Here is a 72,089-nt window from a genome sequence, read left to right as displayed (position 1 = left end):
TATTAATATATTAGAACTTATAATATATTAATAAACCACAAGTGTTATTTCTCTCATTTAATCTATCCAAATGCATGATGTCATGCAACCCAAATAGACCATGTTGAGTCGGGTCAAGTACATACCAGAAATAGTTATGGACTTAGACACCTTATCTAACAGTCTCCCACTTGGATAAGTGTAATAACTATATCTGTAAGTATGACTTCAGGAACCGATCAGCAATCGTAGCTCTTTCAAGGTCTTTCGGAATTGAGAAGATGATGATGTGCCATTTACAATAAGTGATCATTGTTAGAACAATGTTCTATCAGGATCGTATGATTCTAAGCAAAGTATAAGTAAGAACGTAATAAAGAACACAAGTATTGCACTGAATAGGTCGAATGATTAATGCAAAATACCCCAGAAGAGCTCGATAAAGAACTTCAACTGTAGAGGTATATTAGGGTTACAAGAATCAACGTAATCGACTATCTATATCTATACGCATACATGCATGCATATATTTATAATGAAACCCTAACAGTTTATCTAAATAAAAGGAAACTAATCTAGATAAACTCGGATTGACAAGCCCAATCTGATTAGAATACAAAAGGGCCCAAGACGCAACACCATAATTCTCAACAATCTCCCCCTTTGCGTCTTTGGAACATAGACTTCAATCCCTTTTCCCAACAGAGAGTTTCTTCACTGTTTCAAATATCCTTGGTATGATGGCCAGAATGTGATGTCTAAAAGTAATGTACCACCGAAGCATATCTGTGAAACTCCTTTTGTCTGCTGCTGAGTTCTGCTTGCATCGGTGAATGATGTTGATAATATGCTCCAGACAATCTATTGAAAACAGATGCTTGTCTACCAAAGCAAACAGAAACTTGTGTTTGTCACCCTTAGAAAACATGACCGTCAAATTTGTAGAATCGATTTGCCCTAACGTCATTTTCTGCACATCTCCTGGCTTGGAAGTAGGCTTGACGGTCAGTTTCTTGTTCATTACTTTTGCAATCTCCTGATCCATAGTGGCAAGCTCATGGATATAGGAGGCTAACATTCTTTTGAGATGCTTCAAAATCGGTTCATACTCTCTTTGATTTGAAAGAAGAATGTTGTACAACAGAATCCAATCATGAGGATTCAAATTTACATTGACAAACTTCCCAGCTGGCGTCGGTTTCAGTACTTTGACTTTCATGATTTCCTGTGCACTCCATGTCAAGTACTGCGGTTGACCATACTTCAAATAAAAATCAATTAACTCCTTGTCAACCTTCAAGTTTGAATGAGGAACCTCAGCAGTGACATCAAAACAATGAAACGTAAAAGCCTTTCTCGTAATTGGCATGTCAAACTGCGAGTCCTTGGAATTTTCACACTCGAATGATGCAATTGGTTCCAGCCAGTACATGGAAGGAAACTCAATCGCTTGATTGATAAGTGTGTCTCTGTCCCATTCTGGAAACAAAGTCTTTTTGCATTTAAGAACATCCTCTTCCTCCTTATTCTTTCCTTCTTTTGCCTCTGCCTCTTGAGCTGTCTTCATGGTTTCATCAAGCTCTTTACCCTTCTTCTTTCTCTGAAGAGCTTCAGCGATAGTTTCATTAGTATCAGTATCACTGTCAACTTGAATTCTCTTACTAGAACCCGAAGCTAAATTAACCTTCGATTCTGTTTTGAGCACACTCTCTTCTCACCCTTGTCTTGGAAGAATGACCTTCTCCGAGACACCCTTCATTTCACTTAGAATGGTAATTGCAGGAAGGAGTTTGGCCTGGAGATGCTTCCGAATAGTCAATGTGAGGAAGGAATCATGAGTTTCGATAAGAGTAGTCAGGATGTTCTTCACATCACCGACACAACTCTGAAGAACTGCCCGTTGAGTCTTCAACAAAGATATCTCTTGGTCTGCCTGGGCTAGTTGAACCTTCTGAAGATCAATAGTCGCCTGGTGTTTGATTAAATCCTCCTTCAGGGTACTCTCTGCTGCAAGAGAAGCAAAACGAGAATCCAAGGATTGAAGAAAAGAAGTGGATTCTGTTTTGAGATTAGCACGGAGAGCTTCAAACTTATTAGTTTCACTCTGAAGAGTGTTAGAGAAGGAATCCATCGATGCTTGATATTTGGCCGCATTGTCATCAGCATGTGCCTTAAGAGAATCAAGAACGATCTGAGTTGTATGAACAACCTCAGAAACCTCTTTTGTGGCATGTGAACACGAAGCATCTGAGTTATCAATGGCTGCTGTTGTTTGATCTATTGCATCTATGTATTGCTTGATGGCGGTTTCTATGAAAGCTTTCAACACAACACATCTATAAGCTTTGTTATCTGCAATCAGGCTATCCAATTTCTCATTGATGTCCTGGATTTGTTGACTGGTGATAGGAGCATCAGCATCATTGTCTGTTGGAATCCTGTATGGACTATAATACAAGGAATCATAGTCTTCATCATCTCCACCGAGAGTAGCACCAGAGGTAGAGGATGGGGTAGGTGATGGTGGTATGTTTATAACTGGTGTTTCAATCACAGTAGCAGCCCCTATATCAGATACATTGACTTTTACCAGGATTTGAAAAATGGTGGTAGTGATGGATTCAGTTATAGGTGGAGTTGATATTGGGGTAGTTGAGATAGGGACAGAAGAAATGATGGTTGAAGTAGGTAGAGAAGTTGCTTCATTTGTAATTAGTGGTATATCGGTAGGAACAGAAAGTGGAACTTTCTGTTTCGGTGATGGAGGTGGGGTTGGATTTTTAGGAGACAATGGAGGAGTGGAAAATTTTGTAATTTTGGGAGATGTTGGTGGAGTTGTAATGTGAGTATTTTTAGGAGACGGTGGTGGAGTTGGAGACTTTGTAGGAGTTGGCTCTCTGATGGAATCATGAGGTTCTTCTGTTTCGTCTTCCTGGTCTTCAACATTATCAGGTCCAGGAGAAGAGTCTCCCTTGGGCCTTTTAGCCATCTTCTTAAACTTCTTTGGTTTTGAATGAGAAGTTTCTTCTTCACCAGACTTTCTTTTCGAAGATTTTGGCTTACTCTCCTTCTTTTCTTCTTTCTCTTTCTTCACAACCCTTTTTCCTCTGTTAGCAGGTTGATCCAAAGCATCCAAGGTAGCTTGTTGTTCTTCAGACAGAACCCTTGGAGCCAGAGGAGTTCTTTTGCTATAATCAGCCATTACTCTGCTATGTGCCGTAACACACCTGTACATGGATTCTGGAATCTATCCATAATGACAAAACTTACTTGGATCAGAGATGATGATCTTCTTGGTGTGGAATGAGGCGATTGAGGCAAGAAGAACATCCTTCATCATAGGTATTTCCAGAGAATCCATAGCCTTCTTTGTAATTAGCGTCCAGAAACGACCACAAGAAATTTCCGAGTGACGGGTCGTCGTGTTGAGACTCTGAACAACTTGAGACCAGATTATGGAGCCATAATCTAAGTTGATTCCATTGTATAGACCATAGAGAATTGTGAGAAATCCCTTGCTCGTAGTATCAGAACCACCACATCGTTCCGCCAAACCCTTGATCAGCAAGGTCAGTAACCCATTCCATTGTGATGGCAGGCATGATTTCTTGACTTTCGCAATCGTCGTAAGCACATCCGTGTATCCCATCTCATACATCATTGTGAAAAGTTGCGCTGTAGAGATGAAATCAGGCGAGATAATTGAAGAATCAACTGCAAGCCCTAAAAGCGAACAAAACTTTGCTTTTGAAATCGAGGATTTCTTGTCATGTATCGTAAAGTAGATACGATCTTTGTTCTTGTCATAAGTTGCAGAGGAATAAAATTGTGAGAGCAATGACATCGGAACTGCTTCCACCTGTGTTAGGGCCAACAACAGGGGTGAATACTTCAAACACTCCACGACGTGTAGCATGTATGAGTCATACAGGAATGGAGTCATTTCTATGATCATATTTTGATTGGGTTTGATTGTAAGTAGGGATGATGTTGCAGTTTGATCGTGTGCAGAGGATGAAGTTGCCATTGTTGAACAAAGAAGAAGATGAACAGTGTGAACTTTTGAAGAGAGAGATGATTCGTGATTGGTAAGTGACAAATAACATGATCACCCCTATTTATACCGTTGCCTGGAGAGAGAAAATCGTGATGATGATGGAACTAAAACGTCGCCTGAAAAAGCGCGATTTGATAATATGGTGTATCCCAGGAAAACGTCAGCACACGTGGGTTTGAAACGAATTAAAATCACGCGCCTAAATCTTGTCTTCGTACCGTTTGAAATTCCCTTTACCTCTGTTTGGTCACAACTGAAAACTAAAACCATATACCAAACAACAATAAGAATGTTGGAAAAATTAATTTTCGTGCATAAGGGTGTGAAAGATAAAGAAATAAAACAAATGTGTATCGGATGTGAGTGATGTCTTTTAGAAGACAGAAAGCAGAGGATTCCGGGCAAGAATCACTTCCTTCAAAGTCAAGAGAGACTTGAAGTGCTTGTGTGGTTTCCCGAGAAATACGATCAATTGTTTGTTAATAAACAATGAAAGGCTTCTTTTTGATCATAGGCTTTGGGTGGCTGTCCTCTATCCAGACATCAAGTTTCAATATAAAACCGATTGTTGGTAGAGGTACCTGTGAGACCAATGTGATCTATTGAACAGGTAGGTAGGATTTATTTTGTTAATTACATGTAAGAAGCAGAAATCTCAAAAAAAAATTAAACTGGACCTCTTTGATAAGAAATGTCTTGGCTGTAGACAATTTCATAAAAGATCACGCAAAATGAAAAGAGATTTCCTTAGGTAACCAGTTACAGCTTGAGTATATCACTCACCGTCAATTCATTTTAGGTGTCGGATTTTGGGTTTCACTTAGAACGTGGTAATCGTATCCAAGATCACAAACACAAATGTTGTGTAACCATAAACCTCAGTGGTAAAGACCGAAAGTATCAAGGGTTACATTAGTGAACCGAAGGTAAATGTAGAATATTAAGAGATGGTTAAGAAACCGAATGTACCTTCTGCTAGATAAGTGTGACAGAGCAGAGAAACTCTTAACTCAAATGAGAAGAGTAAGGTAGCTCTAGACCGAGTGTTGTAAAATAGCCTGATTTGGAAGAAACGAAGGGTATCAATCGAATCATTAAGGCTTACTCAAGATCATAGAGGCTTTTGACAACATACATCAGCATGCTTCTAGGGACCCTTAACTAGTTTGTGAGAAAATTGAAACATACCTGCTTTAAATCTATCGTTGGTTATACTAGTATTTACCTGTTAATAACAGACACCAAACAAAACAAACAAGCAATTGAAAGAAATAAAATAATTTTTGAGTAAGATTCTGAAAAAAGAAAAAAATAATAAAAAATAAAAACAGAAATATAAAATATTTTTGGATTTTTGAAATTTTCTGAAAAAGAATAAAAACAGAAAGACAGAATATACAACTGAAACCTTATCTTATTGTTGAGAGCAGCGAAGTAAATTGATCAGTCAACTTTCCTTTGTTGCGGAGAATCATGGAGCAGAAATAGACAGAGCGGTCTGTGCATTTCGGTTCCTTAAAAATTCTAGAGCAGGGATAGACCGAGCGGTCTGTCTATTTCGGTTGTCTAAAGAGAGATTTGAAGATTCGGTACCGACTCTCCTTCCATCATACCCAGACCTTGTAAGATTTTATTAAATGTTATTTCTGGTAAGGCTTTAGTAAATATATCAGCCAGTTGATCAGCAGAACGAACAAAATGCACTTCTACGTTCCCGTCTTCTACATGATCCTTGATGAAATGATACCTAAGAGCAATATGCTTGGTTTTCGAATGTTGCACTGGATTATGACAAATTCTGATTGCACTTTCAGAATCACAGTAAAGAGGGATCTTTTTCATACTCAGCCCATAATCTCTTAACTGACTTTGAATCCAAATAACCTGAGAGGTACACGATGCGGCAGCAATGTATTCAGCTTCTACTATGGATAAGGAAACACAGGTCTGTTTCTTTGATTGCCAACTAACAAGTTTTCCATCAAGGAATTGACATCCTCCGGTAGTGCTTTTCCTGTCCAGTCCACATCCTCCAAGATCAGCATCTGAAAAGGCTTGTATGAAAAATCCAGATCTTGCAGGGTACCAGAGACCGAGAGATGAGGTCTTGATATCGAAAAATATTCTTCACGGCAAGCATGTGAGGTTTTCTTGGATTAGCTTGAAACCTGGCACAATAACAAACAGAGAACATGATATCTGGTCTACTAGCTGTTAGATACATAAGAGATCCTATCATTTGTCGATAAAGAGTTATGTCCACAGCCGGTTTCTCTAGTGGTGGAGTTAGCTTGGTGTCGAATGCCATAGGAACTTTTACTTTTGAATCACCCTTCATTCCAAATTTAGTCAACAAATTCTTGGTATATGCTTCCTGATTTATGAAGATGCCTTCTGGTCCCTATCTAATATTTAAGCCAAGGAAAAAGTTAATTGGACCCATTGCGCTCATTTCAAATTTAGTCTCCATCAACTTTCTGAATTCAACAGTTAAGCTTGGATTCGTGGAGCCGAAGATGATATCATCGACATAAATCTGAACAATCATTAAGTGTTCGCCTTCCTTCTTTCGAAAGAAGGTTGGGTCAACCGAACCTTGTTTAAATTTGACATCTTTAGAAATCGAGTAAGTGTTTCATACCAGGCTCTCGGTGCTTGCTTTAGTCCATAGACGGCTTTATCCAATACATAGCAATGATCCGGGTATTTTTCATTCACAAAACCAGGTGGCTACTCAACATATACAGTTTCTTCTAATTCTCCATTTAGAAAAGCACATTTGACGTCCATTTGGAAAACTTCAAAGTTCTTGTGAGCGGCATATGCTAGAAAAATTCGAACAGATTCTAACCTTGCCACAGGAGCAAAGGTTTCTTCATAATCAATCCCTTCTTCTTGACAATAGCCTTTAACAACCAACCGAGCCTTGTTACGAATGACATTTCCTTCTTTGTCCAGCTTATTAGGAAATAAGGCTAAACCAAACATTCTTATGCTATAGAATCTTGGTTATGTACAACTATGATGCACACACTAAGCAACTACAGTAATGATATCAATTTCATCTATCATATATGAAGTCCACCTAGGCTATCAGGCATCATACATAAGGCAATTCTATTATGTAATTCCTAAAGATCCCTAGCCTATCACTAGCATGCAGTTCTATCATAAACATCATAACATATAACAGTATAGGTATCTTGGGGTATTCTTTCTTGCTCCGACTGATTGTACACATCTCATCCTTTGTGTCATCCTTGAAAGAATTTTGAAAAAAAATTTTATAAACAATTTTGAAATTTGTTTTGAAAACTTTTACAGATCCTTATTTTGAGTCTGGATTCACACAAATGATCATCCAATTATCTCAAACCAGTATCTAATACCAACTTGTAATTAAGAAAAATCATTGTTTTCAAACAACATCCAAGTCAAAAACAAAGTATCAAATACAAATATCCCAGAATCATAATGTAACAAAGTCTCCCAATCATATCACCGAAGGATATGTATGATCACGCCTTTGATTTTCCCCAATCATATGAAGTACCTGAGACAATAAACTTAAACTGTAATCCAGAGCTTAGTGAGTTCCCCCAAAGTACCACCACACAACATATAAGATATACAATCATGCATGTTGGGTCCAATCAGTCATCAGATTGGAATTCCACAACCATCGGGTTGGACTGTCCCCGACCTAATCAATCATCAGAGTAGAATGCCTCGGCCTAATCAGTCATCAGATTGGAATGACAATATGCAACAGGTCCAATCAATCATCAGACCGGAATATCCTGGTCTGTTGGCTCACACACATATAAGTAAAGTGTTAACCCAAAACTGCACTATGTCGACATATGCAACAGACAAACATATAACCAATCAACAGACAAACATGCAAATTAAACATATCACTAAAGCATAACAACATATTATATATCAGGAAGCAGATGTAACAGATCACTACTGCATAACAACGTCCTATATACCATGATACATAACCTAGTGGGTCGACATTAGTGCCTTCGACCTACAAGTAAAATGAGGAAAACTCGCATCACAGTCTGAAGATAGCTGAACAAAACACTACTCCGAATACCAGCTCTACAGGTTACATATACATCAAATAGTGACTAAATCTCAGACTACAACCCACAATACCCAAAATGCACCTAAGTCAAACTTGGTCAAAGTCAATGGAAAAAGTCAAAAGTCAACCTAAAGTTGACTGCCACGTCGTGGCCATCCTTGGACGTGTTGTGGTAGCAAGACGACAAAATAGATGCAAGGATATCATCCGCCACGACATGGGGATCCATTCACTATGGTGTGGGGATCCATTCACCACGCCTTAGGGACCATTCAAACCAGCTTAATCTAGTAAGCTCTTAATCCATCAAACCAACCATTCAAACTTTCCAAAAGGCATCCTCTCATCCAATTGACCATAAATATCGTTGATTTATAGACATGCATGTCCAATGCATGTCTTGAACTCAATCTAGGTCAAAATAGAGTAAAAAGGGCCAATATCTCATGTAAGAGTTCAAAACTCTATAAAACTCCAGATCCACCACTCTTAACCACAAAGGGACTCTGTGGATCCATATGGTTGGCAACTTTATGGAATCCTGATGAGTTGAAAAAACTCTTTGATCGTTTAGATCTTACACAGGTTAATCAGAATAATGCAAACAAAATAACAAACAAGAGAATGAATCAATAATGAGCTGAATGATTCAATAGATTCACGCCTCATCAGAGCTCGATGAAGAACTTCCGTTGTAGAGGCTTTTAGGGTTACAATAGATAAAACAATAATGATCGTTATGAATGATCGATTGAACAACTACGTAGAAAAATGCATGCAATCATCTATAAATACTAAACCCTAATTATTAAATCACGGATGGACAGGCCCAATCCGGATACAAAATTGGACTAAGAACCGAGCCCAAGACGCAACACATAATGGACCAAACAATCTCCCCCTTTGCGTCAATTGGGGTGAGACTTTACTTCGGCTTACTGGATCCAGCTGCATTAACCTTCTTCGTAGTTTCGAACAAGCAAGGAATGATGGCAAGAATGGTTTGTCGGAAACGAATATACCAGTGGATCATGTCATTGAAGTATTTCTTATCATCTTCAGAATTTTGCTTACACCGATTGATGATCCCCAGAACATGCTCCAGACACGTAGTGGTGTAAAGATGTATATCAGCTAAACCGAACAGACATTTCTGGCCTTCATTCCTGGTGAACATAACCGAGTTTCGCTTCGGATCAATCCTCCCTATCTGCATTTTATTCAGATCACTTGCAGAACCGACTGGGGAGATGGTGGGCTTCTTCCTGAGTACATTAGCAATTTCCTGATTCATCTTGGCAACCTCCATGATATAACACACCAACATCCTCTTGAAGTGATCTATGATCGGCCCATATTCAGTTTCATTGGTGAGGAGGATGTTATGCAGAATGATCCAATCGTGAGGATTTAGATTAGGAAGATCAGCGAGAGTAATGGCATGTTCGGCTTTATCTGACCCCCTCAAGACTTTGAATCTGAAGTTCGTGAAGTTACCCTCCCGAAAGGGTTTGAGGACCCGAACATTGACGATCTTCTGTGCACTCCATGTCTGATACTGAGGCTAAGCAAACCTCAAATAGAAATCAATAAGGTCCCTATCAACCTTCGGGTGAGGATGAGGGACTTCAGCTATGTGGGTAAATGCATGAAAAATAAATGCCTTTCGGGTCAAGGGCATGTCAAATTGAGAATCGACAAAATTAGCCCTGTCCAAAGAGATCACAGGTTCAAGCCAGAGGATGCTAGGGGACTCGATAGCTTCTTTGATAAGCTTCTCAAGAGTCCATGGAGGGAAAAGGGTTTTTTCGACTTTCAAGGAGATCATGAGCCTCCTTCATCTTCCTTTCATTTGCTTCCGCCCTCTAGCAATCCGAGCATTCATGTCTGGTTCCTTGTCCTTGGCCTGTTTCTTCAAAATATCAACAATGGTTTCTTTGTCTTCGTCTCCATCACTGTCATCGAGAACCTTTTTGCCTTTGTCTTGAGCACCCGAACCTGATGCATGACCAGTTGTTGGTGGTTCGATTGCCTTAGTTGGAACTGATGAAGAAATCGGAGGCGGTTGGGACTGAGCTGTGGAAACAGGAGGAGGTTGAGATTGATTACTGCCCTTTGAAACTCCTTCTCCCCCTTGTTTTGGATGGACCACGTGCTCAGGAAGCCCCTTAATTTTGCTAAGCATGGCAAGGGCAGGAGCAAGTTTCTCAGCAAGAGTTCGCCTCACTGAGTAGTTGAGAATCGGGTCATGCGCTTCAATGATGTTCGAGAGAGCTCCGTGGACATCCGAAACACAACTCCTAACCACAGCATGCTCAAATCGAAGAGAATCAACCTCCTTTTCAGTTTGGGAAAGTTGAAGACTCTTGATTTTTAGCGCAGTTGTTTTGCGTCCAAGTTCATCCATCACATAATTTTCTGTGGCAAGGTCTTATTGGAGCTTGGTCAGACGATCCTCAATGGTTGTCTGGAAGGATTTGTTGTCGGCTGCTAAGGTATGATGAAGACTGGCGAAGTGGTGTTGTTCCGTCTCAAAGGAAGTAGCCAGCTTCTCAACAACTGAATTAACCTTCGCTGCATTAGATTCGGCTGCCCCCCGCAAAGACTCCAAAAAGATGGTAGCATCTCGAAATAGTTTTTCGACTTTTTTGGTCGCAGCAGCACAAGCCTTTGTTGATGCATCAATAGCAGCAGTAGCAGAGTTGATGGAGGCTTCGTGTGTCTTGGTGAAAGTATCGACCATCCCCTGAATGGCAGCTTCCGTAATATGGGACCGAGAGGAGGAGGAAGAAGCAACGAGATTATCAATCTTCTTGTGAAGTTCCTTGATGTGCTTTTTGGTGACAGGAGCATCATCATCATCATCATCGCTGTGAACTTGGTAGGGACTGTAGTAAACTGAATCGAAGGTCATATCTTCCCCTCCTAGAAATGTCTCAGTTTCGGCTGAGTGATTGGGAGATAAAGGCGATGTTGGTCGTTCGTGTGTGGGAGTAGGTTATGGTATAGAAGTGGTTTTGGTTGAAGGTGTGTGTTTGGGTGCTGAAGTATGATCCCCCGTATCAGATACGTTGGTTCAAACTCCAGTGGTTGTTGGTTTTGTGGCTTCAGAGAAAATGGGAGGTGGTATAGGAATAGAAGTGGGTGGAATATGAGTGGAGGAAGTTATGGGAGGAATGGAAATAGAGATAGTGATAGGTGGAGAAGAGACAGGTTCGGTTGTGATTGGTACCTCAGGTGAAGGCGAACGGGGAGGAGAGTCACCTCGAACCGACCCCTCTGAGTCTGAACTTTCATCGTTTGATTCGCTTGAGGAAGAAGCAAGAATAAGTTTTTGTTTAGGCTGTGTTTTCGCCTTCTTCAGTGGAGGTGATTGGGCTGACTTTGTGGATTTTCTCTTCTTAGGAGTATGGCCTTTCGCCCCTTTTACCACTTTATTTCCTTTCCCTTTCTCTGGTTTCTTGCCTCTAGGAGCAGGTTTGTCTGCGTCGTTGATGGATTGAACCATCTCTGCAGTCAGCTCTCTTGGACCCGAAGGAAGAAATTCCTTGTAGGTCTTGATGATGTGGCACTCCGCTGATACACAAGCATACATGGACTCAAGAATTGAGCCAACAAAGATGAACTTGGAGGGATCAGTGACGATGATCATTGTAGTGTGGAACACGCCAATCGAGGAGAGTGGAGAAGTGGCCACAGTGGGGACATGATACTTGTCCATCGCCCATTTGGTGAAGATCGTCCAGAACCTGGCATAGGAGATTTCAGTTTGTCGAGAAGAAGAGGCGAGGCTTTGAATCAACTGCTACCAGAGAACCGAGCCATAGTCGAGGTTGATCCCATTGTACAACCCATAAAGAATTGTAATGAATAAACGACTGGCCCCATCAGAACCTGCACTCCTCTCAGATAAACCTTTGAACAATACCGTGAAGAAGCCATTCCATTGAGGAGGAAGGCACGACTTCTTGAACTTCGTGACAGTAGTACGGATTTCAGTGTAACCCATGTTGTAGAACATGGAGAATAATTGACCCACAGTGATCGAATCAGGGTTAACCCTCGATTTGTCAGGTTCAAAACCTAGAAGCGAGCAAAATCGCTGCTTTGAGATGGAGGTTTTGGTGTCAAGGATGTCGAAGTAGATGCGATCAACAGATTTTTCGTAGTGAGCTATGGAGAAAATCTGGTATATACATTCTATAGGCACAATTCCAACCTTGGTGAGTGCGAGAACTAGTGGAGAGTATTTGAGACACTCCACAATGGGATGCATGAAGACATCATAGGAGATTGGGGTGAGGTCGATGACCAGGCTTTGCTGAGGTCTGATTGGGATAATGTTGGAGGTTTCATGAACAGAGGAGGAATCAGCCATTGTTGAATGCTTCGAAGAAGAAGATGAACAGTGGGAGAAAAATCACCTTTGTTTGCTCTCAGAAATTTGGGTTGCAGTAAAGAGGTAAAACAATTAGGGTTTTACCCTTTATACCGGGTATGGAGGAGAGAGAAAAATTCGCCCCCAAATCCTCTTGAAACGCGAAACGGTTCCTGATTTGATTGAAACGTGATAGTAGGCAACCCCGATGATTACGCATGAGAGAGAAAAACATTTCAGTTTAGCACGCTTGCCCACCAAATCCCTTTTTGAATTCTTGAAACCTTTAACCTTCCGGCTGAGTCATCATCTTATCTTTTAAGTGAGCTGTCATCATTAAATAAAATCAAAGACTTAAAAAAAACCCCAACATTCCCTTGTTGAGCATATCCTTAAGAACCAAAGCTACATAAAGGAAAATAGCTTGTAGAGAACCGAACCAGACTTTTGGAAAATCAAAAAGATTTTCGTGCATAGAGTGTCAAAGATAAAGAAATAAAGCAACATCTACCTAGCCGAGCCTTATTCCGGATCACAGTTCCCCATTCAGAAAGGCACACTTCACATCCATCTGGTAGACCTCAAAGTTCTTGTGTGCAGCATAGGTAAGAAATATTCGAACGGATTCCAACCTTGCAACCGGAACGAAAGTCTCTTCGTAATCGATTCCTTCTTTCTGGCAATATCCCTTCACCACTAGCCGAGCCTTATTCCGGATCACATTTCTCTCCTTGTCCATTTTGTTTCTAAACACCCATTTGAGACCGACAACCGAGGATCTTCTGGTGTTGGAATAAGTCTCCAGACCTTATTTCTTTTGAGCTCATTGAGTTCGTCTTGCATTGCCTGAACCCAATCAGAATGATCGAGAGCAATATTGACGGTCTTCGGCTCTATTTTGGAGATGAAAGAATTATACATGCAGAATTCTACTTTGGAGAATAGAGCAGTTTGCTTCGCCTTCAGTTGTGATCGAGTTAGAACCTTTTCTGATGCATCACCCACTATTTGAGATACTAGATGATCTCTGGTCCATTTGGTGAGAGGAGGATAATTTGGATCATAAGAGGGATCCAATTCAGCATTTACCATTTCTTCCATCTATGATTGAATATCATCATCATACTGCATATCGGAGTTCTCCCCCTCGACGGATGATGAATCATTTGGATGTGAACCAAAAATTCTTTCTTCGACTGGACTTTCGGGCTGTTCCGGACTTTCGGTTGCTACAAGACTTTCGGTTCCAACCGGGCTTTCGGTTCTGGCTGGGCTTTTGGTTCCGTCAAAGATTGGATTCTCCCCCTGGACATGAGCATTATCTTTGATTGAAAATGATGAACCCTCCCGCTGGATATGAGAGTCCTGTTGATCTGAAGAGAGATGATTCTCCCCCTCGACTTAAGTATTGCTCCGAGGAGGTTCATTTCTAACCGGTTCTTCTTCTGCCATTTGTTTGGCTGCGTGTTCGATAATATTCTTAAGGTGATCCACCTTATTGTCTGCTGCCATGGCTTCAGAGTGAATAGCCTTCTCAGGTTCATCAAATAAATCCATGAACTGGTCAAACAAATTGGCGATTGAGGCTGTGACCTGACCGGTTTGAGAGAAAATCTCTCCAATTTCCCCTTCGGTAAACTTCAACTTCTTGACGTAATTTTCATCGAACGTTACATAATAGGTTTCTTCAATTCGTTTAGAACGCTTATTCAGAACCATGTACGCCTTTGAAGTAAGAGAATATCCCATAAAGATGCCTTCATCGGCTTTGACATCAAATTTGTTGCGATGCTCTTTGGAGTTGATAATGAAGCATCTCGAGCGGAACACATGAAAGAACTTGACATTCGGCTTCCTGTTGTTAAGAATCTCATAGAGGGTGAGAGAGAAACGCTTGTTGAGATAAGACCTGTTTTGAGTGAAACAAGCGGCAGCAATGGTGTCTGCCCAGAAATATAGAGGAAGGGAGGCAAAAATCAACATGGTTCGGGCCGCCTCACACAAGGATCGGTTTCGCCTTTTGACAATTTCGTTCTGTTGAGATGTATAGGGGGTTGAGAAATTGTGACTGGTGCCTTTTTCTGCTAAGAAATCTTCGAACACTTTGTTCTTGAATTCCAGTCCATTGTCGCTCCTGATGTGTAACAGCCCGGAATTCCAGGTATCTTTATTGTTTAATTATTTTGTGTTTTGAGAGGGGACTCGGCGAGTTGGAGCTCAGACTCGCCGAGTAGGGTCGCGATTCTGGATGCGGGATTCGTCTGGACTCGGCGAGTCCAGGATATGGACTCGGCGAGTCTGCGCTGTTTAATGAAACCCTAATTTCCCGGTCCTAAGCCCTATTTAAAGGACCTTATGGCCCTCATTTGCGGCCACCTTGAACCCTAAGAGCCCCCATTCGACTGTGAGCCCTTGTGAGTGTATTTGGAGGCCATTTGTTCACCATTTTGTGTGATATTGCAAGAAAGGAGGGAGAGGATCAAACTTGAGGAGTTGGGGAGCTTGGATCTGTTGCTAATTCATCAGGGGAGTCTTCTTGAGGTAACTTTCAGAGCCAAACTTCGTGTTTTGTGTTGATGTGTCAAATCTAGGGTTTCTTCTTGCATTTCTTGGCTTAAATTGGAAGTATGAAAGGTTCCATGGAGATATGGAACCTAGATCTGGGCATTAGCAGGTCCAAGAGACCCCATATGACTAGCTTTATGTCCATCCTTTTGAGTTAGAAGCTAAGGTGGTCATATTAGAGGTTCTTTCCCCAAAATAAGCCTTGTACGCATTGCATGGCAACCAAGATTGAGACTTTACGTGACAAATAAGCTTGGGAAGGCCAGATCTATGAATGGATGGAACAGATCTAACCGCAAAAGCCAGTTTTAGCTGGTGCATGGCATGGACTCGCCGAGTCTGATGAACAGACTCGACGAGTCGCTTGAAGATTGTCCTTGAGGACACCCAGTGCATAGTCTTGACCGAGTTATGGTTGACTCAGTGAGTCAGGACGAGTTAGAGAGGGTCGACAGGTGGATTGAGTCGAGCTGGGACTCGCCGAGTTGTTCTTGAGACTCGGCGAGTTGAGTCGGGGTGGCCCCACGACTCTCCCAGGTGGAACTCATCGAGTCAGGGGAAGCACTCGACGAGTAAGAAGGGAATCCTATGGGGTTGGCGAATACGTCTAGACTCGCCGAGTTGCCCTGAGCACTCGCCGAGTCCGGTCAAGTTGACCGTTGACCGTTGACCAGAGTTGACCTATGTTTGACTTCTTAGGGATAGTCAAACTTAGAAGATAAAAATGTTAATAAGAGATGTACGATGTTATAGGGAGATTGTAGCTCGGCGGATCGAGCACGCGTGACTTCGGGATTTGCTAGCTTACGATATTCACGAGGTGAGTCTTCTCACTATACTGTACCCGGAAGGGTTTGACTGTGTGACCGGAAGGTCGGATATGATATATCTGTGTTATATGTGATAAGTTAATTGTTATACGTGCTATGTATGTTATGTGGGCCGGAAGGCATTATGTTATGGGCCGGAAGGCGTTGCGTTGTGGACCGTAAGGTTGGCGTGGGTAGGACCGGAAGGTTTACCCAGCAGGGACGGAAGTCCCCTGAGACACATGGACCGGAAGGTCAGGGCCTGGAAAGGCGTATGTGCGTAAGTTGTATTTTGGGGAACTCACTAAGCATTTATGCTTACAGTTGTTGTGTATGTGTTTCAGGTACTAGCGAGGACCGTGGGAAGGCGCCGGCGTGATCTGTACACACTGATAGATGATTTGTGATCTTGGGATTCATATGATTTGTATTCTGACATGACACTTGGAATGTTTATGCCTTGTTCTAAATGAAAATACTTTATTTTGAAATGAAAATTTTGTTTGAAAATTTACGTTGTTACATGATGTTTTGAACGACTTTTCTCAGTTGCACTTCGATCTGCTTAATAAAGATCTTTAGCTTGGTAGTCGCCTTAGATTTGTGCTTTAGAAATAACACCCAGGTAAACCGTGAGAAGTCATCGACAATAACAAGGATGTACTTGTTACCTCCAATGCTTTCGATTGATGATGGACCACATAAGTCAATGCGAAGCAACTCAAGTGGTTCAACAACTTTGGTGTTTATGGTTGTTGGGTGACTTTGGCGACTTTGTTTCCCCATTTCACAAGCAGCACATAAGTGTTCTCGATCGAACTTAAGCAGTGGAAGACCCCAAACATGATCACCGATGACTAGCTTGTTGATGTCTTTGAAGTTGAGGTGAGAGAGCCTTCGGTGCCACAACCAACTTTCGTCTGAATGGGCTTTAGACAATAGACATATGGTTGGATTCCCTTTGACTGGGTTAAGATTCAAAGGGAACATTTCACCTTTTCGTTCTGACTTGAGAATAACCTTGTTGGATTTCTTCTCTATTATCTCTTAACCTTCGTCATCGAATGATACTTTGAGACCTGTACCTCCCACCAATTGAGACACACTGATGAGGTTATGCTGCAATCCCTCTACATAAGCCACCTTCCTGGTTGTAAAATCTCCATTGGTTATCATCCCATAACCCTTTATCGCTCCATATGAGTTGTTACCAAACTTGACGTTACCACCGTTTTGAAGGGACCGAAACTCCCTTAGCTCTTCCTTCCTTCCTGTTATGTGACGTGAGCAACCACTGTCTATGTACCATTCTTCATCGAACTGCTCGTCACTTATAACCTGCAAAAATTAAGCAGATTTAGGAACCCAAAGTTTCCTGGGTCCTCGTGAGCCTTTTACAGAAACAGGAATAGTAAGAGAAGCATCAACAAGATAAGTTCGTTTTATTAGTGTTGTTTTATCTTTCCTCTTAATAGTAAACACTTTGATTTTATTGGAGTTAGATTCAAGTGTTTTGGATTTTGGTTCAGGAGTTTGGACTTTAGCTTGCTTTCGGTCTTCATTTGCTGAGGAATTCTTACTTTTTCCTTTCAAATCCTTCGTCGATTGTGAGCTTGGTGTAGGACGAGAATTAGGCTTAGAAGAAGAATGAGACCGAGAAGAATTAGAGGAATAGAAATTAGAATGAGAATCTTTCCTGGCTTAAGGTTCGAAATGACCCTTTCGGTTGTGATCATTTGAGGGACCGAACCTGGACCTTCGGATGCTATTTGTTGATGGACCAAAGCTGGGTCTTCTGTTATTGTTTGTTGTTGTTTGGTCTTTGTCTGTTGTTGTTTGGTGGACCGAAACCAGGCTTTCGGTTGTTGTTACTTTCAGGACCGAACCTATCCTTCTGGTCTTGTTCTTTTTGTGGGCCGAAAGTCTTCTTTTGGTTCTTTTGATCTAACGGACCGAAGCTCCTTTTATCCCTATTCTCTTCTCCTTTTGGCTTGGATTTTCTATCAAAGTGAGTATAGTGAGGATTTTAAGAGCGCCAAAATTGATTTCACTCTGAGAGATTTTTCTTGTATCTCAAATTCCTCTGCTGCTTTTGATTGTTCACCTGTTTCGGTTGTCTGTGAATATTTGCCTTCTGTTTCGGCTTCTGAACAACAGGTTCACTTTCCATGGAAGAGGTTTCGCTTGTTGAGGAGACGTGTTCCACTGGAACCTCTTTTGTGCCACTGGTACTGGGCCCGTCAAAGTTGGTAGGTTTATTAAGTGGTTCTGCCACATATCTACCTTTGACCTTCCATGATGTTCGCTATGACAAACTGACTGTTTCATCTGCGTTGTCTATCGGTGCAGTCCAAAAAAACTCATCACAACCATCTGCATTATCTTCATTCACTAATACAGTGAGTTCGGCTGTCTGATGTTCGGTTACTCCTGTGACCTTATAAACCTGATTGGGAGTGGTTCTAACCTTTTGGTATACAACGACCTTTTCTTTAAGGATTGGGGACTTATTTTTGGACAGACGAGTGAATTCCACAGAATTTTTAGAAATCAAGTTTTTGTGGTTTGCAGGTTCGCTCCTAATAAACTATGAACAGTCAACCTCATCCTCTACAGAGATTTCACTCATGTCATCGTCCTCATTAAGTTCAGATGCATTTTCAACATCAATTTTATTTTCTGAACTTAATTTGGTACTCAGTGAGTCAAATTTTTGTATAGTTTCGGCTCTGAGTTTAAACCTATCATTTTCATCCAAAAGATTCTTAAGCATGTCCTTATGGTCTTTGGACTTTATAAACGATTCAATTTTGTCCAGACCAAACATATAAGTGGGATTTACATCATCAGAAGATACAACACTTTCACAGTTGTATGCTTCGGCATCAATTTCATCTTCCTTTAGCTCAAGGAAAGGCAAAATCATGCGATGTATTTTCTGGCATATTTCACAGTCTAAATGCAGTTATCTAATGTTAGTATAAAGTCTTTGCAATCAAACAAAAAACATTTCTCTGTTTTAACAACTTAAGATTGTCTCTTTGCAAATAGATATTTTCATCCCTAGACTTAACCAGCTCCAACTCCTTCTGCTCAATCCACATTCTTCGCTCCTCATTCTTGGATGACACCCTGCTTATTTGGTCAATCAGATTAGAATTCGTGACTCGAGTTTGAGTTAAACAACTATCTAGATTTGAAATTCTTGAATTCAAGTTATTTAATTCTTTTTCATATGATGTTTGTGGAATCTTAAACGAAACAAAAATGGATTGTACCTTCTTGATCAGTTCATCAAGTTCACTGATCTGCACACTTCGAGGCTTTGCTGTAAAGCACACGTCCTCTCGCTCCTTAGCCACTTCGTTTCCACCATCAGTGTTGTATCCCCTCATCTGGGACACATCTGTCACCATCAAGCATCTTCCAGTAGCATCACCACTCTTCGCCACATAAGCCTTTCCATGAGTAGGCTTTCTTACTTCATCATCTTCTGAATCGGTCGACCACACCTGTACACCACCGAACTCATCATCATCTACCGAACCCTGCACAATTAGAGCATTCATAGAGGGATTAGTAGCAGCTTTCTTCCTTTTTATCTCCTCCAGTCTTTTTAGGAGACTTGCTTCTTCATCCTTCTCCTCATCTTTCTCCGCCATTTTCTTCAACACACAATCTTTTGCGTAGTGGTTTTTCCCTCCACGGTAAAAACAGCTGACACCAGAATCAGCTTCACCCTTCGCTTCTTTCTTTGGTACTTCAACCTTCGGCTCCTCTTTCGCTTTTTTAGAGCTGTAGCTTCCCTACCAATTACGGTTCTTGTTGGTAGGGAACTTCTTCTTGATGAACCTCCTGGGATTCGACACCATCATTGCATAGTCTTCAGATGTCAGATCATAGTCTCCCAGATTCAGATCTTCTTCATCTTCTGTTGCGCTCTTGTCTTTAGACAGAAGGGCTAAAGACCCCAAGTTTGAAACCACGCTCTTCTCTTGCAGCACAATCCTTTCCTGGGATTTCAGAATCCCCACAAGTTTCACCAAAGAATATGATTTGAACTGCTCATGTGCTTTAACCGTCGACACAACTGCCCTCCATTCGGGTATTAGGCCATTTAAGAAAGTGACCTTCTGTTCAATGAGCTTTCTTTCTATGTCATGTTTGATCATCTTACTAAGAAGATGATTGAACCGATCGAACGTTTATGTAACAACCTCCTCTGGCTTCTGCTTGAACTCTCCAAATTCTGAGATAAGTAGGGTCTGAATCGAATGCTCTAGATCTTCATCTGTGGAGTACAGCTCTCGCAGCCGATCCCAGATTTTCTTTGTTGTACCACATGAACTTACTAACCGAAACGTGTCGGATTGAAGGGCGAATCAAATTAGTCTCAATCCCTTAATGTTGCATTGGAACTTCTCCTTTTTGTCCTGAGTGACGTCCTTTACATCTTTTAATAGATCATTGTACTCCTTCTGAGTTTTAATGATTCTTGAAGTGCTTGAGTGAGCGAAGGGGCCAACTATGATTGCTTCCCATATCAGATACCCGTTATCTTCTGATCCAATAACGTAATCTTCAAAATGGTGCGTCCATACTTCATAGTCTTGAGTGTAGAGGATTGGGATCTTTGTTGTTGATCCGATGTTGTTAGAGATGTTGATGGGGTTGGATTGAGAATCGTCCATGCTTGATCGTTTAACCTGTTATAAGATCAGACTTTGTAATACGTAATATTAGGGCAAGATTAATAATTAATGAGATACGTCAATTATGGAGTGACGACTCAATAAATATCAATGAATGCAGAATGAACCCTAATCACTTCTCTGACAGAAGAGATGTGTATGAATTACACAGCGTCCTGCTCTGATACCAATTGATGAGTTGAAAAAACTCTTTGATCGTTTAGATCTTACACAGGTTAATCAGAATAATGCAAACAAAATAACAAACATGAGAATGAATCAATAATGAGCTGAATGATTCAATAGATTCACGCCTCAGCAGAGCTCGATGAAGAACTTCCGCTGTAGAGGCTTTTAGGGTTACAATCGATAAAACAATAATGATCGTTATGAATGATCGACTGAACAGCTACGTAGAAAGATGCATGCAAGCATCTATAAATACTAAACCCTAATTATTAAATCACGGATGGACAGGCCCAATCCAGATACAAAATTGGACTAATAACCGAGCCCAAGACGCAACACATAATGGACCCAACAAATCCCAAAACTCCAAAATGTCCCAACATGAAGAATAAGGCATAGAAACGTAGACATATGCACAATAAACTAAAAAGCTTGGAGCTTGAGGACTTACAAGAGTCCAGAAGATGCACCATGAGATGATGAGAAGAGTTGCTTGTTGTATTCAAGTCTAAATGTCACCTTCTTTTTCATCTAATACTTAAAAATAACCACAAAAGGCTTAAATAGCACAAATGTAGGTTAAGGTTTGCTTGGAGGCTGAGAGATTGTGATGGAGGTTGAGGGTGAGCAACCCTAGACATCATATTCCATTAAATAGGGTCAAAAACTCCAAATATTAGGGTTTTACAGTAAACAGTTACCACGTTGTGGCCATAGGCTGCCACGCCGTGGGGGTCATTTAAAATCTGTGTGTCCAAAGGACATGGCCATGTCGTGTGGACCCATCTGTCACGTCGTGGACACCAAAAATGCATACCTTAAACAACATAGACATACCAGGACTTGGTGTTACATAAATGGTTTTGGTTACCAAATCTAAAACCTTGTAAGCCTTTTGACAATGAGGATAACCAATAAAAATGCAGGGTTGACACGTGACATGGATTTATCTCCTCCTTTAGCTAATGATGAAACGTAATATAAACACCTAAAGCTTCTCAACTGATCAAAATTAGGTTGTTCATTATACAAAAGTTGATATGAACTTTGACTGTTGAGTACTTTTGAAGGCATTTTATTGATCAGATGAACTTCTATCTTGACATAATCACCCTAATATGAAATTCCAATCCATGGCCGAAAATACAATGCTCTTGAAGTGGCTAAAATATGTTGATGCTTTCTCTCTACAACCCCATTTTGTTGAGGGTTGTTTGGAGTGGATTTATGATGCAAAATACCATTATCTTGGAAAAGAGAAATCCCCTTTGAACATGTCCCCAACTTAATTGCATTATCAGTTCTGATTACTTTGACCATCATGTTGAATTGAGTTTTGACCATTTTGACAAATGATTTGATAAGATGAAAGGCATAAAGTTTTTGTGACATTAAATGAACCCATGTATGCCTAGTATGATCATCTATAATGGTAATAAAATATTTATGACCATCATATGTAGTATGTTTATATGGACCCCACACATCCACATGTATTAAGTCAAAAAGATTTTTAGTCATAGTATCATTAATAGGAAAAGTTAAATTCTCTTGTTTAGATATAACACAAACAAGACATGAATCAATGTTCAACTCGGTGCATTTAAAAGAAAAAAGAGAAAGTTCTTTCAACTTTGCCAAAGGAACATGGCCTAGTCTATTATGCCACAACATTGTTTGATCATGAGAAGACAAATTGAATACAGAAGTTTGACAAGACAATGTAGAAGGAAAAATAGAAAAATTGTAAATTAATGTTGTCTTGATTTGGTGATGATCAAAAACATACAAATCATTGACTCTCTTGCCAAGTATACCAAGAGTAAAAGTACTCTTCAAGCAAGGGTCCTTCAGAAGACATTTTTCATCAGTGAAAATTGCAAAGGTTTTAAGATGAGAAGTAATTTTAGGAATAGAAACAAGATTATACTTGAACTCAAGAACATATAAGAGTCAATGAAGAGTTATGGAATCATGAATTTTAGCATCACCAATGTAATTGACAAAAGTGGCATGATCATTAGGAAGCCCAAGAGATTGAGAGGCTGGAAACATTTTGTGAGAGAAACAAGAAAATTTTGGTTAGAATAAATATGATCAGTGGCACCTGATTCTATAATCAAAGAAGTATGTATTTAAAGGAGATAGGATGATTTATAGACATTAGCACAAAAATTTGTAAAGGAAAAAGGTTTACCATTAGAATTGAGAGATCCTTCTGAAATGGTAGAGTTGATTTGGGATGTTGAAGAGTTGTTATTAAGTGATGTTGTAGAGTTGAAGTAATTGATGGTATTGCTCAGAGGAGAAAATCATATCTAGTGTGGAAGAAGCATTGTGAACAGACGAAGGAGAATCATCCTTTTTGCCTTTTGTAAATTTGAAATTGGTGGGAAATCCAACAAGTCTATAACATTAAGACTTTGTGTGACTTGTTTTCTTGCAATAAGTGCATGTGATATTCTTCCCATAATTCTGAGAGTTAGAATTGGAAGTAACATGCATAGCAATTGCTTCAATGTTAAGAACTGAAGAAACATTGATCTAACTTTGTTGTTCTTCTTGAATTATTAAAGCATAAGCAGTGTACAATGTAGGCAGAGGTTTCATCATGAGAATTTGTCCTCAAATGATTTTATATGAATCGTTAAGCCCCATTAAGAGTTGAATAATGTTTTAATCTTCAAGAAATTTGTTAAGAGCAGTTGTTGCAGTACATGGACATGTTGGAATATCTTGAACCACTCGTAATTCATCCCATATCTTCATGAGTTTGGTGAAATATGTAGGAAAATCATCTGAACCTTGAGACATCGAATACAACTTGTGTTGAATATGGTAAATCGGCTCTTCACCTGATTGCTCATATTGTTGACTCAATTTAGTCCAGATCTAAGATGCAGTGGAGAGAAAAATAACACTAATTGCAATGTTCTTGTGATGAGAATTCAAAATCCAGCATATAACCATGGAATTACCACGATACCAGCCAGGATATGTAGATGAATTAAGTGCAGGTTAAGAAATCAATCCACCAATAAGACCTAATTTGTTCTTTGCACATAGAGCAATAACCATTTCTCGTTTCCAAGCATTGAATTCGACGCCATTGAAGACATTGGTGACAAGAACAGAGCTTGGCTTATCAGATGATCCAAGGTAAAATGGATTTGAAAAGGAAATTACAGTTGAATCACTTGAATTAGCTTCAACTTAAGATTCTCCTGACATGATTGATTATAAACAACTGAACCGAAAGAGACTGAAGATGAATGCGAAATAAGAACAGTTGAAGATGATGAACGGGTCGTTAATCCGATACCATGTTAACTTTAACGGTCTTAGAGAGAGAGAGAGAGAGAGAGAGAGAGAGAGAAGATATTATTTTCAATCTTCATGTATTGATTAACTTCTATTACAATGAAGAAAACAGAATATATATATATATATATATATATATATATATATATATATATATATATATATATATATATAAAGGGAATTGAGTAATCTAACCTTTATAAACGACCACTTTAATAAAAATAACCAATAATTTTTTTTGGGAAATTGACCACATGCTCCTGAATATCATATTCCGGAGCACGTAATTTTGTTTCGGGCTTATGATCCGGAATACGATATTCCGGAATATTTATGATCTTGTTCCAGAATGGGTATTGGTTGGTGGGATTTTGGTCCGGAATCTGACACCCCGTACGTTCCGGACTGAAAAAGTGTATTCCAGACTATAGTCCGGAACGACCGTACATTCCAGAGTGATATTCTGGAGAGCTAGAATTAGGGTTTTTGTTCCAAATATGTAATACATTTGTGTGTTTAATATATTTGTGTTTTCGAAACTTTCCATAAACGTTCCAAATGTATTTATATGCGAACCAAATTATCAGGTCGAAATTATCTATCTACCTGTAACGTTTACCAAATATTAAATCGGGCCTCATTCCGGACCAAGTGGTCATTTTGCAAAAAAAAAATGTTATATTTTAAAAAAAAAACAACCAAAAAGGATTAGATTACTAAATTTCCCAAGATACAATTCTCTCAATCAAACACATGCTAAGTAACTTTCTAACTAAATGTTAAATTAGAATTATACCCTAACTAACTAACTAACAATAAAAATAAAAATAACAATAACAGAAAACATATAGAAGTTAACAACATGCAAGATTAGGAAACACAATGTCAATTAAATCTTGAACACAAACTATGAATTTTAATAAGCCATATACACCAAAAAAACAGATTCCTAACAGCTCACGTTAGGTTCCGAATATTACAAGGTTTGAAAGAGATGACTCTTCTTTAAGCAGTTTCTTTTGAAACTATACCACACATCCTTATTTTGACCGACTCTTAGGGCGTGTTCGGTACGGAGCGTTTAAGAGCTTCTAGCTTCTAGCGTTTAACAAAACGATCCGTTTTGAACAAAAAGTCTTGTTTGGCACTACAAGCTTGTAACTTTTAGTTTAAACAAAACGCTCCAAATCCAAATGCTACTTCATGTAGCGTTTAACAAAACGCTACAAGCTACCCGCTACCCACTACAAACTACCCGCTAACAGCTAATTTTACCGAACACGCCTTTAATTAAAACCCTCAATGAAATTGAACTTCCTTATAAAATGTACAAATGTTACCTGATGACCACCATCCTATAGGTTTATAAGCTACGTACACCATTTATGTAATTTTGTTTAAAAATGATTAACTTGTGTATTTCCACTATATTAGAAGACTTGAATATAAATTTGGTGGGGTGCTGTAAGAGAGAGCACGGTGCAAGTGGCAATGTGGGACCCACCCTGAAAGAGGTGCGGTGCCAGCCTGTGTATTTCAGCATTCAACATCAAATTCTTTAATCCTTTTTCATCTTTATCAGAAATTCAGAATCCAACATTTAATTCAGTTCGAAAATCTATGATTCGAATCGACGTACAACATCAGATCCACGATGTACATGTCCATGAAGAAATCTTTGTTTGGATTTAGTCTTTAGACAAAGAACCTAAAAAGACAAGCAACTTTACTTGTACACAGCTGGCACAAACCCTTACACAACAACGATTCTCTTTTCTTAAATACATATTTCTTTTTGTCACTTAGTAATCATACTTAGATATTAATAATTTCAGTTTTTGTACGTATGATTTTGTTTATTTTATATATTTTTGCTAATATTTAAAGTATTCGTTTTTAACAGCGGTTTGGTGCAATGGACAATATTATCCGTAGGACAGTATATCATAACATCCAACGAACCCAGGTTCGATCCCTTCCAGAAGAAATAATAACATCATTAGCAACTCAGTTTCTCATTATTTTGGACACGGATTAAACTCGATATCATTCCCCCAGAAACCATAGGAAGAAAAAACTCTCATTGGCTAATATTTAAAGTATTTAATCTTATGTTTATGTTATTCAACATAATTTTGCACACAGGGATAGTGGGAAGGCTTCGCTTAACATATAAAATGGTCACATTCATGTTCAAGTAAATGAAATAAATGTTTGATAAAAAAGTATTTGTGATTGTGAAGTATAGAAACTAAAAATGTTGATAGGCACATGAAACAAGAATATATTTTGGAGGGTTAAAATGTGATAGACTCGAAAGTCAGAAATGTGTGGGACAAAATATTGTTGCAAGCGTCGACACAAAACAAACAATGACACTCGCCTAGCCTAGTCATGTTTTTGACTGAGTCACTGTCTCCTTGACGAATATTTTCTATGGGATAACTATTTGCGAGTGTAACTAAACTAATATAAATTTATATAGACAAAACTATATAAATGGTCCATCATACTTAAAAAAATAAAAGAAAAAAATAAATAAATAAATAAAACTATTATTTTAGTCTCTAACCTTTTTTTATGGTCTGTATGATTTCAATTTTTTTTTACCAAAAACTACATAAGTGGGCCACGTGTTTTATAAAATCGGCATTGGTCTAGGAATAGTTTCAATCATGTTTATAGGGTCCAAGAGCATTGACAATGTGTTTATAAAAATAACTATATTGATAAATATTCTTAACCCTGATTCTTATAATTTCCAAATAGGTAATATGGTCCATATCAGATATTCGTTTGAGGTAAGTCATTTAATATATAACTAACCTAGTGGAAGGTGTAACACCTAATACCATAGCAGATGTTCAACTTTAGGTTTTCTAATAGTCAATCCTTAATCTCATCCTATTTAAATATCAAGAATCCCAAGCTATGTTATTTTAAGCATAATATTTAAAAAATAAGTATGAGTAGGTATAAAACTTAGAGGTATGCTGAGTATACAAATTTCTTCCAATGCAACCTAATTACTTTTATATTCACCGAGATTCCATATATACTAAAAGTTATTTCGAATAACTAAGCTCCTAAAGCCTAAAGCATAAAACCAAACAAGTCTAAGAACCTTAAATCCATGTTAATTCAATATTAAGCCTATTACTAGGTAACAGCGAATATCAAAGCTAAGTCATTGGAACCATAAATCCTAAAAATATGCTAATCATATATTCACAATCCACGACTTGCGGTTTAAGTTTAAACACTATAAACACTACTCTAAGTAGGTGTGAGTAAAATATTGAAACCAAATCGAACCAGAACTAATTAGGAACCAAATATATAATTTGGTTTGGTCTTTCACATCCATGAATTTGGCTCTTGTTTTTTTCGGTTTTGGTCTGGTTCAGTCGTTCAGACCCTAACTATCAGGAGATACCAAAATACTCGTTGGAACCAAATTGAACTGAATCATAACCAAATATGCAATTATGTTCGGTTCTTGATTCCTCCATATCTATAAATTTGGTTCTCAATTTTGTGGTTTCGTAACCAAGGTCATCTATAATTCTAAGGTTCTTACTTTGATCTACAAATGTTGCACTATAAAAACAAACTCCATTCACGTAACAATGAATACTTATAACTTTAAATTCTAAGCAACTATAGTGTCGAACAATCATACTAACGATCCTCAAACCTACTCCAAACATTTCTCTTCGAAATCAACATTCAAGTTTTGCAACTTTGTCTTGGATGTTACCGAGGGTTCAAACCTAAAAGAATATAAAAGAAGAGAAGAATCATATAAGTACTCCCACACCAAAATAAGATACTTTTCAACTTTCGCTCTCAACCCTTATATCACAAAATCTAATATTCGTTAAGCCTAAAAGTCCCCCCATTTTCAAAAGCCAAGTAACCTAAAATATATTTTTAATCCTCAAACCTACTCCAAACACTTATCTCTTTGAAATCACCATTCAAGTTTTGCGATTTTGTCCTAGACATTACCCATGGTTCAAACCTAAAAAAATATAAAGAGGAGAAGAATCATGTAAATACTCCCAACACCAAAATAAGATAATTTTCTACTTTCGCTCTCAACCCATATATCACCAAATCTGTTATCCATTAAATATCCCCCAATTTTCGTAAGCCAAATAACCTAAAAATATATTCTTATCCCACAATATGGTATTTCCACTTTAACACCATCTTTTGATTTTTGTGAATATCACTTGAATATATAATATGTATTTATTGATGGTAATCAAATTTCTAGTTGGTTGGCTATCCATAGATAGTATTTAACATGTACGTGTCAAATGATTCTGTAGTATTGATTATGTAATACTCGAATGATAGGATTACTTCTAAATTTATTTATATCATTTAATAAAGTAAATAGTATTATCAAGTGGATCAACTTTTGGTAATCGCTCAAGAAGTTAATGTAGTAGAAGTTATGCAAACCTTTTTTTTTTTTATATATAAAATATTTGCCGCTAAAAAATCATAGTGTGCAATTTTTTTCCTTAAACTCTTCTTTCTGGATGTTAATGTTTTTATTATTTTGCAAACCATACGGTGAATATAACCGGCAAATGATCTTTAAAAACAACTATCATCTCTCAAGGTTTCCCGTTATTAAGTATTAACCCGTTCTTTTTTCTAATGAATGTTTCAATTGTGTAATTTGAAAGTTAAGAGCGTTAATTTCTTGAAGTTGTTTTCTAATCGATGTAGCTTAATTACATGGAGATTACTGTTTGTATTTGCTACATAACATGATAACAAAACAGTTAAACATGCAACGATAAACAACTGTTTGAACCATCATTATATATAGTTTGTTATAAGATACGTTTTGAAAGTTGTTTATTTTAACATATTTTAGTGATTTCAAAATTTAACTAACAAAGAAAATGATGATTAGTTTGCAAATAAATAAATTTACAAATATAATAATAATAATAGAAAGCTTAACCCCGATTTTAGTAAAAAAAAAAGCACAGATTTATCATTAATAAGTAAATTATACCTAAATCGATAAATAAACAAATAAGTCATTTATGAAACAATATTTTAACCATAAGTCAATATTTTATACAATTAAACACCTTGTTGTTGGCTTGCTGCTTAGTAGTTATCGGACTACGACATTTCACCTTGTTTGGTTACGATTTACCTTTTCAACACACACGCATGCACACGTAATATTCATCCGGTAAACTCATTACTAACCATTATAGCGGTGAATGTTACCATAATATCCAATCACTAAACTCATGTGGTATCTATCACTAAGGTCGGAGAGAATGATGTCACGTTTGCCCCAATCCACGTAGACGTCACCTAGGATTGTCACATTGCTTCAAAATTTTGTCATTTACAAGACAGGACGTGAGTTGTCATGTTTGTTATGCAATTTTAAAATAAAAAATTAATATTAAAGTAAACATTTCAAACAAGTTTCATCATGCTATATTTTCTTAAACAAAAATTAATTTATATAAAAGATAATAAATTTAAATAAATTAATTTTGCTGAGTATTATCGACCTTTTCATGTAAAGGAATAAAAAATATTGATTATATTTCATGAACTTTATAAAATAAAATTATTTTTTTTGGATATAATAGTAATTAACTTATATCGAATGATTTTATTTGAATTAACAAAAATTATTAAATATGAAAAAGAATAAAGACAAAAGACAAAAGATATTAAAAAAAACTTTAGATATAGTCCAAAAAATTTTAACTTGGATGGTCCAAATCAAGATTTCTGTGATTTTAGTTCAAAAAATGTTGAACAGACTATTTTGCCATTCTTATTTCTTTTTTTTTATTTATTTTATATTTGTTTTAATACCTTATTAATTAAAAAACAAATAAAAGTAAAATAAAAAAATATTTCGGATCCACCCCACCAGCAGGCTCTCTCTCTCTCTCTCTCTCATTTGCTTCCTCTCATCCTTTCTTCTTTCACACATAAACAAATATCGACCCACCACTCTTTGCCACCACCACCACGATTTATTCTATCTTTACCTTTCTTTTATCTCTAACACATACACACCAAAGAAAACAAATGTAACATCCCAAAATTTAAGACAAAAAAATTTCGTTTTTAAATAAGTTACTTATAAAACAGTTTACTGAAAAACATCATCGATATTATACTAATCCATAAAAATCATAATCACATGTCTCACAAATCATATCATCAATACTAATAATGTCAGAGTACAATCACATGGATCTCAAAATGCGGAAATCGTGTGTGTGCGGTGCAATGCTACCATGTCGGCTCCTTCCCCTTCAAAGGAGAGGTACCTGAAACCAAAAATAAAAATCGTAAGCGCAAAGCTTAGTGAGTTCCCCCATCATACCACATACCACCTAATGCCTATTATTCGGTATCTTTCAACCGGTATCGATCTGGCATAACTGGGAGATGGGCTCCCCTTCGGTATCTTTCAACCGGTAACCGAGAACTAACCTCCCCTTCGGTATCCTTCAACCGGTAACCGGGAGCTAACCTCCCCTTTCGGTATCTTTCAACCGGTAACTTGGAGTTATCCTCCCCTTCAGTATCTTTCAACCGGTAACCGGTGACTATTTCACCCCTACCACTACCACATAATAACATATCACGTCGTGAGAACTGTTCTGTGAGCATTAAGCTCTTAATCCTTTAAGATGAGCGTTGGGACTTTCCAAAATACTTTATTTAGTCTAAAAGGCCATAAAAATCATATCTTTTCAACCATGCATGTCCGATGCATGACCTAATCACTAGCTAGGTCAAAAGTTGATATAATCATAAAGATTCGAGCTTGGGGGCCATAACTTGCACCAAAGTCTAGATGGAGGGGTTCTAATACAACAAATGACTCAATGGTTCATAAAGTTGGAAACTTTATGAACCTCATGCTTGGAAAACCAAGATCTTATGTAAAGAAGATGGCCATAACCTAGATCTAGCAACCTTAAGTGAAAAAGGTAGGATCTTTATACCTTACTGGAGCTCACAAGTTCAGCTAGTCTACAAAGATGAACTTATCTTGCCAAAGTAAGTCACTACAAGAGCTTCTTCTTCTTCCTCTTTAAAGAAAACAAAACACCATTAACACCAAAGCCTCCAACAATGGCTCAATGGCTCATAAGGATCAAATTTAGGGTTTTCATCTACTTGGGAGTGAAAGAGGCTGAGGATGGGCGACCCTAGCCTCCTCTTTCTGTTTTATACCTAATTTTTAGGGTTTGGGAGCATCGGTCCTGGCTCACGTGTGACATCCCAAATTTCACGACCATAAAAGACCGATTTAAATTATGATTTTAATATAAAATCAGAGTAATCATTTGATTAAATGAGTTGCGGAATTTGTTCCCAAAAAAAAATATGATAAAAATTTATCAAAGCATTTCTTAAAGAAATGTATTTTCATTATATAACAAAATCTCAGGATGTCATGTTCCGATACAGACCAAAAGCATAAACGGCATATTATAAGCCTTACAACAGTTATTTACAACTATTGACCTATAATCCAAAGTATCTTGATAAGTCATCCAACTTACGCTCTGGTGCCACTACCTATAATACAAAGAAAAACTGAGTGGGTCATGCTTGGGAGCCTGGTGAGCATACAGGGTTTTCAACCTACAAATAATAAATTTATTAATTTTTATCAACCAACAATAAATTTATTAATTTCATCAGTCAATAATAACCCTGATTACCCGTTTCGGTTATCCTCACTTTATGTCCCTAAACATCTATAAAAGGGGACCTAGCTTAAGGATCATCATTGAGTTAACAACACTGCTTAAGGGATACTTCTGCAGTTTCTTAAGGTTCCACCCTAAGAATCCTCTATCATTCACTCATTCATTTCAAAGGATTGTCCTAAGGTATAGACACAAAGTCCATCGTTGACAATAGCACAACTGCTAACGTTCTCTATTAGGCACAACTGTCAATATTATCCTTTAGGAGCAACTGCCAGGATTGTGTTGTTCTCAACCAGGAGCAACTGCCAATATCATCTATTAGGCGCAATTGTCGATATTATCCTTTAGGCGCAACTGCCAGGATTATGTTGTATCTATTTAGCACGGCTGCAAAAATTATCCATTAGGCGCAGTTGTCAGGATATTTAGATTACAACTGGTGAACACTTAAATCAAAAACACCTAAGGGTTTTGGCACAGCTGCCAATATTCATCTATATCATCTTTCATTATTCATTATTTATCTACTCATGTTCTACCCAACATATTCGTAGATATAAAATACATATATACAGTTTAAATCATTTAAAACATGTATAACATATTCATTCAACATCCATCTCAAATAAACAAACAATATATATATATATATATATATATATATATATATATATATATATATATATATATATACACACACACACACACACATAGCACGTATTTTATATAAAATACTTCATATATATGTGTAAGATTAAAGTGACTATACACTCACTTGATAAGACGATGATCGGACAACACTACGGCTCTTTAAAGTAATATTCTTCGATGAAACCGAGATTTTTCTCAAAAACCGGGCTTCACGCGAGCAGAGTTTTGGCTTGAAAACTCTTTTTCTCAGGATCTGCGGAGCTTCAGGACTTGCTTTGGGTGTCGGTATAATACCGGGACTTTGGGGTAGTATGGGGGGCTTAAAGATGAGAAAAGTATGAGAGAGGTTTTAGAAATTAGCAACCAAAACCGGCTGCCCTTGCTTTCTATTTATAGGGTGAAATTTTTGGATTTACGTCGTGAACCACAATTGTTCACGTCGTGAAATTGGTCATGATCAGTTCGTAGTCGCGACGTCAGTTTGTCAGGCTCTGGGAGACGTCAATCACTAGTTCACGTCGTAAATCTCCTGTTCACGTCGTGAGGTCTGACAGATGTTGAAGTTTGTGCCACGAACTTCAGAAATTCATATCTTTCGCATATGAGCTTTGTTTTCGATGTTCTTAATATCCACGTCTAGGTGAGATTATGCTCTACGAATTTTGTTTAGATTCCGTCGGCTATTTTTGACTTTATTTTTATTATTATATTTTTAGTAGGTCGGGACAGGAAAAGTCCGTTATAAATTCATAACTTCTTCATCCGACGTCCGTTTTCGTTTGTGTTTTTACCGTTGCACTTCTATTAACGAGATCTTCGATTCTCATTTAGATTGTCTCGGCTAGAAATCACTCGATCTCATATTCGAACTTTGGGTTGCATACTGGTAAGTCGGAACTTCGAAAAATCATGACTTCCTCATACGAAGTCAGATTTAGACGTTCTTTTCATGCATGCTATCGGTTTAACGTATTCTACGACTTTCTTTTAGATCGCTAAGGCTAAAAATCGCTCTATCGTAAATTCATTATTTACGTCACGCAGTGTCGTACCGGTTCTGTCGCGAAACTTCGACAGGTCATAACTTCTTCGTTATAACTCGAATTTCGGCATTCTTTATATATCCGGAATCCTTGTCACGACCACTACAACTTCCTTCATAGATATTGGGTTTATCTAATATTTTATTTTAACACTTATTTTTATCCTTAATTCATTTAAGTCACACAATTAAGCATAAAACACATAATACTCATATAATACATTTTTATTATTTTAAAACGAGTTACAAAGGTTAACCTAGACTATTACATCATCATTAATGCCTAGCCTAGAAACACGGGAATTATATCACGTCATGAGAAATAATACCTCACGTCGTGAGGTTCGAGGACGTGAGTCAAAGAGTCAATGGCCCCTACACACGACGTGACCGCTATGGCTCACGACGTGAGCCTATTTCATGTGTAAAACTAATATTTAAAATACGTACCGAGAAGCAGGCATTACAAAAAAATGCAAAAAAAACTTTTAAAACCAGAAATCAACATTAAGCCACATTCAATAGTAAAACTTTGGATCTGAAGTTGTGATATGTTTCTGATGGTGCTTGTCGATTCTCAGGAGGTTGGAGATACACCGACCATCCATCTTCCCTCTTTGTTGTCGCTGCCATCGCTTGAAACCCTAAATGTCACCGCCATTAGTGAGTTGGAACAACATCTCCAGAGATGGAAAGAGATGGGCGGCTCAACCATCGTCTTCATCTAGTTGTAAATCGGAGAGACGGTTGTCTCGGAAACGTCCGACGACTGGGTTTCTTCTCGGCGACTCATGGGCCTTCTGAGGCGTTGAGGTGGTGGTTTTATGTTCTTGAGTGCATGATCTAGTGATGTTTGACACATTTGGGTTAATTTACTCTGGTGAAGCGATGAAGATGATTAGGATGTTTTCGGTAAGGGTTTTGGTGGATGGGGGTGGCTAGCAGTGGAGTTCATCGGTGAAACCAGTGTTGTTGGGTGGAGTATTCAATCACACACTTGCAAATCGATTATGGAGAGTGTGTTCATCATTGATTGTGTTCGTATGTGGAGTGTGTGTGTGTGGGTTCTTTCTAGAGAGAGAGAGAGAGGTGGGCCTAGTTCTTTCATTTTTAATTTTTAATGAATAAATTATTAAATAAAATTTTAAAATATCCAAAAAAATAAAAAGGGCAAAATAGTCTTTTCAAGTCCCACATGGATCAAAACCAATAGAAATTTTTGATTTTGGACCTTCCATGCAAGTTGAAAACTTTTTGGACCCTATCAAAAGTTTTTTGAATACCACATGGACCAATTTTTACAGTTTTGTCGAGAATAAATCAAAATGTCAACTTTTATAAAATTGAAGGGTAAATATAATATTTACAATTTAAGTTTGGGGTAAAAAGCCAAGCAAAAAGAGAATTTTCAAAGACCATTATTGTAACATTTTAATTCAAAACTCTTTCTCTTTATATATATATATATATATATATATATATATATATATATATATATATATATATATATATATATATATATATATATATATATATATATATATGGCTAGGTTATAATGTGGATGGACAACTATTATGCAGGCGTGTGGACAGTGTTATTCTATGAGAATTACTAAGAGAATAAGTCATTTAATAATGCGAATACGTTCAACCTCACACAAATATCGTCATATTCATACATTCTCACTAATTCTTATTCATTTTTGTTTTCACATATCGTTTTTCACTCATTTTCATTCTTACAGAATATGAGTCAATAAACATTCCGACAGAATGAGAAAAATAATAAAAAGTCTATAATAACCTTATAGACGTTATAATTAGTGAAAATGTGTGACAATGACAATAGTTATGTAAGATTGAACGTATTCATATTATCAAACAACATATTTTCTGTCATTCTTACAGAATAGCACTGTCCACACGCGGGAGTTTTAATGGTCTTGAATAGCTTCAGGAACTAATCAAGAGTAAACCTATTATTTATCCTAGCACACGACTTGAGGTTTATAACCTATCGTGTTGACATATTCTTGTTTCTGTGCCATTCCAGTTGAGTTGACTATGCATGTGAGTTCTATAAGTTTTCATTTGAATGCATAAAGGCAGAGCACCTTAATCAATGAAAGCTCATTGATTTGTATGGGTGAGCTGCTCAACTACTTGGAAGACATGGTAGGCCCTTGTACTGCGAGATGGCAAGAAATAAAGATTGAACAAGTTCACTCCATACGAGTTTGGATTTGTCACAACCTTGTCTTATGATAATGGTTATGACAAATTCACATGGATAGGAACACATACACTATAAAATCTAAGTAGTAAGGTTTCTCTCTAATTCATGAAAATGATCGTGAGAAAACGCTTTCGGTAGGAAGATTTTAAGGAGATAGCGATTGTGTAAATTGCATTCTCAAATTCGATTATGATTACGGCATCCCTCTTCATAGTTCGAATTGTGAGATTTGACAATTAGTTTGAACATTTGGGGCTTATTGATATAAGTTCTGAAATAGTTTAGACACACATGTGATCTATCTAAGGAAAGGTATATGAGTTTGAGAATGTCACACCCCCAAACCTGAACGGCGGAATCGTTCGGGGGCGGAGGACATCATATTCAGTATCATAACAGTTCATAGAAAGGAAAGTACACACCACCATAATATAAATATGTTTGAAAAGTTTACATGATTGTAGGTGTTACATGTTTGCAAAAGAAATCAAATATAAAATGGTGATCCAAAATATATTACTAACGCCAATGCGTTAGTCTTCAGAAGTAGTTGCTACCTGGCTAGCGGTTTCCTGTGAATACAAGTTATTTCAAAGAAAAAGTGTCAACATTTAAGTTGGTGAGTTCATAAGTAGTGTTTTGAGAAGATGTATGCCATTCGAAAGTGTTTGCATGTTTTCCAGAAAAACCCTTATTTTCTTATAAAAGTATGCAATGCATATGAATGTTCGTGATGTAAATTGCAACTAATTGTACCGAGAAAATCCCTTATTTTCCTATTAGTTGTTTGGTTTGTATACAGGAAAAACCCTTATTTCCCTGACATAACTGGCAGTCTCTAAGACCGAAAATCGCAAGCAAGCGACGTGCTTGTAAGTTGTGTCATAGTTTTACATAGTAAAGCTATACGAAGATCGCCCTTATTAGATGAAGAATAGTTTTAATGACTACTCGTTCATAAAAGCATAATACCATAATAATTGTATATCCGATGAGTTTTATAACCATACTAAACATAATATGCCTGTAGCGACGTTCTTCAGGCGTCGTAGCGTTATGACAACTGTCACCCCAAAAGACGGACTGTAGCTAACAGTCAGGGCGCGGGATCATGACTTCCCGTATAGATCTATACACATTTGACACGTTCTCCGAACGGGAGACTCTGGTTATAGACAGGACTTGTAGCATTATTTTCTAATAAAGAAAGTAACGTTTGAAGATATACACGACTCATGGATTCTCAACTAAGTCCGTAATAAGGTAGTAGTTTGTATGCAAAGTTTAACCTCTTTCACAATGTTTGACAAAGCATAATCATAAGTTCTTTGAATGCATGAAATGACTTAGTAAAGAATGTTACCCTTGATATGATGTGTTTGTATGTAAACGTATAAATAAAACATATTTCTATTTATAAACATATTATATCCCAAAGAGGGTAAAGCTGTGTTGTGAGGGGTTTTGTATCATAATAACTTCACAAGATAGTTAAAACAACAGTATGAAAAGTATATCAAAAGGTTAATGTTTCACACGAATTTAGTCATGTGTTAACTTGTATTCCTCCCCAAAAAGAGTATAAAACATTTAAAATGTATTTAAAGAGTGTTCAAAGGGGATATGAACTCACTTGATAGTTTGAAGATTGTGAGGTGGAAAACCGAGCAGAGTTTCGTCTCGGGAAACTGATTTTTCTTGGGATTTTCGGGAATCTCGGGAGTAGAATCGGCCTTCGGGACTTGAGCCAAAAAGACCAGAGCTTCGGGTTTGAACGGACACGGAAAACGAGGAAATGCTGAGAGAGAGAGAAGAGAAATGAACCCATTCTTTGGAAACCCTCGCATTCTATTTATAGGAAGGCAAGTCTGCCTCGGTACGCGGGGCGTACGCTCGTACGCGCTGCGTACGCGTACGTCATGCATGACCGAAGCCTCGACTGCCTCGGTTCGGATGGGACGGGTTCTTGGGTTATCGGGTCGGATGGGACGGGTTGCTGGGGAGGTGGGTCGGATGGGACGCCGGGTCGGACGGGTCGGACGGGTCGGCTTCCTCGGATATGGCGACGTGGACGATCCGAGGCCAATCCTCTCGGTTACGCGGGGCGTACAGGAGTACGCAGCGCGTACTTCGGAGAAGGACGCTGACTCCTCTTCGGATAATATCCGAATTTTGAATTAAATAATTAACTAATTTATTTAATAAACTTCAAAAATCCATATCTTCTTCATACGAACTCCGTTTTCGATGGTCTTTATATCCAAGCGTAGGTGAGACTACGATCTACAACTTTCGTTTAGACTCCGTTGGCAAATTCCAAAATTATTTTTATTATTTATTTTATAACTAATCGCTTTTAAGGAATTTCTTTGAAAAATCATAACTTCCTCATGCGAAGTCAGATTTGGACGTTCTTTTTGTGTACGCTCACGGTTTAATGTTATCTATGACTTTCATTTAGATACCTAAGGCTAAAAGTTATCGTATTGAAACTTTGCGTTATTCGTTTGATCGGTGTTGTCGGTTTTGACAGAAATCTTAGAATGGTCATAGCTTCTTCGCCATAACTCAGATTTTAGTGTTTCTTTATTTATTTGGAACCTTTAAGACGATATCTACTACATAGCGTACTCCAAATCAGAGCTTTTGAACAATTCATTTATCGATGATATTCCCATTACATTTAAAAGGGGTTACAAGACTCGGTTTATAATGCCCGGGATAACGAGTTGTTACATCATCCCCCCGTTAAACGGAATTTCGTCCCGAAATTTAATACAAGGTAAGAGTTTTAGGGGCTGAGGAAGAGATGCGGATACTTCTGTAGCATTTGGTCTTCCCGTTCCCATGTGAATTCGGGTCCTCTCTTAGCATTCCATCGAACTTTTACTATTGGAATGCGACTCTGTTTGGTCCTTTTAACTTCCCTATCCATGATCTCGACGGGTTCTTCCACAAAGTTGAGGTTTTCGTTTAACGCGATTTCATCGAGTGGAATTACAAGTGTTTCGTCGGACAAACACTTTTTCAGGTTCGACACGTGGAATACTGGATGCACTTTGTTAAGCTCGATTGGAAGTTGGAGTTTGTAGGCCACTGGACCAACTCTCGAAATGATTTCGTAGGGTCCAATGTACCTGGGATTTAGCTTTCCACGCTTCCCAAAGCGTATCACGCCTTTCCAAGGTGAGACCTTCAGTAGCACACGGTCGCCAATCTGGAATTCCAAGGGTTTACGTCTCCTGTCGGCATAGCTCTTTTGCCTATCCCTTGAGGACTTCAGTCGTTCTCGTATTTGCACGATCTTTTCGGTAGTCTCTCTGATGATCTCTGGGCCAGTAAGGGTGCTCTTAGTGACTAGACCTTTTGCCAATTGGGTGTCGCCCACTTCCGTCCAGCACAGGGGTGATCTGCACTTACGGCCGTAAAGGGCTTCGAACGGAGCGGTCTTGATACTAGTATGATAACTATTGTTATAAGAGAACTCGACCAAAGGCAAGTGAATATCCCATGCCTTGCCAAAGTCGATTACACATGCTCGCAACATGTCTTCCAAGGTTTGGATCGTCCTCTCACTCTGTCCGTCAGTTTGAGGGTGGTATGCTGTACTCATGTCCAACCTCGTTCCCATGGATTTTTGCAGTGATTGCCAAAATCTGGAAGTGAACCTGCTGTCTCTATCTGAGATGATGGACATTGGTACCCCATGAAGTCGTACGATCTCCCGGATGTAGGTTCTTGATAGTTTTTCCATCCTATCGGTTTCCTTGATAGGTAAGAAATGGGCTGATTTGGTTAATCTGTCGACGATTACCCAAATAGTATCTTGGCCACTCTGAGTTTTGGGCAGTTTGGTTATGAAGTCCATGGAAATCTGCTCCCATTTCCACTCAGGTATATCAGGTTGTTGGAGTAGGCCTGAGGGTTTTTGGTGTTCTATTTTTATTTTGGCGCAAGTTAGACACTTGCTCACATACGTAGCGATCTCCGCTTTCATGTTTGGCCACCAGTAGAGTTGCTTGAGATCTAGATACATTTTGTCTGACCCTGGGTGTACGGAGTATGGGGTTCTGTGTGCCTCGCTCATAACTACCTCTCTGAATCCCCCAAACTTTGGTGTCCAGATCCGGTTCATGAGGTAGCGTGCTCCGTCACTCTTGATTTCTAAGTTCTTGTCCATTCCCCTAAGGGCCTCACCTGCCACGTTTTCGGGTTTCAAGGCCTCTAATTGAGCTTCCTTGACTTGCGTTGATAGGTGCGAATGGATCGACATAGCTAATGACTTCACTCTCCGGCCTGAGTACTCCTTTCGACTAAGGGCATCGGCTACGACGTTTGCCTTTCCCGGATGATAGCGAATATCGCATTCGTAATCACTGAGTAGCTCGACCCATCGCCGTTGTCTCATGTTGAGCTCCTTCTGATCGAAAATGTGTTGTAAGCTCTTGTGGTCGGTAAAGATAGTGCTCTTCGTTCCATACAAGTAATGTCTCCAGATCTTCAGGGCAAACACTACTGCTCCTAGCTCAAGATCGTGGGTCGTGTAGTTAACCTCATGTGTTTTCAACTGTCTCGAGGCGTAGGCGATGACCTTACCTCGCTGCATCAGAACACATCCGAGTCCTTGGTTTGATGCATCGCAATAAACTACGAAGTCTTCTATTCCTTCAGGAAGGGATAGTATTGGTGCGGTGCACAAGGCTCGTTTGAGCGTTTGGAACGCTCTTTCTTGTTTCTCTTCCCAGTCAAAGGCCACACCTTTCTGGGTTAGGGTTGTAAGAGGCTTCGCTATTCGTGAGAAGTTCTGAATGAACCTGCGGTAGTAACCAGCGAGACCTAGAAATTGGCGAATTTCTGTAGGAGTCTTCGGTGTTGACCAGTTCTCAATGGCCTTAATTTTGGATGGGTCCACGTGGATTCCCTCTTCGCTTACCACGTGTCCTAAGAATTCGACTCTTCGGATCCAAAATTCACATTTCGAGAACTTCGCATAAAGTTTCTCTCTTCTTAATGTCCCTAGAACTTGTCGCAGATGATCGCCATGTTCTTTCTTACTTCGGGAGTAGATCAGGATGTCGTCAATGAAAACGATGACGAACTGATCCAAGTAAGGTCGGCATACTCTATTCATCAGATCCATGAAGACTGCAGGCGCATTGGTCAATCCGAATGGCATCACCACGAACTCGTAATGTCCGTAACGAGTTCGGAAGGCGGTCTTCGGCACATCCTCCTCTAGCACTCGTAACTGGTGATACCCGGACCTCAGATCAATCTTAGAAAAATAGTTCGCCCCTTGCAGTTGGTCGAATAGATCATCTATGCGCGGTAGAGGATAACGATTCTTGACCGTCAGTTTGTTGAGTTCTCTGTAGTCGATGCACATTCTGAATGATCCATCCTTCTTTTTCACAAACAACACGGGTGCTCCCCATGGTGAGAAGCTCGGTCTGATGAATCCTTTTTCCAGTAGTTCATTCAGTTGACTGGATAGTTCCTGCATCTCTGCCGGGGCTAATCGATAGGGTGCTTTGGCTACTGGGGTAGCTCCGGGAATCAGATCGATTCTGAATTCGACTTGTCTTACGGGTGGTATCCCTGGAAGGTCCTCGGGAAACACATCGGGAAAATCGCATACGTCGGGCACATCCTTGATGTCCCGGACTTCGCGTTTCACGTCTACAACATGTGCAAGAAATGCGTGACACTCCTTTCGTAAGTGCTTCTGAGCTTGGATACTTGAGATGATTCTAAGGGTGGTACTAGGTTTGTCGCCCACGACGAGGGAGGTTTCGCCGGTTGGCAGATTAAGGCGAACGGCCTTATCGTAACATAGAATGTCCGCACGATGTGAACTCAGCCAATCCATGCCAATGATGACATCGAAACTCTTAATCGAGACTGGCATGAGGTTGATTTGAAAGGGATTATCGTTTAGAGTTAGGGTGCAGTTTAAGTATATCTCTTTAGTGCTTTCAGTTTTCCCGTTGGCCATTTCTACTATGAACGGTTCACTTAATGATTGTGGTAATGGTTTTAGCATGCTTTTAAAGTCGTGACTCACAAAACTCCTTTCCGCTCCACTATCAAACAAAATGCATGCATACGAGTTATCGAGAAGAAACGTACCCGTAACAACAGTAGGGTCCGCAATGGCTTCATCTTGTCCCATTGCGAAAACTCGGCCTCTCCCGCCGATATTCCTGTTGTTTGCCTTCGGGCAGTCCTTGCGGTAGTGCCCTGTGCTCCCACACTCAAAGCAAGCGCGGCTTACTCCGGTATTAGCAGTGGGGGCGGATTGTTGGGTTGGCTCTTTGCAATAGCGGGCTGTATGACCCTTCTTATTGCACCTGGTGCATTGAAGGCCATGACAGAGACCGTGATGGTGGAAGTTGCACTGGTTACATTTCGGCAGCTTTCCATTGTATGAACTTGTGGGGGCAGAGTTGGTAGGTACAGTAATGGCGTGGGTCGCTATCACTTGTTGTTTCTTAGGGTTCTCCTGGAGGATTTGTCCCCTCCTCTTGTTCCAAGGCCTACTCTGTCCCTGAGCCTCTCTAGGTGGATTTGCGGCTGTTGTGATGGTACTCTGTCTCGCTCCGTGATCGATGAGTCGTTGTGCCAGGCGTTTAGCGCTGTTGTAGGTGATAGGGTTGGAGGCTAGGACATGCCCTTGAATCTGGGGTGACAACCCCCAAATGTACCTTTCGACCTTCTTTGATTCTGGGTTGACCATGGTAGGGCACAAAGCAGCAAGATCGTTGAACCTAGCTGTGTAAGCGACTAGGTCAGACCCGACCATTTTCAAATTCCAGAGTTCCTGCTCAAGCTTTTGCACTTCACCCCTTGGGCAGTATTCTTCCAGTAGTAGTACCTTCAGTTCTTCCCAACTCATGGCGTTAGCGATAGTGAGCGTCACTGAGTTCACATGGCTTTTCCACCAAGTGAGGGCTCGATCTATGAAGGTGCAAGCAGCGAACTTAACCTTGCTTGTTTCTTGGCACGAGCAGATCTCGAAGACCGTTTCGGTCTTTTCGAACCATTGCATTAGTGCAATGACTCCTCCTGTTCCATTAAAAGTTTTTGGTTTAGCGTTAGAGAACTCCTTGTAGGTACATTCTCTTCCTTGGCCATGACCAGTGCCATGATTTGGATGATTCGTGCTGCTTCCCGCCCCTCCATTCCCTTGGGAGTTTATTTGCGAGAGGGCTGCGGTTACCGCTGCTGTGATAGCAGCCTGAACCATGGCCGGATCATAAGCTGGTGGTGGAGGTGGTGGTGGTGCCGTGCCCGGCCTGGGCCTTAAGTTTGGACGAGGAGGCATCTTGCTGCCAAAAGAAAAATATGGAAGAAAATTATAAGTTTTGGCAGTTCAAAGTTGAATGATATTGAGTTAACTGCCTTAAATAGATTAAGAATTTGGTTTGATCAACAATGGGTTTTGAGCTTGATTTATTAATAACGTTTGAATGGATGCACTTATGAGTTGAACGGAATACACATATTTAAAATCAGAGAAGGGGGGTATGCCCCATATATATAAAACATATAGTCGTGTTACATCCGAGTTTAGACAAAGCTTTTTGACCTTTCTAAAGGTCTCCGATTACAGAAAGTTTTAACGAAAAGGAAATTCTTATCCGAAGTCCTAATTTATAACAAAATTTGAAATCCTGGCAGGCACTACTTGCGACGTAGGTTGCGCTTGGAGCTTGACTCTGCATCTGATTGCTTCGATTCCATTAGGCGTCGATCAAAAGCGGCTTGTTGCTCCCTTAACTCGGCTAGGGCTGCAATTATCTGTGCCTGAAATGCCTCAGACTGGAGTTGGACATTATCTTGTATCTTGTCCAGTCTACGGATATCGGAAGTGTGAACCTGCACTTCCACGTTGATATCCCGGAGTCGGCTTGCTTGTACTCCGGACTGATAGGACTGATTGGCTAACTTACCAACCATTACCGGGAGTGCTCGATCAGCCGAACTGCCACCGCGGACATCGTAGAAGTCCCGACACATGCCGTAGGGAGGGCGTATGCCTTGTTGTTGGCTCCAATGATGTAGGTGACTTCCCCAGACGGGAGTGGGTCCTTGGAAGTTCCTCACATGGACAGGAGGTTGAATGGGTGGTGGATCGATCACTTCAGGTTCTGAGTCAGTATCGGAGTCATCACCCAATTCTATGGGTTCCTCATCCTCTTCTGGATCATCTTCGATCCATCCTCCGTTGCCTTGGTTGGGAAAGTAGGGGTCATTGGGGTGGTGAAATCCAGCCATTTGACTGTACGAGAAATAGGGTCATAAGATTTGAATAAAGTCGGGACATGCAAAACAGGTAAGTTAGTTTAAATAGCAACTACTCCTATAGCATTTAAATTATTGTGTTTGATTCTAATAACGGTTTGGTAAGTTTTTTTTTTTTTATTTGTTGTCCACTGCAGACACCCCTCGGCACACGTTAGTCGGCTCTCGGACAAATATAGTTGATCAGGCTATATCCTTCCCAGTTCCGATTACATGTCCCAAGGCGTACCTGTACTGCACAACTCATTAATAATACTTCTAATATGGTACGATGTGGAACTGTTATTTATTACTAAATGAATGCATGCTTACTTACAAAAACTAAATAGATTTAATTTCAAAAGCATGACTCTTCTCAGAGTGTTTTTGCCCAGTTGAGTTTATAGTTATATAAAAAAATGGTTTTGATATACTTAATTCACTATAAACGAAGCTCTGATACCAATCTGTCACACCCCCAAACCTGAACGGCGGAATCGTTCGGGGGCGGAGGACATCATATTCAGTATCATAACAGTTCATAGAAAGGAAAGTACACACCACCATAATATAAATATGTTTGAAAAGTTTACATGATTGTAGGTGTTACATGTTTGCAAAAGAAATCAAATATAAAATGGTGATCCAAAATATATTACTAACGCCAATGCGTTAGTCTTCAGAAGTAGTTGCTACCTGGCTAGCGGTTTCCTGTGAATACAAGTTATTTCAAAGAAAAAGTGTCAACATTTAAGTTGGTGAGTTCATAAGTAGTGTTTTGAGAAGATGTATGCCATTCGAAAGTGTTTGCATGTTTTCCAGAAAAACCCTTATTTTCTTATAAAAGTATGCAATGCATATGAATGTTCGTGATGTAAATTGCAACTAATTGTACCGAGAAAATCCCTTATTTTCCTATTAGTTGTTTGGTTTGTATACAGGAAAAACCCTTATTTCCCTGACATAACTGGCAGTCTCTAAGACCGAAAATCGCAAGCAAGCGACGTGCTTGTAAGTTGTGTCATAGTTTTACATAGTAAAGCTATACGAAGATCGCCCTTATTAGATGAAGAATAGTTTTAATGACTACTCGTTCATAAAAGCATAATACCATAATAATTGTATATCCGATGAGTTTTATAACCATACTAAACATAATATGCCTGTAGCGACGTTCTTCAGGCGTCGTAGCGTTATGACAACTGTCACCCCAAAAGACGGACTGTAGCTAACAGTCAGGGCGCGGGATCATGACTTCCCGTATAGATCTATACACATTTGACACGTTCTCCGAACGGGAGACTCTGGTTATAGACAGGACTTGTAGCATTATTTTCTAATAAAGAAAGTAACGTTTGAAGATATACACGACTCATGGATTCTCAACTAAGTCCGTAATAAGGTAGTAGTTTGTATGCAAAGTTTAACCTCTTTCACAATGTTTGACAAAGCATAATCATAAGTTCTTTGAATGCATGAAATGACTTAGTAAAGAATGTTACCCTTGATATGATGTGTTTGTATGTAAACGTATAAATAAAACATATTTCCATTTATAAACATATTATATCCCAAAGAGGGTAAAGCTGTGTTGTGAGGGGTTTTGTATCATAATAACTTCACAAGATAGTTAAAACAACAGTATGAAAAGTATATCAAAAGGTTAATGTTTCACACGAATTTAGTCATGTGTTAACTTGTATTCCTCCCCAAAAAGAGTATAAAACATTTAAAATGTATTTAAAGAGTGTTCAAAGGGGATATGAACTTACTTGATAGTTTGAAGATTGTGAGGTGGAAAACCGAGCAGAGTTTCGTCTCGGGAAACTGATTTTTCTTGGGATTTTCGGGAATCTCGGGAGTAGAATCGGCCTTCGGGACTTGAGCCAAAAAGACCAGAGCTTCGGGTTTGAACGGACACGGAAAACGAGGAAATGCTGAGAGAGAGAGAAGAGAAATGAACCCATTCTTTGGAAACCCTCGCATTCTATTTATAGGAAGGCAAGTCTGCCTCGGTACGCGGGGCGTACGCTCGTACGCGCTGCGTACGCGTACGTCATGCATGACCGAAGCCTCGACTGCCTCGGTTCGGATGGGACGGGTTCTTGGGTTATCGGGTCGGATGGGACGGGTTGCTGGGGAGGTGGGTCGGATGGGACGCCGGGTCGGACGGGTCGGACGGGTCGGCTTCCTCGGATATGGCGACGTGGACGATCCGAGGCCAATCCTCTCGGTTACGCGGGGCGTACAGGAGTACGCAGCGCGTACTTCGGAGAAGGACGCTGACTCCTCTTCGGATAATATCCGAATTTTGAATTAAATAATTAACTAATTTATTTAATAAACTTCAAAAATCCATATCTTCTTCATACGAACTCCGTTTTCGATGGTCTTTATATCCAAGCGTAGGTGAGACTACGATCTACAACTTTCGTTTAGACTCCGTTGGCAAATTCCAAAATTATTTTTATTATTTATTTTATAACTAATCGCTTTTAAGGAATTTCTTTGAAAAATCATAACTTCCTCATGCGAAGTCAGATTTGGACGTTCTTTTTGTGTACGCTCACGGTTTAATGTTATCTATGACTTTCATTTAGATACCTAAGGCTAAAAGTTATCGTATTGAAACTTTGCGTTATTCGTTTGATCGGTGTTGTCGGTTTTGACAGAAATCTTAGAATGGTCATAGCTTCTTCGCCATAACTCAGATTTTAGTGTTTCTTTATTTATTTGGAACCTTTAAGACGATATCTACTACATAGCGTACTCCAAATCAGAGCTTTTGAACAATTCATTTATCGATGATATTCCCATTACATTTAAAAGGGGTTACAAGACTCGGTTTATAATGCCCGGGATAACGAGTTGTTACAGAGAAGCATAGATAAAGGCTTATCGAAGCATCTTGTATCAAAAATCTAAACTTTGGAAAGAAAGCCAATAGGTATTATTTTCTAGAAGTCCAGCTGATTTCTGAGTACATGTTGAAGCTAGTGTGAGCATAAGTGTTATGCTGATAATTATCATGTAAGTGGGAGCATGATTATTATGTTGCAAGTTAGCAATGTTAATTATAGAAAACAAAAGTTTCAATTCGTAATGTTGCATAGGTTGTTTTGCTAAATTAAGGGAGAGAATATTATACTTCATTTCTAATCTAAAAGCTTAGATCGAGAAATTTTAATCAAATTTAGTCAACGGACATATATAAATGTTATGTTGAAAATATTCAACATAAGGGAATTATATATGTGGCAATATTATCGCAAGAGACTGGTAAAGTATCACGTTTCCATTGCGTATCGTATCCTATACGCTTCGGGTATAGGATCGATTGCATATGTTGTAATATTCGTCCGTTCTGATTTTCCAAATGCCTAGGGCTTTAAGAGGGAAAAAGGACCAGAACCATATATGACTAAACTAATTAAACAACTATCAAGGACAATCTGAGGTTCGCTAAAGATTGGTCGCTTGTGGGCAGTTGGAAGTATAGTAATGGATGGATCATATTGACATTATTATGAATAGATGGGATTATATTTAGAATGTGTTGTCATATGGGAAATATGGAAATGTTTCCATAATGGGAGTTGGATATTAAGAATTTATGTATATTGGAAACTTTTATGCAAGAAGGATGTTTAAAGAAATGTACTTTGAATTTGAGACTTCATGTCTATGGAGTTGTCTTCTAATAATCTCCAATAGATCATTTTGTAATATCATTGGCAAAGTCTTTGTGACTTTGGTGCTATGTCATTACAAAAAGGATCATTGCGTAAAATGTTAGAATCTAACATGTGTTAATAGTGGCAAGAATTTGGTATTCTTACACTTATAATAAGGATTGGGAATTGTGAAATGAGCATCGTTGGAAATGTGTTCAATTGATCTATTTCACAATGTAAGGACCATAGATAAACATAGTGTGCATGCTTAGAGCATGTAATAACTATTGTTTCAATTCAAGTATTAAGTTGATTATCCTAAACACTATACAATGATTAATGTGTAATCGATATGGTGATTCAATAATAAGTGTTTTATTTATACTCAAAAGTCTTGAGGCCATATTGGATTCGATTATTCTTGTGTTTCACTTCGCATGTTTTGACTTCTAGAATAACTATGTTATTCAAACATCCATAGTCAATCATATTTTGGAAGTAAGTAATGAGGCAAGACTATCATGAATCCGACTATAGATTGTCTAAAGCGTTTTAGACATAGCAAAAGTTTGCTGTAGTATTCATGAGTGCTCCTGACATAAGATTTGAGTATTGGATTAAACCCACACTCACGTGAATCACTTCATGGATTTTATCACGAGTGATTGGAGGCGATAATATCTTATATTTTTGAAACGGAGACATATAGTTGCAGTTTACATGTTGATTGCTCATTGATAATATGTAAACACACCAGTAACTTGGTGTTATAAAACATATTGTTGTGTGTGATTTGATTAGTAAATAGAGCAAGCATATGAGTCGACATTTATCCGTTCCTTTTACCCAAAGTGGGATAAAAGAGATATATATGGGCCCCTCGATAATTTAGTAATGACACCCTAAGCGCTTGGTCAAGCCTGGACTAAGTTGATGTGTTTAATTGTAGTCTATTGTCAGTCGTCATAAATCATAAATCGAGAAACAACGCATAGACAGAGAGATTGATTATAATCCATGTCTCATGTCTATACTATATCTAGAATGGAGGAATATATAATCCCTTATCTAAAGGACGTGTTGCTGATAAGATCAGAGTTCAACAACGGCTTTTGAAAGCTAAGATTACTAATCAAATTCTAAAGTCGTACTTGCAATAATAGTTATTAGACTTATCCAAGTGGGAGATTGTTGGATTAGGTGTCTAAGTCCATAACTATTTTTGGTATGTACTTGATTTGATTATGAGCATGGTCCTTTTGGGTTGCCTTTACTCATGCAACTTGATAAGATGACAAGAGGAAAGAGAGTAGAATTTATTATGTGAATAATAAATTCGTACTCAAAATGGTTTTATTTATATATTACAAGATTAATATATTATTTGGAAATCATATTATTTAATTAGTATTGATCATAAATTAATTTGGAATTAATTGGGTGATCAAAAGAGACTGATTAAATTAAGGGGATTGATATTGCAAATCATTGATAGTTGCAATTGGGCTGATGGATCACCTTGGAATTAAGGTTGGACGAATTCTATGGGAAGCCCATAAAGAATTGATCCAAGGGCAATTCTAGAAGGTGTCCATGGGATGCTTAAGGCTTAAGCGGTCATATTAGGGTTTCTACCTAAAACCTTAACAACCACAAGTATAAATAGATCCTTTGCCTTGTGAAAATTGGCAAATGCTTAAGGAAACCCTAGAAGGTCGATTTCATCCTCTCTCCTACTTCATCCTTTGCCTAGAGTGTTTGTGACTCCATTAGAGTTGCAACACTTGGGGCACTAGGCTATCAGAAGTCAAGATCAAGAAGGATTAAACTTGTTATTGCTACATAACAAGAGAGGTAAACATCCTAACCCTAATCATATGTGATCTTCGATATTTGTATGCTAGTGATAAGGTTATTGCTTTGGTATTCGTAGTTGTATGTTCATTATATAAAAACTAGATCCAAAGCAATTATGGTTGCATGTACACCATATGAATGAAGCTATGCTCAAAACCCAACATTTAACATCTGGAAGAAAATGTATGGATTAGAATATCCACTTGCTATATATTTTAAATGAAAATCTTCTTGTTTTCATTTTCCATAAGTCAAGGTAATCATTGAATTTACAAGATCATCTCTTATACAAGTAATCTTCAAATATACGATCAGAATTCAACTATCAGCACAAAAGTTAATTTCAAAATCTCACCCGACCTCGTCTGATGATAACGAAGATGAAACTGAATCGGTTTTGGATCCAAATATAGAGGAGGAAAGAAAATGTATAAGAACATGAGTGAGAATGTGAATTTTTTTGGAGCCGATGCGACTGTGGGAGGAAGGAATGAGAGATCTCACTCATCGTTGTGTAAATGACGACCGATGACCATGGATTCCAGTCAGTGGTGTTTTGTGGAAGAACCATCCAAATCATCTGATCGGAAAACCATCCGGAAACAGGAGCAATAGTTTCATAGCCATCAATGGTCGTTGTTGATAGAGGAAATACTTGTCGATAACAATAGAAAGATTGGTTCACAATTAAAGCATCTTCGATGGAGTTTTTTTGTTGAAGGTGATGACGGAGACTCGAACATAGATTAGATCAGTTGATTCGTGGAACAACGGTCGATGAACGCGGGAGGGAGACGAGGAGGAAGGCGATGAATACGTGAGAGGCGTGGTATTTGGAGGTGATGTGAATTTTTGTGTGACAGAGAGAGAAAACTTTGGATAATCAATATTTTCTTTCAAATATCTGTTACCTAGATTATCCTCATGTCTTTCAATTTTAAACATAAAAACTCATTAGATTTGGTCTTGTTAACATATTATGTCACGAATCATCTAAGCAATCCAAATAATTAATCTAACGTTCCACTATTAGTTTTCGGGAAACTATGAGTTCTCAAATGATATTTCCTCTCTCTTACTCTCTCTCTCTCTCTCTCTCTCTCTCTCTCTATATATATATATATATATATATATATATATATATATATATATATATATAGACACACACGTTTCTTAAAATGGAGTTAATTCGTATATAATAACTTTTTGCCATTTATAATAATTAATGTTTTAAAAGGTTGTATAATGTGTATATTAAACCTTCTAAATCATAGATTGTTCTATATATGAAAAAAAATATTGTGTACGAATCATTTTTTTTAAAAAGAAATCAACAGATGTTTAATGTAATTTACTTGTAAAATATTTTAAATATTTGATTAATAATTAAGTTTGGTACATATATATGTTAAGTCGATATGGATAATGACTTGAAAGATAATATATAAAGTAATAAATATATTACCCTATTTAGTACTGAATGAGTAAAAAAACAACATAGACTTATTTTTGTATCAAAGAGAAATATTAAGAATTAAATGTGTACAAATAATAAATATATTATTCTATTAAGTCATTTTTTCAGACTTATCAATAATAATCGGTTATAAGGACCGAATATGTACACTTCAAACAAGTTGAATGGGTAAATATAGACGGTAAAACTCACTAACTAAATATCTACACAACAAAATTTTAACAAAATTGCAAAAATGGTCTCCGTGGTATGCATTTTTTTAGGGTTTCAGTCCAAACCTTGACTTTTTTGGATTCATGGTCCTTTTGGCCTAGTTTATACGTAGAATTGATCATCTGACTAAACTTCCGTTAAATTGTTGCTGTTAACCCTCTCATGTGCCTCCCACATGAGGGTATATTTGTCTTTTCACTTATAATGGACCATTTTTGCACCTAAAAAATATATCTCATTTTTTTTTTAAATTAATACTTATTTATTTATTTTAATAATTAAAAAAATAAAAGAGGTCCTCTCTCTCTCTCTCCCTCTCTTTCTCTCTCCAAATGCAACTTTGACCTACATATAAACACACACGGTCGATTGCAAAACAAATCTAGACTAAATATTGTCATTGATTCACCCGATCATAAACCAAATTTCCAAAATAAAATACAAATTAAACCACTGGTTTATCAACCATGTCATCCTTCTTTGTAATCTTCTCCAACTCCTGTGCATCCAACCATATCCCAAATTGGTTGTCTCCTAATTTCATATTGATCAATTAGTTTTGTTTAATCATCATCTCTTTACCTCTGCACCAGATAACTCAAAGGCTAAAACTTAGATAAATCAAAGGCCCAAGATTATTATTGACGTTTCCTGTATATTTGACCAAGTAACACCAAACCCACATAACACAATTTTACAATTTCAACATCATTAAGAAAAATGTGTGTTTGAGAAACATACTTGATGAAGAAAATGAAAACGATGGCTACAAAATTGAAGAAGACCTTATTGGTTTATTAGGTTTTAGGGTTCTCCATATTTGGTATTCGTTTCCAAATTTGGGTTAATGGGAAATCACTGATCAATAACCCACGTCCTCCAGAATGAATCGTTCCAAGATTCCCGATTTAGGTTTATGGCGGAGTTCGTTATAGCTACATCCAGTTTCACACACGATAGTTATATCGCTTCCGGAGCCCTTGAACTGAACCGCCGCCATAGCTTCATCCTCCACCGCCAGAGCATGTTTCGAATCCCACCCCCACGTATTGATTCATCAAAAGTTTATCATCAACAAATTCATCACCACTGTGATTAGAACCAGTTGTTGCACAAGTGAAATTTCCCCAACAATCGAACATTATTTAGGGGATTTAGCCATTTTTAGGCAATCTAGACACCTTGATCAAGCTTTAGAGTACATCTAGACATTACCATTTGAAACCCACATTAGAAATTTGGGAAGCTGTAATGAACTATGCTCGAATTCATAGAGATATAGATCTTGAAGATAGAGCTGAAGAAATATTAATCAATCTTGATCCATCAAAGATTGACCCAGAAAAATTCCAACTCCACTTCCGAAGAAGAAGATGTATCTTACTAAGCAGTAGCTAAAAGGAAGAACAGTGATGACTCGTCCAAGATTGACTATCTTCTTGAAATTTTCTGCCAAGGGTAAAAGATAGATACGTGGCAGAGAAATGGTGGGTAATGTGTGTGTGTTTCTTTAGGTTTACCACAAATATATATATATATATATATATATATATATATATATATATATATATATATATATATATATAGAGAGAGAGAGAGAGAGAGAGAGAGAGAGAGAGAGAGAGAGAGAGAGAGAGAGAGAGACCTTTTTATTTTTTAATTATTAAAATAAATAAATAGGTATTAATTTTTTTTTTAAAAAAGGGGATATATTTTTTCAGCGGCAAAAATGGTCTCTTATAAATAAAAAGATAAATATACCCTTATGTGGGAGACACATGAGAATGTTAACAACAATAACTTAATAAAAGTTAAGTTGGGGGACCAATTCTACGTACAATTATGCTAAAAAGACCATAAATCCAAAAAAAATGAGGTTTTGACTGAAATCTCAAAAAAAAAATTTCATAAGAACCATTTTTTGCAATTTTGTACAAAATTTTTATTAATCTTTTTAATCTTTATCCTTAAATCAATTCCAAACTTTAAAGGGCAAGTAATACAAAAAACACACCAAATTCGTTTTTATCAATGAACTTACGATTCTTAATTACAAATAGTTTTCAATTATAATTTTGTTGCCAAAATAAATATATTTTAGCCATCTCACCCACCCATCACCCAACACACTTTTTGTATTATTTATAGAGAGAAAGCGATTGAGAGGGAGAGGGAAAGCTATCCACACTACTCCAATTTAATCTCTCTACAAACACACAAACGTAATTAATAAATTCTAGACTCATCTGTGTGTGTGGGTTTTGATTCATCTTCTCCTTTCTACTCATTTCAGTTCTGCAGCTTAATCCTGAATTTTTCTATGGAGAAATGATTTATTAGCGATCTGAAGCACAAATCTTCTACCTATCGGAAATGGGTCGTTTTCGATTTTGCAGTCGGTCGTTAAACGTCGCCATTGTCGCCCTTTTCTTGTTATCCTTCCCGTTTATGTGCTTCGGGATTCGTTATTTTCCTGCGAATGGAGAGATGGAGGTTCATTCGGGATCTGATGTTCTGTTTGGATACACTGAAGCGCCGGAATACCGAAACGGCGTAGGCTGCTCACGCGATAGCATTCACGTCGCAATGACGATCGACTTGGAGTACTTACGTGGCTCAATAGCCGCCGTACACTCCGTCCTCCGTCACGCTTCTTGTCCGGAAAACGTGTTTTTCCATTTCATCGCGGCGGAGTTCGACCCGGCGAGTCCAAGGGATTTGACCCGACTTGTCAGATCTACTTTCCCTTCGCTTAACTTCAAGGTGTATATCTTCCGTGAAGACACAGTCATAAATCTGATCTCGTCTTCGATCCGGATCGCACTCGAGAACCCGTTGAACTATGCCCGAAACTATCTCGGCGATATCCTCGACCCGTATGTAGATCGCGTCATTTACCTCGATTCCGACGTCGTTATCGTCGACGACATTCAGAAGCTCTGGAACATCACCTTGCAGAAGAATAGGATCATCGGAGCACCGGAGTATTGCCATACAAACTTCACCAAGTACTTCACCGATAGCTTCTGGTCCGACCCGATGATGTCCCGGGTATTCGGGTCGAGAAAACCCTGTTACTTCAACACCGGCGTAATGGTAATGGACATGGAAAAATGGCGAAAAGGGAATTACCGGAAAAGGATCGAGAACTGGATGGAACTCCAAAGAAAGAAACGAATCTATGAATTGGGTTCTTTGCCGCCGTTCTTACTGGTTTTCGGCGGCAACATTGAGCCGATCCACCACCGGTGGAACCAACACGGCCTCGGCGGAGATAATGTGAAAGGAAGCTGCCGGTCGCTGCATTCCGGTCCGGTGAGCTTGTTGCATTGGAGTGGTAAAGGGAAACCGTGGGTGAGACTGGATGAGAAGAGACCGTGTCCGTTGGATCATCTGTGGGAGCCGTACGATCTTTACAAACGTAATCATCACCGTCATCAATCAGCCGTTGGATCTTTCAATTTCGTTGGGTATTCCAATTATTTCATTTAATTTCATTAAAATTAAATAAAAATTGGAACAAAAAAACCTTTTTGTGTAACTTTATTAAGATTTTAATTTCTAGGGTACATCGTGATTCAGAGATTCTTTGACAGCTGTGTACAGAAATTGTAGGAGTTTTTTTATTTGATTGGTTGGATGGGTTACAAGGGCAATTTGGTAATGTATATTACAAGGGAAGATTGAGATTGAGATTGAGATTGAGATATGTTTCTTTAATTTCTTTTGCTTATAGGTATAATTATCTAGTAGTATCCGATTGAAAGACTATTTCATTGGGATTTTCAATTTTGTGATAAAAAAGGAAACTTTAAAATTCAATTTGGTTTAAATGTTTCTTAATTTGGTTAGTTTGGATTTTGGATCAGTATAATCATTTATAATCTTTAATTGAATTATATTTTTCATCTTAAACTTAATGTAAAAGAATTAATGAATGATGTCTTTGGCAAAACTAAAGGTAGCAAGTAGTTGGTAGCTATACCGTGTTGTTAAAAAAACAACATGAAATAATTATTAGATTTGAAACGTTTTGTTGAAACGAAAAACTATAAGCTTGTAGTGTTAAACGATAAGTTTGTTTTAAACGGAACATTTTGTTAAAACGCTAGAAGGTAGAAGCTTCCAAACGTTTTCAAATGTTCCGTGCCAAACACAACCTTAATGTTCTAAAATTCGGAATATATAAGTGAAAATATTTAATTCTAGTTGTACCAAAATGATTTATGGGTTCTTTGAAAATTAAATTATATTATACTTTTGTGATCACATAGGAAGTGTTTGGCAAAATTAGCTGGTAGCGGATAACTTGTAACGGCTAGCAGGTAACTTGTAGCATTTTGGATTTGAAGCGTTTTGTTTAAACTAAACGCTAGAAGCTTGTAATGCTAAACAAAGCTCTTTGTTCAAAACAGAATGTATTGTCAAACGCTAAAAAGTAAAAAGTAGAAGCTGCCAACGTTCTATGCCGAACACACCCTTAATCTTTTCATTTTTTTATATATATATATATATATATATATATATATATATATATATATATATATATATATATATATATATATGTTAAAAAAATAAAAAATCAAATATTAAAAAAAAATAAAAAAAAAAGTTTTCAAAAAAAAAATCTGCGAATTTATTTAAAAACATGCGATTTTTTCATAAAAAAATTAATTTTTTTTTTGTGATCTCTAAGTAATTTTTTTTATGTATTTTTATGATTTTTAGGGTTTTTTGTTTCCCATAGAATATATATATATATATATATATATATATATATATATATATATATATATATATATATATATATATATATATATATATATATATATATCGACATTATGCGTTTTTTTTTTTTATTATTTATAATGATTCGTTATTTATAGGTGTGTTTGGCAAAGTGATTTTAGTTTTTAGTTTAATAATAAAAGCTTGAATGAATGAAACATTTGGATTAAATTTTTTATATAACAAAAAATAATAATCCAAAAAATGACTTCAAATATATTTTTTTTAAAACTACGCGCTACGTAGAAGAAATCTTGGAGTTGGGGTTTTATTGATCTACGCAGGGCGTAGATCTTGGTACGTACTTGCCCAAAGTCCAAAACCCTAATTTCGAGGTTTCGAGCACTATTTAAGGGTTGTAACTCTTATGAGACCCTTCCATTCACAACCTCTGTTCCCACAAACGTTTCCTTTGAAACTATAATTCCATTTTTTAGCGTGCTGTAAGCTTAAAGAGTGCTTTTGAGGAAAGAAGAAGGTCGTGGAGTTGCTTAGAAGCTCGAATCAACCTTGAATTTGAAAGTTCTTTTCCCTTATACATCTTTAGGAAGTATAAAGTCTCCACCTTTATGAGTTTTTATGATAGATCTAGTTCGTGCTTAAGAATTTCCATGTTTTGTGCACGTAACTTTGGTTCTTATGGGTATTACCCTTGGTCATTAGGGTATCATTTCCAATCGGTTTTGGAGTTGTTATGACATAAAAATGAGAGCTTTATTACTCTTATTTCCCCATGCATGAGTTTTTGGATAATCGATGGATTTTTGGACCTAGGGTTTGGTTTGGTGTCCTTAAGATGCATGCAAATGGATAAAGTTAGAGACTTTATCCATTAAGGCGTTCATTTAGCTTAGATCAGGAAGTTTGGTGGTATAATCTTCTTTATTAAGAACTTAATGAGAAGAGTGTTTATAAACATCGTACGCATGGTGTAATTATGGCTACGCAACACCTAGCCTTGTTTTGTCTCGTAAAAGTCACTTGATGCTCTACGAAAGGCGTAGAGCTGTTACGCATGGCGTAACTTGGCTAATGTTGACCTTTGACTTTTGACTGATGATCGTTGACTTTGATAAAGTTCGAATTTAGGTCAAATGGGGTAATTTGAGTAGTAGATTGAGGCTTCAGGCTTGGTCCCTGTTTGATGTTAAGGTGAGCTGTAGAGTCAGTATTTGGAGTAGTGATCAGTTTAGCTATCTTCTAGACTTTAAGGTGAGTTTTTCCTCATTGTACTCGTGGGTCGAAGGCACCAATGCCGACCCATTAGGTTGTTTCTGATAGGTTTTGAGTATAACAAACAATCCTATGTGTGCATGTACCCTAAATAATTTGATCTACGTTTTCTCTAATTGAACATACAAACTGAACAACAAAGTATAAACCCTAGAACACTAGTATATAACCAAATACACAATTATGGTTAAGAAAATCATACCTCAATTGTTATGTAGTAATAACAATGAAAACCTTGTGTTGTTGAAGCCTTGAGAGCAAGCACCATAAATGTCGCGCCTCTAATGGTTCACACCCAACACTAACAAAAGATGTTGATAAAGAAGGAGGAGAAGACTTCAAAATTTCGGCTAGGTCTCCCAGAGAAGAGAATGGCCGAAATCCATAGGGTATATTCCTATTTATAGTGCAACCATGAAACCCTAAATAAACCCAAATCCAAGATAATTTTAAACCGGGTAATTATCCACTTTCCTGATTATCCATTAAGGATTATTCTAGAAACCCTTAGGTATCAAGAAATCTTCCAATCCCAATGGAAAAACCATCCATAGATTGCCTCTTGCTCAACTATTGAACAATTACAATTCAGTCCCTGAACTTTTAATTACTTCTTTTGATCTCGAAATTAATTCCAATTAATTTCTGATTAAATATAAATTAAATATTATCATTCTAATTATTATATTATTCTCAAAATACATTAACAAATCATTTATTTCACTTTATTAATTAAATAATAAATTCAACCTCTCTCTCCAAAATCATCAGTCCAGTTGCTAGTTTTGAGAGCAACCCAAAAGAAGTGTGCTACTATCAATTCAAGTATATACCAATTATAGTTATGGGCTTAGACACTTAATCCAACAATCTCCCACTTGGATAAGTTTAATAACTATGGTTGCGAGTATATTCTTCCAAATTAATCAGCAAATTGTAGCTCTCAAAGCTGTTGTCAAACTCTAACCTAGTCAATTACGTGTCCTAAGATAAGTGATCAAATATTCCTCCGTTCTACAAGATATAGTAAGGACAAGAGACATGGATTATAATCAAAATCATTGTCGAAGATTTTGTTTCCCGAATTCTGATTTATGACGAATGAAATGAGACTACCAATTAAACATATCAATTCAGTCCAGGCTTGGCCAAGCGCTTTAGATGTCATCATCAGATCATCGAGGGACCTAAATATATCGCTTTTCTCATTAGGGAAAAAGGAACGGATACAATTCGACTTATATTCTTATACTATTCACTCATCAAATCACGCACAACAATACGTTTTATAACGTCAAGTTACTGATGCGTTTACGCATTATCAATGGACAACCGACTTGTAAACAACAACTCATATGTCTCATTTTCAAGAATATAAGATATTATTGTCTTAAAATTACTCGTGATAAAATCCATGAAGTAATTCTCTAAGCATGGGTTAATCCAATACTCAAAATCCCCATTTCCAAGTACTCGTGAAAATTACAACAAACAATTGCTATGTCTAATCCGTATAGACAATCTATAATTCTATTCATGATATTCTTAATTCGCTACTTACTTCCAAAAGTATGAGCAACTATGGAGTTTTGAATTATCCAATTATTCAGGAAGTAAAACATGCAAAGTGAAACACAATAATAACCTAATTAACTATGGTCTCAAAACCATTGAATATAAATAAAACTCTTATTATTTAATCATCATATTAATTAGACTTTATTCATTGTATAATGTTTCCAGTAATCAACTAAACACTTGAATTAAACACTAGTCATGCCAGGTTATAAACATGCATACTATGTCTCTCTATGGTCCTTCCTTTGTGAATAGACCGATTGGACACTATTCCAATGATGACGATTTCACAATTTCAAATTCTTGTTACTACTAAATGTGTTAGAGTTCAACCTTACATGCAATGTCCTTTTGTGATGTCGAGGCTTCAAAGTCACAGAGACTTTGCCAACGATATTACAAAATGTCTCATTGAAACTTTGTTACTTAAAAGAATTTCATGGTAACAAAGTATCAAATTCAAGATACACTCCTTGAATAACTTCCTTGCATTAGATTTCCTAACTCACATGTATATTTTAATAATCAACTTCCGTTATGTAAACATTTCCATATTCTCATATGACCATCAATTTTGATAAAGAATCATCAAAACATGTCACTATGGTCCTTCCAACTAATACTATACTTCCAACTGTCCACAAGCAAGCAATCCTTTGGTATAACCTCAGATTGTTCTTGACACTTGTTCAACATTAGTCACACAAAGTTCTAGTTCTTTTCCCTCTCAATGCCCTAGGAAATTGGAAAAATCAGAACAAGCGAATATTATAGCATATGTAATCAATTCTATATCCAAAGCATATGGGACTCGATTCATAATGTCTTACATTGAGACCCGATATCTATTCAATCTCTATTGCTATAATATTTCCATATATTGAATTTCATATGTCAACACGACATTCATATATGTCCAAGACTAAGTTCTTGTGAAACTTTCAATCTAAACTTTTAGATTTGAAACGAAGTATGAGTGCCCTTTCCCCTAAATCCTTTTATAGCGAAACAATTCCCAAACTTTGAAATTTGAAAATTTGAAATCTTTATATCCTACAATTAGTATTGCCAACTTGCAACACTTAACATAACTACTGTGCTCCTAATAGCACAACAATTATGCTACCACTAGCTTTGACATGTATCCAAAAATCAACTTGCAACACCACAACCCACTGTCTCTCCATTGAATTTCCACCACCACAACCTAATAGAAGGGTTGTGGTGTTGCTTCGCCGGAGTTGAAGGATAGAAAAAAAAAGGAATAGCGAAGATGTCAATGTCATCAAATATGGGAAGAAAATAGAAGTTGAGGAGGATAAGATATGGGATGGTGACTGGTGGGACCCAACTTAAATTTCTCAAAAGTGGTTTCAGGTTTACGGTGATGAGATACAAATATGTGGGGTCTATTAATTTTTTGAAATATATAAAAAATAAATACATGACCAAATGCACACCAAAAATAAACAGTATGGATCATCGGAATTAAAAAATAAGTTAGGTACCAAACACACAAATTACCCAAACCACAGGGACCATTCGTGCAATTTACTTTTACCTTTTCGGTTTGTTCACCTCTGGGTAACTAACTTTTTTGTACACATCTAGTTAACGAACTTTTTGAAAGTGTACACATATGACCATTATGACCGGATGTAACCTGCTACAGCAGGTCATAATGGTCATATGTGAACACTTCCAAAAAGTTTGTTACCTAGATGTGTATAAAAAAAAGATAATTACCCAGATGTGAACAAACCGAAAAGTTAATTACCTTAATAAGTCTATTTCCCTTTAAATTACCTATTAGGCCATCCGTTATACATAACACTAATAACTATAATGGTGAGGGTCACATCATCACCATATTTCCTACCACTAATCATGAGATACCTACCACCAAACACACTAATCTATCTCATTTTTTAATTAAATTTAAATAAAAAATACATAAAAAATCATATATATATATATATATATATATATATATATACTAATTTTCATTATTCTAAAATACCAAATTACATTAATTAAAATACAAAAAAACATTAAAAATAAAAATACAACTTCAAACTACATTACTTAATTAACCTAGAATATAAAAAAACATTACATTAACTTAAATAACCTAAATTAAAAAGAAACAAACATCAGTAAAAAAAATAATTAAAAAAAACTAATCTTCGTTCATGTTGAGTGGGTAAAAATGATCCGCAACATCTTCTCGAAAATTGAAACACGTTTTTTTGTTATGAATTTCAACAACTTGTGATAAAAATTCATTCTTTCCGGGTACGAACTCTTCAAGCGGGATGACGACGCCGTCTGGATCGTACGTGCAAATCGCCTGACCTTGATTGTAACACCGTAAATTTTCAAATAAAATTTTCACTTTTAAATCGCATAATTCTCATAACATATTTCACACAAAAATCCCAAGTATCTAATTATCAAAACACAGCTCCATAATTGTTTGATTAAAAATCCAGGATCCTCAAAACATAACCATTTATCTCATGTGTACAATCAAGCCGACGCCTTCCCGCGATCCAATAAAAGTACTTGAAATACATATCACACAACACGTTAAGCACGAAGCTTAGTGAGTTCCACAAAATACCACATACACAAATAATAAGCCTCTCATGGCTATAACCCTCCGGTCTCATGTGTCTCGGTGTGGACCCTCCGGTTTCATGTGTCTCGGTGTGGACCCTTCGGTCTCATGTATCTCGGTGTGAACCCTCCGGTCATGTCTCTCAGTGAGGATCCTCCGGTCTCACAACTCGGTTTAGACCCTCCGGTCCTGTCTCAGTGGAACCCTCCGGTCCCACAACTCGGTTTGGACATTCCGGTCCTATCTCAGTACAACACACAATATAACATATATATCACACATACAAAATGCATAATAGGACGTAACTCCAACAAGCATAAAAGACCCTCTGGTCACACATAAATACCACTCATGGTAAGTATGGTGAGAAGACTCACCCCGAAGCAAGCAAGCAAATACATCTTGTACACGAATCACTGATCTAGACTCCGCCTAACACATGTGATAATTATCTCTAATTAAATCACAACTCTAAATAAACTCATACTAGCCCCTCTCTAACTCTTGGGAAGTGTAAAAGACCATTTTACCCCTCCATGGTATCCATAACTCACATTTGGTCAAAACCTCAAAAGTCAACAGTCTATGTTAACCCAACTCGTCGAGTGCATCAAATCTACTCGTCGAGTTCCCTCGTTTCATTTGAAGCCTCATGAAAACCAACTCAACTTGTCAAGTTGACCCGTCAACTCGCCGAGTTAAATCATGCTCAGACTCATCAGGGTAAACCCTAATCGACTCGTCGAGTCCCTTAAGTCAAAATTCTCATTCAGACATTTTAAGGAAGAAATGCTACTCCATACTCTGGATCTGACCTCCTAAAGCTCGAATACCATGTAAAGTTTACATCTTTACGTCCATGCATGGCATATTGGCTCAATAATGCCAATACAAGCTCTTACAAGGGTTTGGTGCTCAAAAGTTTGCCTCTAGCTCCATAAAGCTTGGGTCTTTGGGCTCACAAAGACCTCCTACAGTCCAGATCTGAGGTTTCAACCTCAAGATTTTCTCAAGGGACTCAATAACACAAAGTGGATGGGAGAAAACCCTAAAAGCTCCCCCAAACCAAGATCTACACAAAGAATGATCAAGTTAGCATCTTTTTACCTCCAACAGAAGCTAACCATTGAAGAATCTCTGCATCCAAACGTCCCTCTCTGGTCCAAGCCAAGATGCTCTCCAAATCCTCTTCCAAAGTTTTACAAGAACACCAAAATTAGATTCTTTCTCTCCCACAATGGATGGAACCGATCCAGGGTTTCTCATAGGGCTCTCTGGATATAAGGGAGGCGGAAATGAGGGTTTACGTCCTTTAAATATGTCCCAACCTCGAAGATTTAGGGTTTCATCTCATAGTGCCAACTAGACGAGTCGGCTCTCTGACTCGTCGAGTCGGTCTTTAAACCCACATGCTCAATCTAATTCTACTCGACGATTCGAACACCCAACTCGTCGAGTCACTCCTTAATAAATAAAGTACCTGGAGTCGGGATGTTACAATTCTCCCCCACTAGAATCAGACTTCGCCCTCGAAGTCATGCTCTGGAAATAACTCGGGATATTGCTCTCACAATTCGGAATCCGGCTCCCAGGTCTAATCGGACCCCTTCCGATGTTTCCACTGGACTTGAACCAGGGTCACCTCTTTGTTCCTCAGAACCATCACTTTTCGATCCAAGATCGTAATCGGCCTCTCAATATAATCCAGGCTATCATCAATCTGAATATCCTCCATTGGCATCACTGTCTTCTCATGCCATACAAAAATCTATTTCCAAAGAAACCCAACCCATACACGAACTCCCCATCCCGTCCCAGGATGGATCCCCCTGCCGTTGCGGTTCTAATTCTGACTCTTCAGAACCTGGAACTCTAGGAGTCTGACTCCCTGCACGACCGCCCATGCAAGACATCGTCATGTCATTTGCTCATCAAATGATCGATGTCAAAATCATACCTCCAGCTCTAATTATCTTGATGCGACTGATGAAATCAGATCGTTGACCATAACAACTGCCGAACACTCATACCTGACATATCAGTCGATCTAGATCGCACTCCAAAGGAACGAAAGGGTCGCATCTCACCAGGGACCCATCAACTGCATTGCTTTCAGAACCCATATGAACAAAATGAACCCTAATACTTTGTTCTCAACACAAGAATATGATCGGGCCCACTAAGATTATCCTCGGACCTCTATGAGCATAAGCCCCAGCTCCCTCTCACATATCCCTTCCAACACTGAGCACCAGGTCGGATCCCGAACTGGCGGTCGAACCCCCAAAGGTTACTCGTTGCACTCCCAATACAACGACCTTACAAGCTTCCTTCTCACAATAACTATCTCGGCCCATCGTGACACACAAGTCATGAAGTTCGCTTTGCCTCAAGCGAATACTACAACCCCACCAGAAGTCGTCTCACCTACGACCTTTGTCGTCTACTACTCCCCAGTTCCATGCGTCTTGCGATCCGTTCCATACCAACGAAATGACCCACTCAGGCCTAAGACATCAGATGGAAATCAATACCCCTAAAAATGAATCGCATCATTGAATCCAAAATCTCATCCTACCTACACAATACTCAAATTGTCCCAAAATCAACTCGAGAGTCTGATTCAACAACAAAATTGGAACCACTCATTTCCAATCTGATACTCAACCCATACCCGAGATTTGCGGATTTATGCACACACCATCTCTCCAATTCCTTCCGATTACGATAATCCCTCCTCAACCTGGGATATAACGATTCCCGACCATCACGGAGACCCCAGTTTTGCCCCTGTTTTGGCAACCAGGTTCCCAAAGACTCAAGTGGTAAGGCTACCCAAGCCTAAGAACTCCTCTACATCATACTATGACTAGTGAATACTACAGCTCCCCGCAAAAAAATATTCTCTCTTATCGACTACTGAGTGCTATGGTTCCCCCGTAGTCTTAAGAAGCTCCTTTATTGACTCATGAATGCTACGGCTCCCCGCAGACTTACGACACCCTCTCACTGACTTGTGAATGCTACCGCTCCCCGCAGTATCACAACACTCTCTCGCTGACCAGTGAATACTACGGCTCCCCACAGTACCACGACACTCTCTCGCTGAATAGTAAGTACTACGGCTCCCCGAAGTATCACAACACTCTCCCGCTATCCATTGAATACTACGGCTCCCCGTTGTATCACGACACTCTCTCGCTGCCTCATGGATGATACGGCTCCCCGTAGTCTTACAACACACTCTCTCCCACTGACTCACCATGGACTCACTCCAGGGTTTTTCTCAATAATACCAAGCGATTACTCCCACTCGGATCCACTTGCTTTGTTATCACCCCATAATCTCATCATCAAGTCATCACTACACTGAGTTCAATAACTCATGCTCCGCAACCCAACATAGATAGGTGCTTACACCCACCCAACTTATGCACCACCACTCCTGATGTAAGTTCTCGTAGGCAAGTCACTTTTCTCAACACAGATACACCCTTAGACAGTCCCACTTCGGCGACAATTAACTGATGAGTTCCCACTGGAACAAAAGTCACTCGGTACTGCACTTGCCATCTCACAACTAGAGTCTCAACATGACCAAAATTTAGGATATCATACTCAGGTGCCTCTGTACACCATCACAACATCTCACGATGTCTTGCCTCAACCACTGATCTTCCACTCACGCAACTCGAAACCTAGAAATACTTCAATCTCACAAATTGTAACACAGATGAATCATCAATGACTGAAAACACGTTGACAAAAATCCGAAGCTCCATCGTCTACTGATCACTACCCATACGAAACTACTCATACCGACTCTAAAATTGGTTGACAAATCAACTACTTCCCTTCCTGGTCTATAGATCACAATCTATACCTATACCCACAAATCTCAGCTATTGCACCCTAAACCCAGCAACCCAACCACCTCGAACTCAACATTTGCAAACTCAAAAAATCCCTGTCCACAATAAATTCTCTGCCCAACGTCCACCTGCCGTGGATTCACTCATCCTTTCTTAAGCACATACACATCCATCATCTCGCCTTGCACCTCGCCTCATCCACCAATAACCCATGTCTCATGTGTCCGCACCACAGATCTCCATAACCAGTTCTTTAACCACACTTGAATGGATCACTTATCCTCTCAATAGAATACCTAGTTCTCGCCCATTCAGGGTTCGAACCATCACCTATTGGCATACCAACAATCTACTTTATAGACTGTTTCACCAGGCACATCATACTTGACTCTTGGAATCGTACCATGTAACACTCGATGATCTTCCCGATAAAGGCTAAGCAACTCCAAATATCCCAAATCTCGGATGCAATCCTTGGAATCCTCCCCTTGTGAGTGCCTCTAGTCATATCGAAATCTCATACCGACCCACCGCCGGATATCCCAACTGTCCCGAATTAGCCATGACTCTCAATCTGGAAGTAATGCACTATCACACCCCACGTCACCGGTCCCTCAACGAACATCCCATCGCGTGGATCATCATAGAAGCAAGAGACTTCAGTCTCGCAGTCGATATATAACGTAGGCAACGAGGGCCGCCACCCCGATATAATCCTCTTGATCGCCTGAACCTGATGCTAAAAAGTATGCCTTACTCAACTAAGGCAACTCCTTATCTTCACACATCTCATTCCCCGCCAATGACTCTTTCACGACATAAGAAATACCTCGCAGCAACATATCCCAATTACTCTGGTGAAGACATCTCAACTATATGATACCTGTTGAGAGAAAAACTTGGAGACACACTTGAACAAACGTTAGAACAAGTATATTGTGGAGTAGTTAACATCAAAGGATCTAAAAGCTCAACAATAATATAGTTAGATAGTTAGATAGTTAGTTGCGGAAAGTAAAGAAATATAAATGACAGCAATTGTTATATCAAGAATACACTTAAGCTGATTCGTAACAAGGAATGCATTCACTCCGAGTTAATAAGGAAGATCAAACTTAGTGATTAAGTCTTAAAGACTTGCTCCGAAGAGAGGTTATAGCTAGATATGTTTCAGTAATAATTTAGAGTAAGAAGAGTAAAAAGATAAAGAAATGAAGAAGATAACTTAGAAATATATTCAGAATAATTCATAAGTCATCGGAGATGAGTAGTACAGAGGTAGTAGAGAGAATCGCAAGAGTAAAAGAAGTGAAGTTTTTTTTAATACAAAGGAATGAGTCTCTATTTATAGAGTCTCAGAACTAAACTACAACTCTATAAGCAACCGTGCAAGGCATGTTGGATAATAGAGTGTATTACATAAAGATAAGTACAAAGTAATGCAAAAGTCTGATTGCGGTTGCTGATGAAGAACTAACTCTGGATGTTGAAATGGCTGCGGGTGCCGAGCCGTTGCGGTAGGTAGATGGTTACGGTAGATGAGTTCAAGTGGGCCACTTTTATGTTTCAACAATTTCCCCCTAAGTGACCTATTTAACCCTGGTTCAGCTATCAAGTTTGAGGAACTTGATCAGGATCCACCAGAACTTCCTGACATTTTCAAGCCATATGATTCTTCTTGAAATTTCAAATTTGACTTCAGCAGTAGTATGCTTCGATCTTTCTACTACGGTCTTGCAGATGTCAAGTTGTTTCTTGGGCAGGCGGTGCATGGTATTCATTGGAATGAAGTATTTGACGTTGCCAGTCTTTCGTTTGAAGATGATGCCCAGTTTAGGAAAGTTCGTTGCGCCTAGTGATCTTTTTTCGAAGCCTTCGGTAGGCATTGGAACAGGTTCAAGTGGAGGGAGATCAAACTTCTCGATGATGGTGGGGTAGATATCCGCATCTATCTTGGCAAAATCACAAACTGTATCCCTCAGAAAGGATTTGGCTTTATCAAGTGCCATTTGCATCTTCGGGTGCTTTTATGCTTTGTTCTGGAACACCTTGGCAATAAGGAAGATTTCTTCCGGATTCATGTTTGGGAAGTCTGCCTGAGTGCGTATGTAGTCATGCTCTCTTCTGGTGAGGGTGTACTGAACAAAATCAACCTTCATGAACTTCCATATCTTGTAATTCTTGACTGCGGATAGTCTATCGTTAGACCATATGTTCTCAACAGAGGAGCCATGCTTAGCATAAAAGCGATTAAGTCTTTCAAACTCCATTGGCAGTCGTTTGTGATTAGGGAGACTGCAGTCAAAAGACTCAAAAACTTCAAAATACTTGGCATAGGGAGAGATTGGAATATCCCAATATCCATCAGAAGGGGGTTCAACATATGTGAGATGTGGAGTGTAGTCTTCATCCAGTAGCCTGCAGAGCGGATTGACCCATGAATTTATCAAGGACTCATAATTCATAGTATCAAATCTGCATTCTCTCCATATGAGTTCAGCAAGCTTGGCCGCCTTCCGGTCATGTTTTCTTTGGGCTGTGGCAGGGGAGTCTGTGGAGCTTGCTGATGACATATTTTCCTCAAGATTTTTGAGGTGAGGAGGAGTCTCAGGCCTTTTGAGGGTGTTGTTTATAGGTGAAGAGTGAGGATATGGAATATTATGGGATGGTGGAGGTGAGGGTTGCGGTGTGGGAATTTTCTTTGTGGTGATGGGGGGCTCTGATGTATGGAAGTATCTGAGTGGTGGACTTCTTCATCACTTCCCCCTCTTGAGGGATGCAACGGAGGTGCTTCCTCAAGCCATTGTTTAAGTCCATCCACCTTGGCACAAACTTTTGCAAAGTGATCTTTCATGGTCTCGGCCAATTGGGAATTGTTTGGGGTGGAGGAGTTGAAGAGCAGCTTGTGTATGTCTTTTGTAAGCTGGAGGATCTCAGGGCCATGGAAATTGGAGGTAAGGGATTTCTGCATTTGGTTGATAGTTGCATGAAGAACAGAGATAGTGGACTCATAGGCAGTATGAGTCTCATCTATCGCTTTCTGAGACAATGAAGCTTGATCCGCAATGGCTGCTTGAAGATCCTATTTGATTGCGGTCACCTCAGTAATGAGGCGTTCCGCTGCAGCCATGAATTCCTGATGGTCAGCCCTGCGGTTGTTGTCAAGGGACCGGATCCCCATTTCTACCTTGAGAGAGATGCGCTCAGCAGCCATACACTCTCTTGTATCGAGTCGTTCAACGCGTTCAATTAAAGACTGCGGTCCTGGACTGTCTTCAGGTGGAGGTTGGGTAGGTTTAACTGCAGCCAAAATTTGATCAACTTTGGCTTGGAGACTTAGGAATTCCTTCCAGGTGACAACATCCTTCTTCTTATTCTTTTTCTTTTCTTTGGGCTTTGAAGTGGAATGTTGAGAACCACTAGACTCTTCTTCTTCTTCAAACATCATAAGGTCATCGTCTGAAGGATTTGGTTTGTTAACCTCTTGGATGTCTTCATCATCAAAACCAAAGGTAGGGGCGGAGCTAAGTTCAACAGCAGGCTCTTCGTCTTGAGATGGGTTGACTGCGGGAGATGGAATAGGAGTTGGTGTAGGAGGAACTCGGGAGGTACCTACGGCTGCTCCAGCAGCTTGAGCTTTTAATACGGTTTCTGCCATTTGATCCATCCAGTTTTGAACCTTTTGGATTGTGGCAAAAGTATGGGCATTGCTGATGGCATTTGCCCAATACTTAGCCACGGACAGTATTTCCTGTTCTTTTTGTTGTTGTTGTTTGACCTGTTGCTCCATGCGGGCTTTGAAGGCTCTTTTAAAGGCAACATATTTCTTGATTTCGGCATCAGTAGTTGGCTGATATCGACTCCAAGAATCACTTGAATCATCGCCGTCAATTCGTTGGGTACGCACCAAGGTGTCCCTTGGGTTCACGGATCTTTGCACATATGTGCTCACCTTGCCTAAACCACCTATAAAGGATGGAAGCAGAGTAGGATTTCCTGGGCTTCCTTGGTCTCCTTGACCCGTGGTCAAGTCTGGCCTCGGCCCAGTTCTGGCATGGGCGAAAGAAATGCCCTGCGGATGGATTGTTGTTTGAAGTGTTTAGGAGATGTTTAAAAGGATGGAGTCTAACTCCTCAGAAGAAAAGACATGCAGTCGGGAAGCCCTGGAGACCTTAGGGCGATGTCCAGATTTATATACTTGAGATATAACTGGGGGGCTGTGTCCACGTTCAGATGATGAAGATGATGAAACAATCTCACATGATGAAGTTGAGTGGTATTCGAGTGTGGTATTGAATGGATGTGCAGCTATCCCAAGGACTACCGGAGCCTTTTGAGAGACTTCAGTATCTGTCCGGTCTCGCATATGGCTAGAGGTTTATGATTTTTTTCTTTTCTTAAGGATAGATATTGGTTGTCTATCTTTCTCAGAATCACTGCTCGATACAGTGGTGGGTTTGGTTTTGCGTTTCTTGGTGGGTGCGGTTTGTTTTGGGGCATTCTTCTTAGGTGTACTAGATTTCTTCTTGGATGCCACGGTTTTTCACCGTTGAGAAATGTTAGATAGTGTGGTGGCAGAGGGGACTGCGGTACCCTCAGGGTTAATGGTCGCGGATGGAAGAGGTGGGGTAGAAGGGTATGGGACAATACCCTTCGTAGCCTCTATGTGATCTGAGACATCAACAGTCTCAAGACCAAGAAAGGTGAGAATATGGGTGGGAAGCCTGCGGATAGGTCCAAATAAAGTTTGATCAGAAGAGGGGTTGTACCTTTTTAGATCTTTAGTGACAAATAAGTTGATGTCACTGTCCATGTTGATACCAGCATCCGCATGTAGATCAGATATGCATAAGGAGCAGAATCGAGAAAATGTGAGCTCGGTTGGGTTCTCCCTTGGGTGCTCTTTGGGGATATATTGGAGGAAATCGTCCCAAAGAATCTGGCCATAATTGACATCGTGGCCTGTGAAGATGCTCCACACTAGTTCAAGTAGCTTCAGACCCATGTTGTCGATGCCTTCGGTTCTGCCAGATAGATAGCGGATGACGAAATGGCATACAAACTGCCAAACCGCAGGCAGTTGGTTCTTCTTAAACTCACCAATCCCTCGGATCGGTTTCTGATAACCCATCTGGTAGAGTGCGGTGGTGATGTCATATAATGACGGTGTGAAGATCTTGATGGAGGGATGAATCAGAAGATTTATGGCAGACAAGAACTTTTCTTTGGTCAAGATGACCAAAGAATCATTGATAAGGTTGAGATGTACTTCTTGAGGGTTCTCCAAGGGACGGTATGCAGAAAATGCACATTTGAAGAGTGTAGAAACAGGAACAACGTCTGTGAAGGCATCAAATGGACCAAACAGAATATGGTTCTTGAGATACTTGATCATCAGCTTGGTTGGGGCATTATACGATGGGTGATCTTCAAAAACTGCTCTAAAGTTGCTTGAAGCTAACGTTGGAGAAGTGGAACCAGTTGGATTCATGGAGCCTGAAGCCTTGGATTGCTTCTTTGATGCACCTGATTTCGCCATTATGAGATAAGAGAATGAAGTTCTTGAGAGTTATGGGAGTTTTTGAGAGTTGAGAGAGAACAATCGATTAAACAGAGAGCATAAACGATTTTTGAGAAGAAGACGAGTTTATAAAAGGGGTGAAAAGATTTTAAGCCTATGTAAAAGATAAAAGAGGGTAAGAAGTCGAATGGGGTTTTTGGGGGAAATCAATGATTTTAGGATTAAATCTCAGCCAGACGAAGATGAAACGGGTTTAAAAAGATTTTGAGAGATTTCAAAAAGGGGTTTGCATTTAATGTAGGATTAGACGCATGTTAATACGTCAGGTAAACGTGGGGTGATGAGTGAGAAAGTTGTAACTGATGGGACGTGGTTGGGAGAGGAAAGGACAAGTTGAGGATGGATTTATTTGGGAATCGTTCTTTTTGTCATCATCCCTAAAATAGGTCTGATACGAGGTTTATTCAGAAAGGGAATGTGACAGTTTCTAAAGGGAATGTTTGTATTTTATTTAATGAAAGATCATTAAATAGCACACAAAGATTCGAGAGTTAATGAAACTGTTGGAAGTTATTTTAAGATGATTGCGGTTGAGAAACTTCATCGTGGATGAACAAAGGTAAGATTGCAGTGAGAGACTGAGAGAAAAACACTTATACAAAAGTTAGAAAACAAAGATAATTTAGGACCCATGAGAGATACGTATGATATATGGTTGCGGTATATAGACTGCGGTACCAAAACCATCTATCATATGTAGTTCTCAGCTAGAACCACAACGGAGACCAATGATGGTCTGCGATAGCTAACTCTTCAAAAAAAATTTCGGGTCTGGATTCATCATTCCTAACATTTGTAAGAATGCATTGAGTTTTGTAGAGTCAAGTGCTTTTGTAAAAACATCAGCAATCTCTTCATGAGTAGGAACAAAAATGAGTTCAATATTACCTTTCAGAATATGATCTTTGATGAAGTGATACCGTAACTCAATATGTTTTGTCTTGGAGTGCTGAATAGGATTATGAGAGATCGCTATAGCACTTACAGAGTCACTGTAAATTGGTATCCGCATCATTCTGTACCTGTAGTCTAGCAATTCTGTCTTCATCCAAAGAACTTGGGAACAACAGCTGGCTGCGGCCACATACTCGGCTTCTGCAGTAGATAGAGATACACATGTTTGTTTCCTTGAAGACCGGCTGACAAGTCTTCCTCCTAGG

General features: G+C 38.6%; 1 protein-coding gene across 1 annotated transcript; it reads left to right on the top strand.

Annotated features, from left to right (window-relative positions):
• The first annotated feature begins 53,400 nt into the window (after positions 1-53,400).
• Positions 53,401-54,977, top strand: LOC111888337 (probable galacturonosyltransferase-like 9). The gene has a single exon (XM_042900155.2). The coding sequence runs from the start codon at positions 53,631-53,633 to the stop codon at positions 54,747-54,749; it is 1,119 nt and encodes a 372-aa protein (XP_042756089.1). The 5' UTR covers positions 53,401-53,630; the 3' UTR covers positions 54,750-54,977.
• Positions 54,978-72,089: the final 17,112 nt, after the last annotated feature.

This window comes from Lactuca sativa, chromosome 3 (genome assembly GCF_002870075.4).
Source record: "Lactuca sativa cultivar Salinas chromosome 3, Lsat_Salinas_v11, whole genome shotgun sequence".
In the NCBI taxonomy this organism is placed as follows: Eukaryota; Viridiplantae; Streptophyta; class Magnoliopsida; order Asterales; family Asteraceae; genus Lactuca; species Lactuca sativa.
Note: the sequence above shows the minus strand (reverse complement) of the source record. Positions and strands in the feature narration are given on the sequence as shown.

Bases quoted from the DNA above. Each gene is read 5' to 3' on its own strand.
- LOC111888337 (XM_042900155.2), top strand. From the start codon at position 53,631: ATGGGTCGTTTTCGATTTTGCAGTCGGTCGTTAAACGTCGCCATTGTC.